The 60948-nt window shown below is 33.8% G+C and overlaps 2 protein-coding genes across 2 annotated transcripts; one reads left to right on the top strand and one right to left on the bottom strand.

Annotated features, from left to right (window-relative positions):
* Nucleotides 1-6965: 6965 nt before the first annotated feature.
* On the bottom strand, nt 6966-26844 carry LOC145807437 (dihydropyrimidinase-like). The gene is made up of 13 exons (XM_082905632.1): nt 26390-26844; nt 25829-25996; nt 23554-23605; nt 19356-19625; nt 18996-19207; nt 17089-17209; nt 9983-10070; nt 9790-9868; nt 9431-9518; nt 9258-9298; nt 9116-9168; nt 8797-8953; nt 6966-7362 (listed from the first exon to the last, which is right to left on the bottom strand). The coding sequence occupies exons 1-13, from the start codon at nt 26486-26488 to the stop codon at nt 7171-7173; spliced, it is 1620 nt and encodes a 539-aa protein (XP_082761758.1). The 5' UTR covers nt 26489-26844; the 3' UTR covers nt 6966-7170.
* A 1035-nt stretch (nt 26845-27879) lies between these two features.
* LOC145806836 (PKS-NRPS hybrid synthetase cheA-like) lies at nt 27880-30058 on the top strand. Its single transcript, XM_082904670.1, has 2 exons — nt 27880-28952; nt 29032-30058. The coding sequence occupies exons 1-2, from the start codon at nt 27880-27882 to the stop codon at nt 30056-30058; spliced, it is 2100 nt and encodes a 699-aa protein (XP_082760796.1).
* Nucleotides 30059-60948: the final 30890 nt, after the last annotated feature.

Here is a 60948-nt window from a genome sequence, read left to right as displayed (position 1 = left end):
ATGGCGGCGTTAGTTATGGTGCCAATGACAATAGTGGTGGAGATTAAGGGATTGTGGTAGTGATTGTAGTGGTGGTGGAAAGGTAAGGAAAAAGAAGAAGAGTGAAAGCGGTAGTGGAATGATGGTGGTGGTTGTAACAGCAGTGACAATTGTTGTGGAGATGAAGGGTTGTAGTGGTGGTAATAATCGCGGTGGTGGTGTAGTGGCAGTAGTTAAATGATCGTGGTACTTATGATAACAATAACAATAGTGATGAAGGTGGTGGCAATAATAGTGGTAGCGGCGGCGATAATGGTGGTAGTGTGGTAGTGATAGTGAAATGATGGTGGTACTTATGGCAACAATGACAATGATGATGAAGGTGGTGATAGTAATAGTGGTAATGACAATAACGATGGCATAGCGGTGGTGGTGGTGGTGGCGGTGGCAGTAGCAGTGGCAGTGGCGGCGATGGCGGCAACAGCGACAGCGGTAATGGTAGAACTGGTAATTGTGACAGTAGTAGTAAGTTTGTAATGATGTATATCGATACTTATATTCAGTATTTATAAATTCAATTAGATTTAAACAAATTTTATTTCACTTAGGCCTCGTTTGGGAACAGGCTATTTTAGTAACTTTTTGTCTTTTTACGAAAAGAAGTGCAGAAAAGTAGAGAGGTGATGTGACTAGTTTTAGTTGGCTTTTTGGCTAAAATAGTCAGTCCCCAAACGAGGCCTTAAAGTTTTTTAAACTTTTAGCTTACATTTTAAGAAGTATTTAATTTTTTAAGTGATATCAATTATGATTATCAAACGAGTTTAATTGATTTTCACTTAATACATTCAATTTTAAATGTTGAATCGTTTGACAACCACAAATGATATCACTTAAGGTTTTAAATGACTCTTAATAGGTAAGATAAAAAATAAATAAATAAATAAATTATAAGAAACTTACATAATTTTATCTGAATTTATAAATATTTATACATAAATATTAACATATACCGTTATAACCTCACACAACCGTCACCATCACCTTGCATTGGCCGTGTTTGGAAAGCTAAATTTTGGCTCTTTTTTTAAAAAAAAAAATTAAAATTCACAAAAAGACAAAACAGAATAAAATAATCAAGAAGATAAAATGTTATATCAAATTCATAATTATTTTATTTTGTTTCTCACAAACATCACATCTAACTATAAAAAAATCTAACATTCTTCTCAAACACAAAAATTCTAATTTATTAAAATAGTCAAAAACTAAAATAACCTACTAAAATAATTAAGTTTCCAAACGTGCCAATTGAAAATTTTGTGTATTTTTTTTTAGTTGCATTGCGCTTTTAAACTTCAATCATATTATTTGTTTTACTTTAAAAAAATTTAAATACGTGTTTTATCTTTCTTAAAAAATTGAAAAAGTTTGTTTTAATATAGAAATTTTATGCTGTATTATTTTATCGGTATCTTTTTGTTTGTTTGAGAAAAACCGTTTCTTCTTTGGGCATTCCGATGTTAAAGTGAGCAACAACTCAATATTTCACGCTGACTACCTACCTCGGTATCCTTCTTGAACTCTACTCGTCTGGCAAGTATATATCGTAAGGACTATTTCTTAGTGAGATTAAACCTCAAAAAATCCAACCTAAGAGTTACATCCTTAATGTTACTCACTGTTCGTTTGGATGGGAGTTGATTTTTTAATTTTTTAATTATTTTAATTTGAGATTAAAAAATTTTATTTAGAATAAGTTTTTTAATTTTTGTGAGAGAAAAAATAAAATGATTATAATTTAGATATAATATTTTGTCTTATTAGCTTTTTAGACTATTTTATCTTTTTATTAGAGGTGGACGCGAGTCAGTTGCGGAACTTCTAATTCTCCATCTGTCCACCAGATTAGCGGATTGAAGAAAATCAATCCGTTTCCGTCAGCCAATCCGACGGATCTGGATTGAGCGGATTGGCAGATAGATGCGAATCGGTTTGACAGTTTAAAATTTTATAAATTTTCAACATAACTCAATTTGTGCACTTCCTCAAAAAAAAAAAAAAAAAAAAAGTATTGCAGTCAATGACTTAAAAAAGTATTACAATCATTGCATGTCTCATCCAAAGAAAGAAAATTTAAAACTTTAGAATATTACAATTACTGTATGCTACATCTACATATTACAATTACTGCATACATCATCTATATAAAGTATTACAATATGTGGTTCTTAAAATATAAAAATAATTCAAACCACCAAAACAATGAATAGAGTAGTAGTAGAGATTGTATTCCTCTGTATTGTTACATCTATATCTATTTTTGAAAACAAAAATCAACCAGCGTATATCATCTTTTTTATTTATTATTTTTATAGTTAGATTTAAAAATTAAAAAAAATAGATAAATAACACATTTATTTTTTTCAATTCAAAAAATATATTCAAATTAAAAACTCTTTTTCAATATAATATATTCAACAAAATATTTAAACTCTTTTCAATTGAAAACACAAATATAATATCTAACCAAATTGAAAATATAAAATCTTACAAATTATTACGGGTGCTTGTGGTTTGGCGGTTTGATTGCGATCAAAGGAATCTCTAATCCGTCATTCGTCCAAAATTAGGTGAATTGAAAAAAATTAATACACAACTATCCACTCGTCATCACGCATCCGTCCAAAATGTGACAAATCGGTTCGAATTGATTTGAATGGATCAATATACCTATTGTTTATCCTTATTTTTTATAACTATTTTAACTGAAAAGTCAACCCAATTCATATTCCAAACGAATGTTCAATAACTTGGAATCGTACTCTGATCAAAGTATGGGTCACCATGTGACAACTCGAACTAATTTATTTATTTTTTGGACTTTACTGATGTACGATTTTTCTCCTTCATTTGTGAGTAGTTACATTACATTTGAAAACCTATGACATAATTACAGTATCTAGTAGATCAATGTAATGTCGATTGCCAATGTTACATTCATTATTTATTATAATATTTCATTCTGTCCCAAAATAATGATTTTTTTTAAGGAAATTTAACTTTTTTTAGTAATACAATTATTGTACTTTAAAAAAATTAATTTTCTAAAATTACCCTTTGATAGTATATTTTATAAGGAATATCAATTGTCATATAGTTATACTTTCTATGTTGTTAATGAATTTAAAAGAATGACAAAATAAAAAATTTATATTATTTTTGTTCTTAATTTTTGAAAATGACTAATATTTTAGAACAATAAAAAATAAAATAAAATGACTAATATTTTGGGACGGAAGAAATAAAAGAAATATAATATTAGCTGTTATGTGTCCCAACAAAAATACTCTTCTTACCCAACATAACAATATTTTTAAAGGTGTATTTTAAAATATTTAAAATTATGTCACATGTTAAGGTATGTGTACTTGGACATAATTTTGTAAAGCGTATTAATGTGTAATTAGACATAATTTTGTAGAGTGTATTCAAAAAGTTGAGTAAGTAGCAACTCGTAGCCATGCTAAAATCAAAACTTTGTGTCTTAGTGCATGGAGAACCATGCTCAAGAGTCCAAAACGTGGCAAATAAGGAAAAATGAAAATTTTGCAAGAGCTAAAGCTCTTGTGAGAATTATGATTATGATTATGATTACTTACCATGATTGTTGAACAATAATTATTATTTTGTTGGTATATTGGATGGAAGTTTGAGATTGAGGAGGCTCTATTTTATTTGTGACAAGATTTGAATTGAATTAGTCTCAAGATTATTTTAGAAAGATAGTTAAAAGTTATCTTTCAGTTTTTAACCGATTTTAGGTCATATCATCTCACATTTTTTACACTTTTTTTTAAAAAAAATTAAAAAATTAAAAAATCAGCTTTAAACCATCTTCCAAAACAACCCGCAGTTAATTATAGTTGGATAAATTTGGACAAGTATAACTAACAATAAAAAAAAAAAAGAAAAAAAAAAAGAAGCTAAATTTAGATTTTAAAAATATCTAAATTTAGGATTTTTTTTGTTATTTTTAAATCCACCATTTCATTTTCCTCCCTCTATCCAATTTGGGCCGAAGAGTTTTTAACGGAGAATTAGTTTATTGAGGTGTTACTACAACCTCTAACACAACATGTGAATGGATAGAAATCAAACTATTCTTTTTATTTGCATTTCAAAACATCCTAAAGCATGTTTAGATTATCCTAAAATAGAGAATCATGTAATTAAGAATAATCATAGTTGTTTTGTTTTTCCGAACAATTCCACCCTTTCTCTCCTATCCTTTCCTCTCAATCCACAATGGAAAAACGGGAGGTAATTCTACTCATATTCCAAAAAAATAAAAAAATAAATAAAATTAAAGCAATCAATTTTTTGTTTGTTTTCTTCTTTTTTCATGAAATTTCTTCATTTAAGTGAATGTTTTCATTCTTATGTGAAACCTTTTCATTGCATTCAAGAACATTTTTAAAATTAAAGTATCATTCATTGTAGAGCAATCGTTATCAAGTGATTTCAATAGTCATGAAATATATAATAATTCATTCTTTAAAAATAATAAATAAATAAAAGAAATTCATGGCAATTGCACAATATGAACTCAATTTAATTTCTCATGATTTTTTTCAACATATTTATTAGTTATCCACATAACACTTGATATTGTTTGTTTCCTCCAAACAATAAAAATTTAAAGAAATATTCATTTTCATGGATATTCAAAAAAAAATTTTTTTCTTCCTCGTGTTCCCTTCCCCCAACATTTTATATGACTGTGTAAAAGCATTTATAATGACGGAAAAATTTAACAATCGTGTACATTCTTCTTTTTGTCGCATTTTTTTTATAAAATTTTTTATGTCAATGCGACAAGGTACTTTTCTTATACGTATTTTCAATAATCAAATCAAATCAAACTAAATTTTGTGTCCTAATCAAGTATGATCAGCTATATAAATCTTCTTTTTCTTCTACTTCTTTTTTAATTTTTTCACAACTCTATCAAGGGATATATGCATTATCATAGTTTCCTTGTTATCACCTTTACTTATTTGCGTGAAATATGAATTCACAATTTATATTCATGTCTGTCATTATATTAATTGCCTTGATTTGACATCTATTACACATTCTCATACTTCTCATTTTGCACTTTCACTAGCATCATTGCATGTAATGTTTGTGTACATGCAAGTGTTGAGCTGCCGAAGTATTTTGAAAGTTAATAAAATTCTTTTTAACTTTTGTTTTGTTGTTTTGTTTTTTGATACAATGTTGTTGATACAATTCTATAGTCATGTCATGCTTTGTCCAATTTATTTAAGCTACTTGTAACTTTTTTTTTATTTTGGAAATGTGCCGAGTGTTTGGTACTACTCATAGTTTATGGGGACAGTTATAGCTTAAACAAGTTTAAAAAACACTAATTATTTGAATTTAGAGGAATGTTTTCAACTTCTAAATTTGATTATCAATTTTTAAATTGAAAAAAATTACACTAAAACAACCATAAGATCACGTATAACCATTCAAATTGAATTTTTTTTTTTTTTTTTTGATGTGATACAACTCTTTATTACACTACTTCACATCTGATTAGCAGCAACTCTCACCTATGTAAAATTGTTTTGCTTTGTGCAGGGTTGCTAATCAAGACCACCCTTTATCAATTCTATTCATAGCTTGCTTTTATTTGTTATATAAATCGTCAATATAATATCCAACATTGAGGATAATATTTGCCCCTTTAACAGGCAATACTAGAGTTGAATTGGTCGGTGTGCATTAACCAAGGGGATAACGACCAATGCAAGCTCTAGCATGATAGTTGACGGATCATCAATATTTACCTTGTTAGCATGCGATACTTGAGTTGCATTGGTCAATGTGCACTAACCAAAGGGATGTTGACCAATGCAAGCTCAAGTACGGTAGTTCACAGAGCATCATTATAACATCCAACATTAGGGACAATATTTACCTTGTCAACGTGCAATACTTGAATTGCATTTGGCAATGTGCACTAACCAAGGGGATGTTGGCCAATGCAAGCTCAAGTACCGTAATTGATAGATTTTTATTCACACGCATTCAACAATGAATATGCACATTGAAAATTACTAGTTTTATAGCTTTGAAAAATGATATTATTTATTAATTGTTTGATATTTTATATTTTCAGAAACCTACTAGGATGTCGGTTCCTCAGTTTGGAGGGTGGGATCACAAGGTTGGTAATACCGACTACTCTATGGTGTTTTCTCGAGCTCGTGCTAATAAGAAGCAGAACAAGAACGACTTCAACCGCCATAGTATCGGAAATGAACAAGAGCTAATCATTCAGAAACAGCCCAAGCATCAGCCCGTTCAGAAACCCGACCATCAACATGATGATTCGGTTGTGGTAAGACTCCATTTTCTAGTGTCTTGTATATTATATTTCGTTCTACTGCATTTTTCAATCACTACATTATTATGTTTAAGATGATTATGTATGAAGATGATTCTCCCAGTTAATAACATACCATATTCAGGTCCTGTTTTGATCCATATCCCCTTGGTTGACCGATGCACATGGATTAAAACATGCTTGAATATGTTAGGGAGAAGAAGAAAAAAAAAGAAGATAAAGATGACACGTGTTGTCATATTCTTTGATCTAATATTTTCATATGTATGATTTTTGTGCAGAAAAAAAAGAACGTTCTGACCTACCTTAATTGTTGTATTAGGCCTTGATTTCCAAAATATCCAACAAATTCTATACATTTCTGAGGATTTTAATAATATTTTACTCGATAGTGCACTTTGTGCCTGTATTTGTCAGCGAGACAAGTTCGCTAGTCATGGTATGCATGATCAAAACCTCTGTTAACTTTGAGTGAGCTATGTGTATCGTGCTCTTACTATTTTGGAATGCTTTTATAGGAGAAAAGCAAGGAAGATAAGTAGTTTATTTCTTGATATATTAAAAAAAAAAATCAGCAAAATAGCAAAATTTATTGCATAAATCCTATATCATGAATGCATATATATTTTACAACAGGATATATACAATATCAACACCTGTTTCTTTTCATTATTTGAGCTTGTATTTACACGAACTCAAGCTCTACATTACTTAATCCCTTAAACATAAGTTTGTGAAAAGCTATCATAAATAGTGAAAGTAATTGAACCTGCAAGTCAAGTTGTGGCTTTGAATCGCTTCACTGGAGCTCGGAGGGAAGAGAGGTACTTTGCATCTGCTTTGTCAATTCCACCAAAAAGATAACTGAAAGGTTGCATTTCTACGTACTTGCCCTCACCCGGGGCAACCTTCAATTGACCATTTTCCCAAACAATCCTTCCTCCGGCAATTGTTACTTCAACCTTTCCCTGAGAAAACATGAAAAGAAATCATTGGAACTTGACACAAAGTAGAAATCGATGTTTGTGATCCATGAGCAACACCATTTAGTGTTATTAGAAATTGAGATTAAATTATCTATAGTTGCAATATTCATGGACAATTATAATAGTGTGTTGATTCATCGTGCAATAAACTTTAAAACATAAAGTAACAATTGAAGTTGTACATAGGCAGCATCCCCGTTCAATGCCTCTTCTAATAAACTTTACATATAAAAAAGAAAAATATGTATATGTACATGCATATATATATATATAACAGTTCTAGCAATACCCCTAATATTACAGAATAACGTTTGTGTTGCTAACAAATTAGAAACTATAAGCATGCAAACTCATATGAGATGAACAAGGAAAAGGCTACCATGTGCACCCCAAAAAGGATGCATACAGTATGCACCTTATACAAATAGGTATAATTTTTACTAACAAAAGTATAACTTTACAGCTCGTAATTTTAGGGGAGCACATTATATCTTCGTTATTCCTAACTTTCACTACAAAGATTCATACCTTTCACCACAAACATTCATAACTTTCACCAACAAAATCAAAACTTTTCTTACAATGTGCACCTTTTTAGGGGTGCCCATTGTAGCATTTCCAGGTGAGCAATAACAGAGAGAGAATGGGAAAAAAGGTAAAAACAAAACTTGTGGAATAACGGCACAATCTTATTTATTCATTACAATGCCAACTTCACCAGATTAAGAATCAGCAAAGCTATTAGCAGAACAACTTGGCTTTACTTTATGTAGAGCTTTATTTGATAAACCCACATAAAAACAGAGCATATTAGGAGATTTCACATTTGCATTGAATGGCATTTAGCATTAAGGGATGAAATAATATGAAGGGAAATTTCTTAAAGAAAATTTTATTTAGTCATAACTAAAAGCAAGGTATTTTACTAATTCCAAAATTGTAATAGAATTGTATACGAATTAGAGAGAGATACGTCGCAGGTAGAGTGCAGCCAATCTCAACTGTTCAAATGATGGCATACCTTACGGACAAATCAAAATTGAAAAATCCTTCCCACTAAATTACTGCATCCAAACAACTACAATAACATTCACGCCATAGTTCTCACAAACCCAAAAATTTACAAAATAAACCATAGGCAAGCATTTACCTGCAAAAACTTTAGGGAATATGGATCAAACAAGAGGAACACACAACTCAGACAGATGGAAAGCATCAGAAGAACAATCAGCAACAGTATAGCAAATTACCCTTTGCAGAGATCATAAATCCATGTACTCTCCTTAAGCTTATGCCTTTCAAATTTAAATGTAAAATAAAACAAAATGTTTCAATTCCATTCTCTCATCACAATGCAATTAATTACCATAGTTTATTGGTTATTAACACATGGACCAATCAATTACGAAATGTTACCTTCCCTCTTCTTCCCTCGAAGACATTCGTGTCCAATCTAGAGTGGTGAGAAGTGGCACTAATTTCAAAGCTTGAATTTGGGTTGAGTATGATTATATCTGCATCTGATCCAACAAGGATTGCTCCTTTCCTTGGATATATATTAAAGATCCTAGCACTGAACAAAATGAAAATTTTAAAATCATTTACCATAAATCTGTTAGTGGGACCGAACTGCTAAGAAACATGATTTTATGAATTAAATTTGGCATCTGAGGGAGCATTATAGAAATTCAAATAGAGATGAGACATAATCCAAGCTTTCACAGTGAAAGCATACCATTCAGTGCTGGTTATTCGGACATAATCCATGATAGATATTTGGCCTGATTCCTGGACAAACAAATAGAAATTGAGAAAACAAAATTTTAACGAATACAGTTAGTTTTCAATGGTCAAAGTACAAATTCACAGAAGCTCACCACCATCGTATCCCAAACTAGATGCATCCTCTCTTCGATGCCTATACATTCCCAGGATTGCCACAAAGAGATGAATTAGAAAGTAGAATAGGTTAAATAAACCCCACTTACTGACTCGGGCCATGAAAAAGGAAACTTTGCAGATACTAAGAACCATAAAAGCTCATAATTACCGTTGACCCCATTTGGTATTTTACGAAAATCATCTATGCCAAAAGCTTTCTGTGTGGAATTGAAGGGACAGTGATCAGTTCCTACTAGCTGCAAAATATGAGGCACAGTCACAGGCAAATTAACAAGGACTGGGACATAAAAATAGCTCAATCATGTCATAGACTATCTGAGCAAAAATCCTAAATTAGATATATACATTCTTGGTGATTCTAATAGCACATATCAGAAAATCAATAACTGCAATTCAAGGAAATAATCTATTTACAAATGCCATGATTTTAGGAAAACATCTAACATTCAAATTCCTATCCTCGGAGTAGAACATAGAAGCTATCTACTATAAAGATGAGAGCAAAACCTGCAAAACCCCTGTTGACAGGCCAGCTTGGAGAGCCTTTCCATGTCCCAATTCCCTAATAGGCGGACTCATGACAAACCTGAAACATAAAAGGACAATATTGCTTCACATAGAATTGAAACTGACAGATTAGCAGCAAGAAATAAAAAAATGAAAAACAAGAAATAAAGTGGAAAGAGAGTCAGGTTCTTGCTTAGCCGCAGTGATGAAGTCAGGATCCCAAAGCCCAGAATCATCGAGGACCAATCCTGACACTACTGGCTCCCCAATAACCCTCTGCCCTGCAGTTGAAGGATAATAATAATGAAAAATCCAAAGAGTTTGCTCCAAAGATCCTAATTCATGAAAACTTAGTGAATCAAAAATTATGTAAATAGGATCACAATCATCTCTGATGTTTTTGTGCAAGGCATACAGAAGCAAAAGGCAAAATCAAAATCCTGTTACAAATGAAAATTAAAAATTAAAAAGGAGGGACAACTTATATGCAATCAGTAGCAATTTCTTAAACCAGATTTTAAAAATATATAATCAGATATAAAAGGACGCAAGCCAACCATTAGTCAACCAAATATACACGTGATGACTAAATATTACACCAGTCTAGTATAATAGTGAGCATTGCTTCAATGAAGAAAATGAGCATTAGAAAACTATTTGTTGCATGGATAGTATTGTCGCAGACTCACTGAAAGCTGTTACTTTAGAGTCACAAATCACAATGTATCTGTGAACGTATTTAAAAGGTCAAGGATAATTATGAGAATGTAACCATAATTTGACTATTTCCAATGATTTTGAATATCGCAATATATCGGTAACGGTATGAGTGATAAAAATTATTTGAAAATATCTAACTAAAATAAAACGGCCGGAATATCCTTAACATCAATGATATACATCCACAATATCAGACTTATCGAACAGAATTTCTTTGTACCTTCCTAAAATTTTCAATAGCTTGTTCGTTGTTATCGAGTTAGAATCGGTGACATATCAAACTAATTCATCAGCATATTTTATTTATTTTCATTTTCATTTTAAACTGTCTTTCTTTAACTTTTTTTACTTACGTAAACTCAATTAATTTACCAAGCAAAAAATTTAGAATTAATGATGTTGAAAATCTGTCCAAAAAAATTTTAAAAAAGGAAGCCTATCCCACTCCTATTTTCACCCATCATTCCTCTCCCCTTTTCACCGAAAACTCAAGCTTCTATTTTTTTTTTTCATTTCATCTTTCACTTTCCCACTTTCATTTTGTACTCTCATTTTAACTCCAATTGAAAGGATTTACGGATCAACAAAGTGACACAAGGAATAGTGATCAACCATTATCAATATGAGCTGTCAACCACTACGTATGTACATAGACCTTTTATCATTAAGCCACACAGACATATTTATGTAAATGAAGTTTTTGATATATAAAATGATATAGGTTTTCTTTTATGTACAGATTGTACCCCTTTTGCATTTTCTTATACTTATCATCCCACCACCGCGCCCCCCCCCCCCCCCCCCCCAAAAAAAAATAAATAAATAAATAAATAATCGCATGTTAATGTCAATCTTCTACCAATTGACAAATATATATATATATATATACACGTGTGAGAATGTGTTCTCCTTTTTCCCTATAGGATTAGGAATTAGAGTCCTATATCTATTAGACTTCTATATATCAGTGATGTATTCATGCATGATTAGGATTTAGTGTCCTATATAAATGATGTATTCCTTGTTAAATGGTAAAGCTGACATTTTAGTAAGTTTACACCCCCGACATTCATCAATTTGACTAAAAGAAACCTTACCCAACAACCCTGATTGAGCTAAAGATTGTAAGCGGTCAACAGATAAATGACTGAGGCGAGAATGCCACAAGTAAAACTGATTCGACTGAGAATCTAACTGAAACGAGGAAAGTGCAGCTAGAGAAGTGGATAAGGGAAGATGCAAGCTTTCGACCACATAGAGATCTCCAACTCTACGGCCGGTCCCAATCTGCTTCTTGGACACCTGATCGTGCACATAATAGACAAAAGAGGAAAAGAAAACATCAAAATCAGATGTATCAAGTTGACTGATAGATAATAAACTGATAGATAACTGAGGGACATAAAAAACAGAAGGAATAATAACAGCAGGCATGGCAGAAGGTAAGACAGACCCAATAGACAGAACAGACATACCACACCCATTAGCAGTATTAATAGTAATAGGAACGGGTGGGGGAATACAGTTTTGAAGTAAGGAAATGTGAGGAGTCATATAATGAGAGGCACCAGAATCAAAGAGCCAGACAGAAGAATAGATACCTGAAGAGGACACAAGCAAACCTGAATGAAGAGAGGTAAGAGCGGCGGCAGATGGGGATGGCTAAGAGGCGGATAGGAGATGCTGAAGTTGTGCGACCTGAGAAGTAGATAGGAGATGCTGAAGTTGTGCGACCAGGAAGCCAGGTCAGGATCAGAAGTCGAAGCAGATGCAGTATAAGCAGCAGGAGGGCAAAAAGTACTCGGAGCAGGACCTCGAAACTGTGGTTGAGACGGCTGAGCAGACCGACGGCTCTTCTTGGGACAGTTGTACTTCTAATGACCCTTTTGATGGCAGAAAGCACACTCATCTGATGCTAAGGGCCCTTTTTTGGGCTTGGCAGAAGACTGAGGTTGAGAAGCAAATGGAGTCGCCAGTAGAGGTGGCTGTGCTAAGAAGACTGAAGGAGACAGAGTCTGACTGGCCGTCTTAAGACGGATTTCCTCGGAGAGGAGCTCACGAACAATAGCATCTACAGAGGGGAGAGGAGACCGATGAAGGATGCCACCACGAATAGCCTCATACTGAGAAGAGAGAGCCGTTAAGAACTGCACTAAACGACCTTGCTCTCGAAACTCAATATAAGCGTCTTGTGCTTTGAGACTAGACGGTTCCATGAGAGCCAACTGATCCCAGAGACCTGTCATCTCAATGTAAAAGTCCTGAATAGATTGATCCCGTTGGCAAGCACTCTGAATCGTTATTTCCAACTCATACCGTTTGGCAAAGTTGGACTGTTGATACACACCCAATAAATAGTCCCACACCTCCTTAGCAGTACTGTATTTTGAAAACATTATTGCAATACGGTCATCCACAGAATTATGAAACCAGGTCAAAACTTAGGCATTATCACAATCCCAAGTGTCATAGTAAGTCAGATATCCTTCTTGTTTCGGGTCCAATGGACGAGGAACAGAACTAGAAACATAGCCCCATTTTTCTTAACCAAGAAGGAAATTCTTCATAACACTATCCCAATAAGCATAATTGGCACCAGTGAGTTTACATCTGATGGCTTGAATTTTGGTATCCGTCATTGTAATAAACTAAAGATTAATGGGTCAAAGTATACTAATAACTTAATAAATGGGCCAAACAAGAATAAGGGCTTTAATACTATTGATAACAAATTACCGAGACAGAGATAGAGAGATGAGAACCAGAGTTGCGAGAGAGAGTCACGATGATGAAGCCACAGACAGAGAGAGAACCAGAGTCAGAAAATTGCAATCAATTATCGCGCCTGCTTCATCGTATCTCTCTCAGTCCGCGTTGGCTTCATCTTGGTTCATCATTGCGACTTATATCATGGTGAACATGGTTATACACCATGCAAACCACCTAGCCACCTCCTTTGGAGCACAATCCAAGCCGCATTCTCTGACACACAACCCAAGCCGCCCCTCTCTGGCACACCACCAAACTCGCCCCCTGGCACACCATCCAAGCCTCCTTCTGGCGCACTCAGTCATCTGTTGCTATCATCGTTCAGAACCACGTCATAAGTTATGTGTGTGCCACGCTTGCTGGTTTAACATCTAGTCTTTACAACGATCTAGCATGACCCCTTCAAACTGTCCTGACATTGATTCCGGTTAGCACCTACATCGGTCCGACATAACCCCTTTAAACTGTCTTGACATTACTTCTAGCCAATTCCTACAATAGTTCGACACGACCATAAACTGTCTCTCAGCATTAGTTCCAGCCAATTTCTATATCGATCTGGCACGACCTTAATCCTAGCATTAGTTTTAACTAGTTCCTACAATGGTCCGACACGACTAGAAACTGTCTCCCGGCTTTAGTTCCGGCCTCTGATCTATTTCAAGTGCCCTTGCACTCTCGTTCGAATTTTTTAATCTATTTGCCTTTTATTTTATTTAGTTTTATTTCATATTTTAGTTTATTTTTCCAAACTCAAGATGTTTATCCTCCTTAAGTTTGAGGGAGGGGATGTTAATATATATATGGTATATATTCCTACATATATTAGGTATTGATTTCCTAAATATATAAGTTATTGCCATAGTTAGGTCTCTTATAGGATACTCTTTCTCATAATTAGATTTCTAGTAGGATACTCTTTCTTAGTCTATATATACAAGCCTTCTATTGTATAGGACAAGACATTCAATACAATACATTCAACACAATACATATTATTTCTTTTCTCTCTTTATTATTCTAAAAGGCAAATAGATTGCAAAATTCGAACGAGAGCGCAAGGGTGCTTGAAATAGATCAGAGGCCAGAACTAAAATCGGGAGACAGTTTATAGTCATGTCGGACCATTGTAGGAACTGACTAAAACTAATGCCAGGACAATTTAAGGTCGTGCCGAACCAATATAGAAACTGGTTGGAACTAATGCCGAGAGACAGTTTATGGTCGTGTCGGACTATTGTAAGAACTGGCTGGAACTAATGTTAGGACAGTTTAAAGGGGTCATGCCGGACCGATGTAGGAGCTAACCGGAATCAATGTTGGGACAGTTTGAAGGGATTATGCTGGACCGTTATAAAGACTAGATGTTGAACCAGCAAGCGTGGCACACACATAACTTATGACGTGGTGCTGAACGATGATGGCAACAGATGACTGAGTGTGCTAGGAGGCGGCTTGGATAGTGCGCCAGGGGGCGAGTTTGGTGGTGCGCTAGAGAGGGGCGGCTTGGGTTGTGCGCCAAAGGAGACGGCTAGGTGGTTTGCATGGTGTATAACCATGTTCACCATGATATAGGTATAATACCCCCCCTCAAACTCAAATAAGTTTGAAGATAGAATCTAATTTGAGGTTGAAGTAGAGGGAAAGATATAGTGGAGAAAAAAAAATGTATTACGAGTAAAAAAAAAAAAATAGTAGAGAGAGAGATCACCACGAAGCGATACTGAAAGAAAAACATGGTATCGGAGCTAGAGTACCTAGTAATTTCGCTTTATCGGCGGGCGGCAGTCTTGCCCACACATAACTTATGACGTGGTGCTGAACGATGATGGCAACAGATGACTGAGTGCGCCAGGAGGCGGCTTAGATGGTGCGCTAGGGGGCGAGTTTGGTGGTGCGCCAGAGAGGGGCGGCTTGGGTTGTGCGCCAGAGAATGCGGCTTGGATTGTGCGCCAAAGGAGGCGGCTACGTGGTTTGCATGGTATATAACCATGTTCACCATGATATAGGTATAATACCCCCCCTCAAACTCAAATAGGTTTGAAGATAGAACCTAATTTGAGGTTGAAGCAGAGGGAAAGATATAGTGGAGAAAAAAAAAATGTATTACGAGTAAAAAAAAAAAAAAAAATTAGTAGAGAGAGATCACCACGAAGTGATACTGAAAGAAAAACATGTCATCGGAGCTAGGTTAAGTACCTAGTAATTTCGCTTTATCGGCGGGCGACAGTCTTGCCTTGGCCGTCCGCCGAACTAATACATATTATTTCTTTTCTCTCTTTATTATTTCTCTTCCAAGGCTTGCTATTCTCTTCTACTTCTTGCTTAGACTTGGTGGCTTATACTGATGCTGATTGGGCTGGTGATGTTAATGATCGTAAATCTACTTCTAGTTTTTGCATGTTTCTTGGCGATTCCTTGATTTCTTGGAAAAGAAAAAAACAAACTGTTGTTGCCCGTTCTACTACCGAAACTGAGTATCGTGCTATGGCTTATGCTACTGCTGAAATTGTCTGGCTTCATGGTCTCTTATCTAACTTGGGCGTCCCTCAGTCTTCCCCGACCTCTCTCTATTGTCACAACCAAAGTGTTATTCAAATTACACATAACACTGTCTTCCATGAACGGACCAAGCATATTGAGATTGATTTGTCACTTTGTCCGTCAGCATCTGCAGTCTGGCTTTATCTCACTTCTTTTTGTCTCTTCGGCTCTGCAACTTGCTGACTTCTTCACCAAGACTCACACCACTGCTCGGTTTCGGTTTTTTCTTGACAAACTCTCAGTGTTTTCTGCTAAAACACCTTGAGTTTGAGCGGGGGTGTGAGAATGTGTTCTCCTTTTTCCCTATAGGATTAGGAATTAGAGTCCTATATCTATTAGACTTCTATATATCAGTGATGTATTTATGTATGATTAGGATTTAGTGTTTTATATAAATGATGTATTCTTTATTCAATCAATACAAGTTGAATATACAATTCATTCGGAAATACTTACAACATGAACTATAGACTTGTACACATACATTCAACGTCAACACGAATGTGTATATAAGCAGTTTATATATGACATAGTATAAATAATTTTCCTGTATTTATATGATGTATGCTATGTTACATTACATGAACTATTCTAAATGTATAACTGCTGGTGTCAAGCAATTGATAGTAGAGTAAGGATATCCAGTATGTGTCTGTCATGTGTAGATGGACATTCACTTAGCAAGTATGTCTAAGAAGTTGAGTTTACCATATAATTATGCATAAAATGTTTTTTTTTTTTTTTTGATAAGATAATTATGAAAAAAATAATTTGTCACCTTGTAAACACCATTAAATATGAAAAATTAAATTAAATTAAGAAATATGAAAAAAAAAATTCATATCCCCTTGGACATATTAAAATAGGGATTTTGGTATAAGTTACTCTCCTCATCCCTATGTCCATGTATTTATCCTAATAAAGTCCAAGAAATTATAAAAGCATCCCTATTTCAATAATGACAATATACTCAACACTCCCTCTCAAATTGATGCGTAGATGCCTCTCATGCCCAATTGTATATAGGAGGAGAATGAAAAAATGAAGGTTACAAGAATTAAGTAGAGGCTGTGAGAACAAATGTGATTCCAAGAATCTACTAGAGGGTGTGGCTCTAGATTCGTGTAACTGAATTTTTTTAGACTAGGGCTTTGTTAACTATACAAGAGCACAGGTAAATGCTCCATCTCAGTGCAATAATAATGTTGTCAACGTACCATATGAATTTGACATAATAATCACCACTACAATTTAAAAAGTTCAAACCTGATTTTCGAGCTGTAGCTATTTCTTCCATCGCATCAATGCTCATGACATGGACAATGTAAAGAGGTGTGTTTACAAAAGCAGCCAAACGAATGGCTCGAGCAGTTGCCTCTCCTTCAAGCTACACGAACATTAAACCAAAAGGTTAATTACATAATAAGCATAGCTTTATAAAAGAAATGAAGTGTTCAGAGGTGAAGCACATAAAATTAAAAATAAAAAGGGAGGAGGGTTGGGTTTGACACTCTGAAGACAGAAAAATAAATACTTAGGAGAGTTACTAGCGTACAAGTTACAACTAGTCCATGGTTTCTAATTTCATTTTTCCAAAAAATGTTAGAAGATCCTTGATGGAGAATGTCAAAGATATAAGTAAAGATTGCAGCTTCTGAAAAAGAAGATAACCAAATTAAAGGGCGTTAAAGTTGCACATTGAATTTTTGACATGCACTATCCGCTAGAAAGCAAGGAATTGTCGAAAAAGTTTTACTTGTGTTTGAAAAGTCAAAATTTTGAAAGTAGGAAAAAAATTTAAAATAATAATAATGATAATTAAAGACAGCATTTACAGATTGAGGTCAATATTGAGGACCAAACAAGATCCCAATATTTAACCAAAGATAAAAACAGCAGAATCCAAATCACAAAAAACTTTCAATTTTTACAACTAGAATGGTTAACATGGAAGTGATCAATAATGCAGAATAATTGTCACTCAACAGCACTGCATCATTGAAAAAAATTAGAAAACTTAGCCTTCTGAGCCCATTTTACATCATATGACATGAGATCAAAACATATCTTTACAGGTACATAAACTTCATTTGTTCTCTAAAATGTTCTCTAAAAAGAACCTGAATGACCCCAGGAAAGAAATATAAGTATTGTTTGAATTTATTGTTGTACCCTTACTATTAAAGTGTCAGCCATGTTTGGAGTGAAGAAGAAAGAAACCAAACCAACAAAAAAAGCCCCAACCACCTTCGCCACCCCAAAAACATTTGGTGGGCATCAAAGGGAAAAGTGTATTATCCCTTTCTTCCTTTTTGTGCACCTTCACTTCATCCTGAATGCTAGAAACTCCATTTCTCGATACCTCCTCCTTCCTCCCACTCTTCCATTGTAGCAATCAGACCATAAGGGTTGGTGGGCTACAACTCACTGTACTACAACATCACCCTCTCTCCGTTTCTCTCTTCCCAAATAAGAAGTCCATGGTTATGAAGATGACATACAAAAATTATGCCTACAAGAATACCCAAAAAATCCCTGCAAAAGAGCCTATAAATATAGAAAAGTAAAGGCAAAGTTCTAAGATTACAGCTCCATGCACTGCTATAAATTTCAATTAAAGAGAAGTACAAATCCACGAGGGGATGATACACTTCCACTAACCTGCTCACATCCAGTTCAGACACCTCAATAATCTGACATTTTGTCCAGAGTTACCATACCATTGAAAGAATACATAAATTTCACCTAGTTTAAAATCATTTTAGTGCCATAGTTCCAGAACTGTGTCAATCAGTAACAAATGCATTTAAAAATGATCAACAGTGCTAGTCAGTATGTGCAATGAACAATAAATGACTTAACAAATTTAGCTCCACTTCAAAAAACATGCATTCTTTCCATCGACTCCCTCTCAACATTATTGTTTTCTAAATATTTCACGTATCTTTAGAAAAAGAAGAAAGAAGTAGAAACCACCAGAAAGCAGCATAAAAGGATTCTTTCGCAGAAAACAACACCATGTTAACGTTTCTACTAAGCAATGCAATTGCACCAGAAGTTTTCATCCACAACCCGTGTGCTATTTTTTGGTTTGTGGAGGATGCTACACATCCAAGAGCAATGCTAGCAATAATATGTCCATAGAAAACGAAAATGTATTCTTAAGGAGTTACCACTGCAGGCCTTGAAAGCGCGTGTCCCTCTGGACCTGTAATACCAAGTTCTATCATTCTTTTTTGTCCTTCAAATACAGCATCTCCATTTTCTGCATGGACCATAGCCAAGGCACCAAGAGACTTGCATTTTTTAAGTCCTTCTAATAGAAGCTCGTCATTGACCATAAGAGCCCCCTTGTATGCTAGGAAAAATTTAAAGGAGTTGATACCTGCAGGTTTGCAGAAATAACCTATTTAATAATTTACCCAAGTCCAATGAAAATCGAGATAAAGATATTCACCAATGGCTCATGAATTTGAGATCAGGTTACATCAACCAAACTCATTCTACACTACAAGGAAATAAGAGATACAAACCTTTCTCCTTAACCATGATTTCCATCTCTTTTGATACAGTTTCATCCCATTTGGTGATTGCCATATGGAAACCATAATCCATACAAGCCTTCTTGGCTTTTCCTACATAGGCTTCGAAACCGGCAGATAAACTCCCCTTTACTGGGATAACAAAATCAATGTGCATTGTTGTTCCCCCTGCTAATGCAGCAGCCTGACCACTGAAGTAATCATCAATGGTCTCAGTACCCATAAACTCCATGGCCAGGTGTGTGTGAGGATCAATTCCTCCTGTAAACATCATACAGAAAAATTTACCATACTAACATAAGAATCAGCGCTATGAAATGACTGACAGGTCCTACTTTGCAATTACAACATATGAAGATCTAATCTATGTACCTATGTTACATGGGCATGGATACAAGTATCTGGTGCAGGTGTCGGCGGGATTTTATAAGCCTAAATATTTGGATATTGGGACATGTATCCAAAAGTTGGGTATATGTACATAGACACATTTAAATGTATTGTGTATTGTATTATATTTTGAGATAAGATGTAAATTATCAAGAATATAACTAAAATTATATGGGATTTAGGGGAAACAGAGAAGTTACATCTCTCATCCATGTCAGAGACTAGAAAGTTTTCTTTACAACCAAATGTGAGCATCTTTGTCTTCAAACATTGCAAAAATTAAAATGATCCCAGAGTCTAATTTGGGTATGGTGTCAGACACATCCCATACCTTTATGTTGTTATATCCGGTGAACATAGGTACACTAGGAGGAATAGAAGATTCCACTTAACATTGCTATGTACTCAAAGCTTTCATGAAATATACATATATATTATATAAACATAGTTGTGCGATGAAATGATCTTGATTGTTGACATAAATAACTAACAAACCAACAGGCTAAGATATGATGATAATAACTTTTGTGAATGAAAGGAACACAAACATTGGAGAAAGAGGATCGAGAGAGTCTATGAAGCACGGATACTTCAAATAGGGTGACGTATCCGTATCGTATCCATATCGGATACCGATACTCTTTGGATACTCGCGGATACGTATCGGATACTTACTAAAAGTATCGGATACTTCTTAATTATTTTTTCATTAATTTTGGAGTATCGGATACTTAATTTTGAAGTATCGGATACTCTAAGTCATGTTTGCTTGTTTTATGAAATTAGAATTGTAACATTTCTTGCATAATGATATAATATAATATAATTGCAAGTATAAATATAAGAATATTTTTCTAATACTTTGTTAAGTTCTTCGATAAGAAGAGCATAGTGAGTTAAATAATAAAATTTATCAAATTGATGTATCCTAATTATTTTATGCATGTCCTTATATAACTACATAGAAAGTAAGAATTAATAAGAGAATATAACAATGGTAAAATTAAATATCAATAAATAAATAAGCAAGTAAACTTGAATACAATATTTTTCACTAATGTCAAAGGAAAAAGCATAGGGACAAGTTATGAATTGTTCTATTATTGTAATATAAATATATTAAACTTGATATTGAAATGAAATATTTGCAAGGCCTATTAAAAATTTAAAAAGTAAATAAGCTACTAACTTAAATTAATACAAAATTCTTGAATGTTAGTATTTTGCATTATAAAATTACATTGTGGTTTCTCAACGTTCTTTAGCTTATGTGTAACTTACTATTAATAATTTTAAATAATATATTTTTCACAAACGTATCCTAGCCGTACCGGTATCCTATTTTTTTAGGTTTTGTCGTATCGCCGTATCCGTATCGTGTCGTATCCGTATCTCGTATCTCGTATCCGTATCTATGCTTCCTAGAAGAGAGTATTCCCTGCACTTCTTATATGGTTAACTTATGCCTAGTACATTAATAAGATGAAATATTAATAAGAGAATATATACACCATAATGGACTTTTCCAAGGGATAATGACGTTGCCCATCTATGATCAATTTTATGGAAGGTCAATCGTCAAATTTATGTGATAACTTGTTGATATGTAAATAAGCCTATTTTTATTGGAAACTCATGAATATGTAAATAAGCTCATCTGGAAGTGATATAAAAGAATAAAATAAACAATAACCAAATGTGGATCACTGATGTAAGCCTATTTTTATTAGAAACTCACTTGCCTCTCTTCCAATATTAGTTACAACTCATTTCACGTCCTTAAATCACATCAATGTATCTAATTGGCATTTATTCATCACATACATATATCCACTTTTAGAATGAGAGCTGGAACCTCCAAATTTATGTCATTGATATTTTTTAACAGCCTTCAATTCTAAACCTTGAACCACTTATATTTGGAGTATAGGTTAGAAAGGGTTAAAGTTATTGGAGTATGCCTTTAGGTTGAAAAACGAAAAGAAGGATGAATTGGTTGTGATTTTAACAATTAAATCCTACTTAGATAATTTTGTTTTATTCTACATTTTCATAAAACAAAAGTATAGTAAAGAATATTATATCAAAGATATCTCACCTCACAAGAAGTGTTGGATTGCACCTCACCAACCTTCAAGAGGTTTAATAAAGAAAATTATATTAACTAATCCCTATCAAAGTGAAAAAGTGTGTAATGCTTATACATTGTGCGAAGGGGTAACCCTATTACTTGTTGAAATCTGGAAGATTTCAGTGGTTCCTCCATTTGGTGCTATTGGTGAAATATTCTGAGAAATTGATTACAAAATAATTTCAATTAAAAAGCGTATGAATTTTGAGTTAGACAAACCTACTAATCACTGAACACTAAACACACTCCCTAGATGGTGTTCCATGTGCACAAAGCTAAAGGAGACCGTTAATCACCTCTTATTGAATTGAGAGGTAGTTTAATTTTGACTAGTTGCTGGCATTAGGGTTATGCTTAGAAGCAATTGGAGCAAGCTTGGTCCACAACCTCACTTTGCCTCATATGGACTATCATCTAGCGGGAGAGGAAGAGATATAACTTAAGGAGCTGGAGATAAGGATTCCTCGATTAGAAGAACGTCATACTCAACTCATTCCAGTTTTGGTGGTGCGAAAAAAAATTCCTAGTTTGCAGATTTTTTAGGAGACTTAAGTTCTAAAGGGGGCTAGTTTTTAAGGAGCTCTTGTGTTCTTCCCATCTACATGGTTCACACTTTCTTTGGCTCCTTTTAATGAATAAAATTACTAACCTAAATAAACAAATAAAACCATGTAACTGGAATTCAAGTCTGAATCCTCCTCTCAAGTCTATAGGGGAATCAAGAAGACTTTAATTCAATTACTATACGACATAAATTTGACAGAAGAATATGAAAAACAACACCAAACATTTGTGAACAATGACCTTTGAAGCTAGAGCTCATTAAATTAAAAGTGTATGAATGCGTTAATCTTCTTGGGCTCCTAATCTCAATAAGTAAAACAATTTTTGTCACCTCAAATGTTAACTCCCTTTTCGCATTGTCGCTACAGATTATTTTTTCTTCTTCATTTTTTTTTTTTCCCTTTTCTTCTATTTTCTTTCTTTTTTCACAGGTTTCCAAGGCCTAACTGTTCAGCCTTAATAAACCGTAAACTACACTTTTTCCCTCTACAACTGATACAGGTTTATCACTTATAGTTCACAATATATATCTTAGATCTCAACGGTGCCCTAACATCAGCCAACCACCATATAAAGTTTACCTATCCAAAAAATGTGGAACACGTCTCACAAATAGCACAAATTAGATAGTGAATTGTATCAGGTTAGAATCTGAGGTTCAAAGGTGCTTTTCAGTGTGATTTATTCATCTTTATAAATGTGGAACTGGAAGAGCTTATAATTGTAATTATCTGCTTAATAGTCTTCCTTGAAAAGCATGAACAATTTCACCATCAATTTGGAAAACCACTCCATTAGTCACATTAACCATTCATAGCCAAGGCTATCTTGGAAGTGTATACCCATGACACAGTTAAACAGGTTCCCAAGTCTTAATGTGCATGGATTAATGCTGAAAGGTTGCAACTTGCCCTAATTTAGTGTGCAAGGTTCATATAAAATATATGAATAAGCATGTAACTGAAATAAGTAACCAGTGCATAGAGATTCATTACAAGTTACGATTCCATATAATCTCAGTTCTTGAACTACTTTACAAGTCTTTTAGAGACTTAAAAACCAGTTGTAAGCTATTGGGCACCCAATGATGAAACGAAGTTTCACCTGGCATGACAAACTTTCCAGTGGCATCAAGCACAGTAACATCATCACCAACCTGCAGATGCCACTCAAAAAATTCAGATTTTCATCCAACCATATAACAAATAAAGAAAATAAAGAATCAACAAGAAAACGACTTCCTGCAAATAGATTGCAAGAGGACCTGGAAAACGCAATTAAAAGGCATGTATGTGTAAGATTGAGCTACACTGTTATGACTAGTATAAGTTGCAATCTATAATAGATTCACTAAATAAATAAGCATACAGCCAAAAGAACAGAAAAGAAAGATATTCCTGTTAGCTCAAAGAATCAAAACTTCAGCTAAAAAACAAAAGAAAGAATTTATTTTGTGGATGCATTCAGCACACCTCAAAAAACCTAGTCCATGTTGGCGTTTCAATTATAACATGAAGTAGGGTACTGTTACACGGTCTTGGGTAGAACTCAACCCCAAAAGCTAGCTCCTAAGATGAGGGTGCCCTCACGCTTATATGTGTAATATTACTTTAGTACTCAGGCGATGTGGGACCTACCCATCCCTGAGTACTCCAACCTTGACATTATGTTATACGGTTTTGGGTAGAACTCAACGCTTAAGAGGTGAGGGTACCCTCACGCTTATATGCTTAATATTATTTTAGTACTTTAGCGATGTATGACTTCGCCTCACACCCTCCCTCACACCCAGCATGCTCACTCGACAGCACTTGCAGAGTGCAAGCCAAGGACACATACCCTACCCATCCCTAAGTACTTCGGCTCAGATACGATGTTACACGGTCTTGGGTAAGTTCTAACCAAGACCGTGTAACAGGTACCAAGTATCAATGAACATCTTAGCATGCCTAACCAAAATAACCCAAAGGATTATGGATAATTTTGTTCATAATCCTTACTCCTGATCAATGTTTATGACCATTAAAGTTGTGACTCTTGAGAATATTCTTGGTTCTCTTAAATTTGAATTCTTTAGTATTAACTTTGGTAAAAATAAATTGGCCAGTGCTTTATAAATATGAAATCATTCAAAGTTTAAAAAAAATAAAATAAAATAAAATAAATGAAAAGTTCAAACTGAATGTTAGAGCCAAACAAATGGATGGGGGAAGACTTCAATGACCTATTAGGGTAAGTGTGTTGTAGTTGTTTTAAAGTGCATTATTCAAGAAGCTATCAAATACATTAGGTCACTTTTCAAGGCCTGTGTTATTTGACTCTGAAGAATGATAAAATTTATATGTGACAATTGGGTTATACAAAATGCTTACAATATCTACTTTCTACTTCTCACAATTGAAAAAGTCCAAGACCGGTTACTGTTCCAATCATTCTATAATCAATATAATCTTCCCCTAATGTTATAATTTATTCTTCTTAAATGATTAATCTATTTTTTCTACTAAAATGTTTTACCAACCCATAGAATAAATCAGAAAGTCATCTTCTTCAACACAGAGAAGCTGGTTAATGACATGCAAACTGTGTCCCAACTTGACAAAGAATAAATCATGCCAAATTCAACAATTGAGAATCCTTTACCGGCAAGTTAATTTTAGAGTGGTGCTACATGCACCAATTAATATACTAACTAGTATACCAATACTAGTTATGACATTATTATTGACTCCACTCATTATACAAATTATAAATACCAAAAACATCTTAAATTATGCCACATCATTAATTGGTACACTAGTTAGTGCACTAATTGGTACACTAGTTAGTACACTAATTGGTGCATATAGCATTAGTCTTAGTTTTATTACTGGCTTTTAGATGAATTCCAACACCTGAACATAAATTGAAGGGAGACTTACGTGAAGGTTCTAATAAGTAGACTTATTATCCAATAGGTCTTGTGATAATTAATGGCATTTTTTATCAAAAACTATTAAAAAATGTCACTAAATATTATTTTCAGTGATAATTTGAAAATTTTGTCACAAAAAATGTCACTAATTATAAGTTTTAGTGACAGTTTAAAAAAAATCACAAAAAAAGTCTCAAATTTTCAACTTTCAGCTACATCCTGAAAAGTTCGTCACAAAAAAACATCACTTAAATTTTAGCGACAATTTATAAAAACCGTGACAAAATAAGTACTAATTGTCAATTTTTAACGACATACGCAAAAAAATTGTCAGAAAAATTATTTTTAGGAATGATTTTATTAGAACTTATTTTCAATAACACTTTATGAAAATTAAGTCAAACTGTTGTGGCCTATTGATAGTGTACCTAAATTAAATTCATTATAGCACAATACATACTATACCTTGATATTAGGCTTCACAGCAGCAATAATCCCATCCTCTACATACACATCAGCTATCTCCTGGTGGTGAGCATTCACAACAGTTCCCCCCTTTATCAAGATCTTCGATGAGGAAGAAGATGAGACTCCGCACTCTGAATTGCCATAACCAATTCCAGCTTCACAAAACTGTAAACAAAAGGAATCCAAAATTCTTTAATCAAACCCAACTCTCTTTATCATTTAGGAACCCCAAAAAATGAAGAACTTTAATCAAATAAGTCTGAGGCAAACAATTATAGCTAGGTTGAATTAACTTTGCTCAGCTTTTGAAAACCAAAACCCAGTAAAATTCAATAAATCAGTTTTGTATTTTCACTTCCAGAATCACAAAAACGATTTTACAAACATATCCGGTTGCTTAATCAATCCAAAACCCTTTGTTTGCTTGCTGAGAAACTGAGAGATTATATCAAAACCTTATTTCCAGCTCTGTTGGAACAAAAGGAAACGAATTTTCACAGAAAAACTTGCCTTTAAAAATGAAACGTTGACTTGGGAGTTAGAAGAATGTTTGAGTACCTGATTGGATTCTGATACAGATGAAAAGATTGAGAGCACAAGAACTACAAGGGATGTGAAATGGATCATCTGAGTTTGGAGACTCGTACCCATCATCATGGATTTGACAGAGGCAGAAGCAGAGACAGGGAGAGGGAGAGGGAGAGAGAGTGAGCGAGCTTGACGAGAAGTGTGACCTTCCTGAACGGATCACTCTACTAGTATTTCTACGCAAGAAGGAAGAAGTTCCTATTGGCATTGAGCGCCCATGGGATCTTTGTGTAGAAATTTCAAATCTGGATATGAAAATCTCTACGCTGTCAATTATTTTATTTTTTATTTATTTATTTATTTTATTTTTGAGGGATTTGGCTGAGGCTGCGTTTGGGAAGTTGGGTTTGGGCTAAATTAGTCACTAAATGATAAAAGTGACTAATTTAGTCACAAACGGACAAAAGAAAGTTGGGAGCATGGCCACAGGGAGCCTCTATTTGCACACATCAATTCCACTCTTTGCACACACTTAATGAATTTTATTTTTATTACAATTTTATCCCTAAATAAAATTACCATTATAGACATCTCACACAATTCAAATAAACACACATCCTCTCAATACACACACAGACGTTGCAAGCAATGCCTCTGCTTCCTCATTTTGCTAAATAATCCACACACACACAAACTCCATACCAGAGCTCCATACCAGAGCTCCTTGCACAAGCTCCACACTCCTTCCACAAGCTGTCTTCCTCATTCTTCCTTCCTCATTCTTCATTACTTATTTGTGATGGAGGATTTGTCTTTTGAAAATCAGCAAATAAGTATTCATGTGAAGCAGAGCGAAGGAAATGTGAGTTTAATTTTTTTTTTTTTTTTCGCAGCGTCGTTCGGATAACCAGTGCCGAATTTTGTTATTTTGTTCGGAAATGTACTACCGAAATAATTATGTATTTTCGGAAGTTGATGTCCGAATAAATTGATAAATTTCGGAAGTTGTTGTCCGAAACATATATATAAATTCGGAAGTTGTTGTCCGAAAAATGTTAACTTATACAACATTCTACTTCCGAAATTTGGAAAAACATTCGGACAACTACTTCCGAATGAAGTAAATTTTTTTTTTTTCCATTTTATATTCCAAATTTGCAAACTGCATACCAAATTTACAGTTTCAAATTGCAAATTAATCTTTATAATGCCATTAAAAATTTGTAATGTTATACAAAACATGCAGGAATATGTGTCAACTCAAGGGAGTCAGGTTTGCGCGAATTTTGTGTTAGATTACACCACTCATTTCACAACTGAACAGGTTCAGTCTACGAAATTATAACGATTATGTTTTGAATTGCTCACCAATGTAAATGTTTGATAATATTTATTTAACTTTGTAGGTATTCAAAAGTAAGGATGAATTGCTCAACTGGGTACGTGAAGTTGGAAAGAGAAATGGTTTGGTCATTGTAATCAAAACATCAGACTATGATGGAGGGAAAAAAAGACCCAGGATGTATCTTGCTTGTGAGAGGAGTGGCCAATATAGAGCAACAAAGAAGTTAAAACATGATGGCAACAATACATCAAGAATAACCGGTACGAAGAAGTGTGGTTGTCCTTTTGATATGAGGGCTCACAGGTTTACCACATATGATGAATGGACATTGACTGTAGTATGCGGATTGCATAATCATCCACCTGCGGAGCACCTCGAGGGACATTCATATGCGGGGAGGCTATCCAATGATGAGAAAGCATTGTTAATGGATATGTCAACGAGCATGGTTCGGCCAAAAGAAATCCTAGTAACCTTGAAACAGCGAGATGCCCTCAATGTAAGCACACTTAAAACCATTTACAATGTACGCCATCGAAACAGGGTGGTACAGAGAGCTGGAAGATCACAGATGCAACACTTATTGGGTGAATTGGCCAAGTATAATTACATTGAGCGCCATCGGTCTGAAGAGTCCACGATGACTGTGATTGACTTGTTTTGGGCACATCCTACCAGTTTGGACTTATTTCGGTCTTTCCCACGTATATTAATTATGGATTGCACATATAAAACCAACAGATATCGGCTTCCTCTTCTTGAAATTGTGGGAGTGACATCAACTGAAATGACATTCTCTGTAGCTTTTGCATACTTACAGTATGAGAGGGTCGATAACTATGCGTGGGTGTTAGCCACATTACGTGATGTCATGGATGGGTTTGTTGTGCCAACAGTTATTGTTACTGACAGAGAGCTAGCCTTGATGAATGCCATACAGAAGATATTCCCGAGTGCCAGACATTTATTATGTCGTTGGCATATCAGTAAGAATGTGTTGACGAAATGCAATAAAATGTTTGAGACACAGCAAAAATGGGAGAAGTTCAACCATGAGTGGAACTCTGTAGTGTATTCATCTTCTGAAATTCAATACGAGGAGCGTCTTAAATCATTACTTAAGGAATTCAGTAGTTATCCTGATGCAGTCAAATATGTCATGGATACTTGGTTGGTTCCTTACAAGGACAAATTTGTGGCGGCATGGACAGACACGTGTATGCATTGTGGCAATGTTACAACGAACCGGTAACATTACTTTTGTTGAATATGTTATTAATAACTGCCATGTACTTGATTTTAACTTGACTTACATTTAATTGAACAGGGCTGAGAGTGCACATGCAAAACTTAAAAGACAATTGGGTTCATGTCAAGTCTCATTTCAGGCATCATTTGAGAAAATACACAGTCTGCTTGAGTTGCAACACACTGATATCAAGGCTTCATTTGAGAAAAGTCTAACTGTTGTGCAACATCAATTTAAACCTTCTCAATTCAGGGAGCTACGGGGGAATGTGTCTATCTCTGCATTGGAGTATTTGCTTGTCGAGAGTAAGAGAGCCAATTCCATTGGTATTGATGTTGAAGCTTGTGGATGCGTCCTTCGCCACACTCATGGTTTACCTTGCGCCCATGAGATTGCTGACTACATCAGACAAGATCGTCCTATACCACTTGCTACCATACACTCACAGTGGAGGCAACTTCATATCTCCATATGCAAGAAAGAAGAGGAAACAGAGGTGACTTGTCATGCAGAAGTAGAGTTGTTTGTCAACAAGTTTAATGAAAGTGATAGAACCATGCGATTGGAGCTTTTGAAGAAGTTGAAAGAGATTGTATATCCGGAAAGCACTTTTCTTGTTGAGCCGGAGGTGAAGCCCAAAACACGTCCTCGGGATCATAAGAAGATCAATGTTTCTACCCGTCGTGACCCGTGTGCATTTGAGTTAGTGCAATCTGGACATGATTCCTTCTCACCTAGGGACACTCAAATCACTACATTAGCTTCTACTCTGCAAACCAAGAAGAAGCGACCTGTTAAGGGAAAGGAGAAGGTGAACCCGAAAGGGAAGGCATACATTACTAGAACAGTGAAACCTGGTGCATATGTTGATGCTTTCCCTACTGGGTTAAAACCATATATTAAGTTTGTCAAGGATGTAGCTGCAGATGGGAATTGTGGTTTCAGGGCTATAGCTGCTTCAATTGGTCATACAGAAGATGATTGGGCTCAGGTTAGGCGTGACCTATTGGGTGAGCTGCACACACACAAAGAGGAATACATCCGCATGTTCGCTGAAATCCTGATGGTCATGGACACGCGGTTCATCAGTGTGCTCGACATATAGGTGCGTGATATTCTTATACCAATCCATGTAACCCGGTACACATTGCTAAGGCTGACGAACTGGTGTGCTCCTCCGTTGCGCAGACAACACGTGGTTATCCCAAGCCTCCCACATCCTATCCAAGTATCTGTACATGACGGTATATCGTGCAGATATGTTGCCTCGTGCACCACGACTAGGAGCTAGCGGTGCATCTGGGATGGTTTGAACCCTGCCAAACTGCCTCAAAACTCTATCTGGATGATACGGTTCGACAACGTCTAAGCACTTTAAGCATCCATGGTAGAACGTAACCGGGTTACATGGATGTCGGTCTCTGCAGCTGTGGTATGGATCCCAAATAACCTGGAAACGTAAAAGTGTTATTGCATTAAAGTACATAAAGGGTAAGATAAATGGAAGTCTTAAAATTATCGCAGGATGAGTAAACTTACATCAGTAGCTACTAAACTGTCAAGCTCGGCTCGAAAAGATTTCAAATGGTCAATGGAGGAACCCGCCTCTCTCCTAGATGCCCAATGGTACACATGTGGCATGTCTTCAGTGTAGCCCATGTTCTGATGAGGTCGGAATGCTCGGAAGTGCTCATAAATCCACGCCTCCAAAAGAGTCATATAACCACCCATCTGCTTAACCCCAGACCGGCTAGCAAACCCCAACTGTCGATATAAAAATGCTAATGCAGCAGCACCCCAGGCAAAAGTATGTATGGATCCCAAATCCATCAACAAGCCGAGGTAAACAACGGGAACCCTGCCGCCACTCTTGTCACTGAAGAGTGTACATCCCAACAGAAACAATAAATAAGCTCTTGCAGCGCACTGTATAGCCTCCTCGGGGTCTGAATCTGTGACACCAGCAAACTGACTTCGCAACCATTCAAGCCTGACTGAATTGCCACCAGCAGAAGAAACCTCTTCATATGCTGCACGTTCAGTAATCCCCAAGCCATAAACGAGTAATGTAACTCCATGATGATCTGTCACATCTGGTATGCTGACTGATTTGCCTACAATAGGAAGGCCAAGAATAGTGCCAACATCATCCAGGGTCAAGGTCATCTCACCAACTGTCATGTGAAATGTGTTCGTCTCAGGTTGCCATCTCTCAACAAAACATGAGACTAGAAGCTTGTTGACGAACCGATAAGTGCAACGAGCTAACTGTGACAGTCCAGACTGCTCAATAATGGCTTTGAATCTGGTGTTGTTCTCTACTAACCACCATGGCCATGCAAGGATCTTGGAAGAGTGATTATGACACTTTAGGGGCCCTCGTTCCTACAACACAAATGATATCTCATTACAAACTACCATACAACACACAAAAAAAAAAAAAACAACTCATATACAAATGAATTTCAATTTTACTGAGGAATGTTTACCTCCCCGTGCCAAATAGCTGCAGCCACATGACTATTGAAACTCCGCAGTATTGACGGATCATTCGGTCCACCTGGAAAAGCATGAGTAAGGTACTCTTCCTGGACAGGAGGAGAATCAGGTAAAGAGGTATCCTCCACACCAATGTCAGGCATATCATAACCTTCAACTCGTCTTTGGCTTCGGCCCCCACTTTGGCTGGCACTGGGAATATCATATTCTACCGAAACTGGATCACGACCTCGACCACGACCTTGACCTCGTCCTCTCCCACGCCCTCGTCCCCGTTGATGGTCTACATCTAATTCACGACGTCGTCTATTTGAAGCAGTAGGTGGGACACGTTGTTGATATTCAGAATCCATATTATCTGCAAAAAATACTAAGTATGTGTGTGTAAATAATAACGGTCTGTGTGCGTAAAATTAATGAGAGTGTTTTAAAATATAAGTGTGTGTAATGAGTGTGTGTGCAAAATTAATGAGAGTGTGTGCAAAATTAATGAGAGTGTGTGTGTAAATAATAAGTGTTTTAAATTATAATGAGAGTGTGTGTAGTGAGTGTTATAATTAAGCGTTTTAATTAAGTGTTAGAAGGAAAAAAAATATATATATTTTCTGTTCGGAAGTTGTTGTCCGAAAACACCTATTCTGTTCGGAAGTTGTTGTCCGAAAATACCTGTTCTGTTCGGAACTTGTTGTCCGAAATTATAGCTCATATTCGGAAGTTGAAAACCGAAAAAAAAATTTATTTTCGGCACTTGAAAGCCGAACCAAATCAATATTTTCGGAACTATAGTGCCGAATGGAAGCATAAATTTCGGAACTCTACTGCCGAACAAAAACAAAAATTTCGAAAAACCAGTGCCGAATGAAACACGGCAATAACAGTGGATTGAAAATTTCGAAAATGGTAAAAATTAACCCTACATTACAAATAAAATAGGAATGAGAAGATTATAATCTGTGTAAACTAACCTAAAATGTGAAAATTTCAATGTTCTTCAATGCCCTTCAATGCCCTTCAATGGCAAAACTTCAATGATGCCAAAACTTCAATGAAACAAATGGATGGATGAAGCTTTTGGAGAGGAACGGTGGAGAGTGTGAGAGATGGGTGTGTGTGTGAGAGGGGTTCTCAGATGGGTGTGTGTGAAAGGGGTCTCACGGGTGTGTGTGTGTGAGAGGGGGTGTGTGTGTATGATTTACATTTGAGGGTATATGTGGAATAATAGGTGTGTGTAGTGAGTCAAATATATTAGGATTTATTTTTTTAGTGTGTGTATTAAGAAAGATTTGTATAGAGAGGAAAGGGTGTGTGTATATAGAATGTCCCATGGCCACAACAATTTGACAAGTTAATTTATCATACTACCCCACATGAAAGAGGGGCGGCGTCAGCCCACAGAAAGTAAAAAAAAAAAAAAAAAAATCAAATCAGGCTTTTTACTAGGAAAGACAAAGAAAATTGAAAAAAAAAAATAAAAACATTTTTTTTTGTTTTTTGTTAAAATATTTTATGAAAATAAATTTAAACTATATTTGATAAAAATATTTTTAAATAATTTTTTTTTTGTTATGTATTTGGTTATGATTTGAGTGTAGAGTTGTGAAAGTAGTATGGAATTTCGAGTTATGTGTTTGGTTATGAGTTACCTCAATAATTTATTAATTGAGTTTCATTTTATGTGTTTGGTTACGACTTGAGTGTAGAGTTATTTTTAAATTTAAAATATTAACATTTTAAATTATTTAAATTTTTTGAATATTTAATTTATTTAAATTTTGTTGTTAAAATAATAAATATAATAATTTATGTGTTTGGTTACGATTTGAGTGTAGAGTTGTTTTCAAATTGAAAATATTAATATTTTAAATTATTTAAATTGAACATTATTTAAATTATCCAATATTAACATTATTTAAATTATTTAAAATTAAAAAAAAAAAATTATCCAAATTCGGTCCTCCACGGAGGCTGACGTGGAGGACCACTTTCATTGCCACAAGTACAAGTTGAACATAAGGGGCAGTTTGGTAATTGAATAGTAAGACACATCACCAAAAAGTCAAAAAGCCAAAAAGTCCTTCCCAAACTAGGTTCTTTAGCACAGGCTAAAATAGTCAAAAAAACCAAAAAAGTCAAAAAGCCAAAAAGCCAACCCACTTCCCAAACGAAGGCTAAATATTATAAATAGTATTTATTTTATTTTTGAGGGATTAGGCTGAATATTATAAATAGGGTTAATTATAAAAATAATACGGAGATTTTACGAGTTTTACATTTTAAACCCTAATATTTTAATTTTGTAGTTCTATTCATATTTTAATGTGGCCTGTCATCCATTTCTGTTTATTTAAGATAACGAAAAATCGACAATTTTGTCAATCACACCCTTCTCTTTCTTCTCCACTCTCACAGCTCTTCACATTCACAATAATAACCACCATCCATAAACTCTAATCCATTCTCACAACTATCATCCTATCACTCCCAACCCACTCCTCCACCACCCCGAAACTTTACAGCTTGCCATCCAGCCACCTTTTAGCCCCCATCTTGCTACTACTACACCATCCCCTAAACCTATTTTGGAGACCATCGCCCCACTGGCCTACTATTCAGCCACTCGATTCTACCATTACCACAGCAGCCCCAACCCTCTTTTTACCATTGTCATGACCCAACCTCGATATCAAAGGTTAGGCATTGCAACCAGTCAATAACTAAGGTTAGCAAAGGTTAATTTCTAAATTTAACAGATTAATAACATAGTGGAGTAAAATAAAATGGTACCTAAATATTTATTTTATTTAAACATACAACTAAGCTTTAATTAATTTATAGTGCCAGTGTTAGACTATGTTTACAAATATACAAGGTGCATTATGTCTACTCCAAACTCGGCCTTGCTACTCTCAAAACCTATGAACACAGGTTTAACAGCCACTTCCTAAGCCTCATCACCTAAAAGTATTATAAGTACATAGCAGAGTGAGAAATATTATACTGAGAGTAGAAGGGTATAAAAATCACCATGAATAATTATTTAGGCTAAACAATAAATAATTCAACAAGAATAAATTAATTATTTTAAATAATAAATATAATTCAGACATTGTATAAGCAAAATAATCATAACCACGGTACGGAACAGAACAGAGAGTCAATGGATCTATGATAAACAGAAGATCACTAAAATGACTAATCAGAGAGTTAATGATTATTTAAGTCTGTCCAGATATGGGACCTCCATGGTAGTACTCACAAAATAATTACTCACATTATCAATTATCCAATTGTCTCCAAAAACATATTTAATAACAGTTATATTTACGGGGTTTTCTTTTTTTAAGCAAATAGGGATCATTAAGAAAAAAATATATTTGAAATGATAATATACTTTACAAAGTATAATTTACATAAAATAATTTATAATAACATAAAATATACCTAGTAGAAACATTTTTAGTTCCCGCTAGTTTTTTAGTCATTTTTCCTAACTCTCTAATTAGTCATTTTCAGTTCCCGCTAGTTTTTTATTTCCTAGTAGAAACATTTTTCCCGAGCTAGCCCAAAAGTATATACCTGATGAGATAGCAAATACTTCTTTAAAAAATTTAGACGTAGAAAATTATGAATTAGAGGATTTAGAAGAGTTTAATTTTGAAGAAAATAGAGACTATTGGAACATAGAAGATTTTCAACAAATTGTTAACCTAGAATTAATTCATGCAAAAATAGAAAAATTAAAGAAAAAACCAATATATAGAAGAATAGAAGATGATTTAGATGAAATAATAAGATTAGCTGAAACAACATAAATTTTAGGTGAACAACCTATGAAATACTGGGAAAGAAATAAAGTTTTAGCTCGTTTAGATATAAAAAATAAAGATTATAGGATTACATCAGTACAAATAGATCATACACCAGCAGACATAGAGGAATTTAGGACACAAATTAAAGAGTTACTAGATTTAGGAGTAATTAGACCGAGTAATAGCCCGCATAGGAACGCCGCATTTATGGTAAGAAATCATGCAGAGATAAAAAGAGGAAGAGCTAGAATGGTTATAAATTATAAAAGATTAAATGACAATACAGAAGATGATAAATATAATATACCAGATAAAGATCAACTCGTAAACAGAATACAGACAACAAAAATATTTAGTAAATTTGATTGCAAGTCAGGATTTTGACAGATAAAAATGAAAAAGGAAAGCATACCTTGGACAGCCTTTTGTTGCCCACAAAGGCATTATGAATGGCTAGTCATGCCTTTTGGACTAAAAAATGCACCTTCCATATTTCAGCGTAAGATGGATAGTATATTCAACAAATATAGTTTTATACTGGTATATATAGACGACATATTAGTATTTAGCCCAGATAAAAATAGTCACATAAATCATTTATATATAATATTAGAAGAATTCATAAATAATGGAATAACAATTAGTAAGAGAAAAATGATATTAAATAAACCCCATATAGAATTTTTAGGAATGGAGTTAGGAGATGGAAAAATTAGGTTACAGCCTTACATAGTTAAGAAAATTTTAGATTATCCAGATAAATTAGAAGATACAAAACAACTACAGTCATTTTTAGGAATTTTAAATTATGCACGAATGTACATTCCTAACTTTAGTAAAATAATAGGACCCCTATATAATAAAACCACACCTACAGGTCAAAAATATTTCAATCAACAAGATATAGCCTTGGTTAGAAAAATAAAAGACATTTGTGAAATCTACACGACCTACAACTTCCCTTAGAATCAGAATATATAGTCATAGAAATAGATGCAAGTCAACTAGGATGGGGAACAGTATTATTAGCCAAACCTAGTAAGTATGATAGTAAAAATAAAGAGCGCATTTGTAGATATAGTTCTGAAAAATTTAAAGAAAAAGATACAACCATGACTAGCCTAGATTTTGAGATATTAGGAATAGTATATGCAATAAACAAATTTAGATTATTCTTACATAAGCCCTTTACAATTAGAACAGACTATTAAGCTATAGTTAGATTTCATAATAAACTTAATGAGCGCAAACTATGTACCAGAGGATGGGCGAAATTTTTAGATTGTATAGTAGGATAATGATATAAATTAGAATTTGAACATATTAAAGGGAGTGATAATAAATTAACAGATTGGCTAAGTAGGAAGATTTATTTAGAGAAAGAAAATAACCAGTTTAAATTTTGTGTAGATAATGAAGAACAGCAAAACCATGAACTTTGGGGGATTTGCCCTTCCTATTCATGACGGATGAAACAAATTCAGACCATTAACAGGAATTGAGCTAGACCCAGTTCAACAATGTCTTCTAGATAACTTTTGGAACAGTCATAACCACCCATCTAAACGTCTGTCAGCCTTAAACTCTCTTAGTATATATTTTTCAAAAATCCAAAATAAACCTTTGTCTAAAAGTTTTTCTTTCTATGTAGTAGCTAAAGGAACCAAGCCTGGTATTTACCATGATTGAGTAGAAGTTGAACCCTTAGTTAAAAATTTTCCCACACCTCAGTTTAAAGGATTTTATGATTTTGAGTCAACCAGTGCATATGCCCGAAGACAAATAGGAACCAGTTACTTTATCAGCCAGATAGCTAAAGATTACCTGGACACATTAGGCAAGATGCAGTCAACCATTCTTGCTATTAGTGGAGTTCCGGTTAGCCAGATAATTGGAAGCAGTAGTACTAACCCTTAGATAGATTCTCAAAATCCTCTCAAAATGTGCAGACATTGTGAAGGCCTTACTAGAAATTTCAAAAAAATTATGGATAAAGGCAAAAAGGTTAGTGAAGAGCTAGACCAGCTCCGAGACGAAGAAAAACAATTGAGAGCAACCATTCAAACCCTAACCAACCAGCTTAAAAAATTAGCTCAAGGAAAAGCAATTGCCCCCATTTCCTAACCCAGAAACCAGAAAACTCACCAGTGAGGAATTTGAACAATTGAGTGCTAAAATGTATTTCTTCAGGCATTCTATCATTCGATCTTTTTGTGAGAAAAGCCAAGAAATAGAGGACCTTAAACCCTATATATACACCTTAGCCGAAGATAGCAGAAATAGTGAGCTAGTCATAATACAACAGTTTATTCAGGATCTCTCCAGAGCAGGAGTTCACTACCTTGGTATAGCTTATCAATGGACTTATCTATACAAGGATGAAGAGTAGCCCTGCTTACAAGAGAAAAGATATATGGACAGGCCAGAAGGTTTTAGTAGATGTCAGTGTAACTTAGACTTCAGCATTTGTCTTTGCCAGATAAATCTAGCTACGTTCGAGCTATTAGAGATAGAGATTAGAGGCAAACTACATTATCTAATAGCTGCACAATTATTAGATTATGGCTTTGTCTCTAGAATAATTTTCTCAGATCCAGATCAGACTGATAATTTTGAAAATAAACTCGTTCATGCAGTACTTTGTGTAATGGAAGAGCATCATCCCTATGTAGAAGCATTAATTGATAGCAAGCTACCAGAATGGAAAGAAATAAGGTGCATCCCAGCCAAGCATAAAATATATCTTAGAGGAACTTCAACATTTCTAAGATACCCGGAACTTCTCAATAGGAGACCCTGGCCATGCAGAAAATTTTCACTCAGAGACCAACTCAATAAATGGAGGAAATTTGCTAATAATCCTCTATTAGCGTATAATGGAAATTATGGACATCTAGTTTGCGATGACAGAAATCAAAAGATATATTGTAACCTAGCTATTAGGAATGGCAACGGGGATGAAAGTCAGTATCCCAACTATCAGCATAGCGTCTCTCACGAGTCACCACTAATGGGAGAAAATGACCAAGATAATCAATAGGAGAATGAACCAACTATGGGAGATGATTTTTACGACCAGCTTTCAGCAGCAGATCTTGATGATCTCTCAAATAAAATGTACGGGTAAAAAAAAAAAATGCACACCATAATTAGACTATTGTAATAGTTTAGAAGTATCCTAACAAGCCCTTGTTTTCTAGACTCAGAAATCTTCCTTTGACCCTTTGAAAATCCACCTTGAAGATTCACTTTGCGGGTCTACATGAATAATTAATCCCGGCATCATTATCCTAACTCTTTAATTTGTGTCCTAAATTCTTCTATGTCTGCTGGCATATGATCTATTTGTGCTGATGTAATCCTATCGTCTTTATTTTTTATATCTAAACTAGCTAAAACTTTATTTCTTTCCCAGTATTTCATGGGCTGTTCACCTAAAATTTCTGTTGTTTCAACTATTCTTATTATTTCATCTAAATCATCTTCTGGTCTTCTGTATACTGGTTTTTTCTTTAATTTTCCTATCTTTGCAAGAATTAATTCTAGGTTAACAATTTGTTGAAAATCTTCTATGTTCCAATAGTCTCTATTTTCTTCAAAATTAAACTCTTCTAAATCCTCTAATTCATAATTTTTTATGTCTAAATTTTCTAAAGAAGTATATGCTATCTCATCAGGTATATACTTTTGGGCTAGCTCGGGAAAAATGTTTCTACTAGGAAATAAAAAACTAGCGGGAACTGAATCTACTCCTATGATACCACCACGCTTCGCACGCAACTCTGATGAATGGGCAATGGTGCTAAGGGCATATGTTGTGGGTGTATGTACAGTTCGTTTGAAGAAACTAATGTTGTTTTGGCTGATAAACATGCCGCCTTGTAGACTAAGGATGAAGTTAGTGGTCTACCAGTATTTTGAAATTGGGCTGAGAATGATCTAATTAATTCTACAGTTATGCTAATAAGTCTTCAAGCTGTTGTATAGCTAGTTGCAAAGCTTCTTGTTTTACCATTATCTGTCTATTTATTAGAGAAATTTTCAAACTATAATTTTCTAGAGATCTACCAGAAGCTAATGATAATAGAAATTGATATCTTAATTTTTGATCTTCTAATTCTTGTATAAGCTCATTACTGGTTCTGATTTTAATCCTAAGTTCTTCATCTAAAGGCATAGAATTTTGATTTTTTAAATTCTTTTATGACCAATATTTTCTTAATATTTCTACTCGGGTTGCTCTCCTTGTATTCTAAGATTCTTTTCTTTGGCAAAACTATTTTTAGGCAATGTTTGTTTTCATTACATGTACTCCCACCTTGAAGCTAAGTATCGTTCAACATAGTATATTTTTATTTTATATTTTTTACTTTTCCCTTTCTGTCTACAATTTGCCCTCAAACGCCTAACCACGGCTCACACGGGCTCTTCAGCTAAGGTCACTCAGTAGTAAAATAGAAAACAACAGATACTATAAAGGTGCAAAGCATGTAATATTAATGAGCAAACAAGCATTCCATAAACTTAGTTTTTCCAAAAAGAAAATAAATTTTAAGAATAGAAGAGTTACCCTTTTGAAATATTTAAGGAAAAAAAGAGACTACTTACACTTCATATTAATAAGTAGTATACTTACAAAGATTATATTACAGACTCTGAAATTCTGGAAAACTTGGAGCACTTAGGGTTGGTTTGGGAAGTGGGTTGGCTTTTTGGCTTTTTTAGCTATTTTAGCCTGGGCTAAAAAGCTTGGTTTGGGAAGGGTTTTTTGGCTTTTTAGCTTTTTAGCTTTTTTGACTTTTTTTGTGAGAGAAGAGTACAATAATTATGGGTTGGATGTGATGTTTTGTTTGTTGTAACTAAAATAGCCTATTTTGTCTTTTGTGGCTATTTTAGCCACAAACCATCTTCCCAAATGGACCCTTAGAATTTTTTGAGAGGAGTTGGAAATTTATGCAAAGTGGAGTGAAGGGAAATTTTTCATTCTGCTTTTTCCATTGGCATGAATGCCTATTTATACAACAAAAAAGGAGAATAAAACAAAAGTCTAAGACCTAGTCTTGATAGCTAACTCAATCTTGACGGCAAAACTTTTCAAAAAACCTAATAAAGCCTAGTAATAGGCTTTTGCCAAAATTTCCACATTTGTTGACATATACAAGGACAATTATATGCATATTTTGGCGACCTCCTTAAACTAATAAAGACAAATAAAGGGTTAGGATAATGATGTCGGGTACTGCTTTGGGCTCTATTGCACATCATTCAATCCTCCTTTTTAGACAAAATTTTGACACTATAATTTGTTACAAGACACGTGTAAGAACTTTCACAGCTTTTTCTTTAATGGAGCAGGGTGAGGGTCATCTGCTCTATTAAAGTAGTGAGTGAAGGAAAAGCCTTACTACTGATAGACACAAATAATTACAGACACAAATATTTACAAAATCTTTTGTCATTTCTTGGCGTGCATTTCTCTAATAGTTGAAGAGAGGCCTTATCTTCTATGGATTTTGTCTTCTTCTTCTGAGGGATTAATTATTGATGTAGACCCGCAAAGTGAATCTTCAAGGTGGATTTTCAAAGGGTCAAAGGAAGATTTTTGAGTCTAGAAAACAAGGGCTTGTTAGGATACTTCTAAACTATTACAATAGTCTAATTATGGTGTGCATTTTTTTTTTTACCCGTACATTCTATTTGAGAGATCATCAAGATCTGCTGCTGAAAGCTGGTTGTAAAAATCATCTCCCATAGCTGGTTCATTCTCCCATTGATTATCTTGGTCATTTTCTCCCATTAGTGGTGACTCGTGAGAGACGCTATGCTGATAGTTGGGATACTGACTTTCATCAACGAATGTTTCTTTGCTGAAGGGATATCCTGGGATAGCTAGGTTACAGTATATCTTTTGATTTCTGTCTTCGCAGACTAGATGTCCATAATTTCCATTATATGCTAATAGAGGATTATTAGCAAATTTCCTCCATTTATTGAGCTGGTCTCTGAGTGAAAATTTTCTGCATGGCTAGGGTCTCCTATTGAGAAGTCCTGGGTATCCTGGAAATGTTAAAGTTCCTCTAAGGTATATTTTATGCTTGGCTGGGATGTACCTTATTTCTTTCCATTCTGGTAGCTTGCTATCCATTAATGCTTCTACATAGGGATGATGCTCTTCCATTACACAAAGTACTGCATGAGCGAGTTTATTTTCAAAGTTATCTGTCTGATCTGGATCTGAGAAAATTATTCTAGAGACAAAGCCATAATCTAACAATTGTGCGGCTGTTAGATAACGCGGTTTGCCTCTAATCTCTATCTCCAATGGCTCGAACGTAGCTAGATTTATCTAGCAAAGACAAATGCTGAAGTCTAAGTTACACTGACATCTACCAAAACCTTCTGGCCTGTCCATACATCTTTCCTTTTGTAAACAGGGGTGCTCTTCATCCTTGTATAGATAAGTCCATTGATAAGCTATACCAAGGCAGTGAACTCCTACTATGGAGAGATCCTGAATAAACTGTTGTATAATGACTAGCTCACTATTTCTGCTATCTTCGGCTAAGGTGTATATATAGGGTTTAAGGTCCTCTATTTCTTGGCTTTTCTCACAAAAAGATCGAATGATAGGATGCCTGAAGAAATACATTCTAATACTCAATTGTTCAAATTCCTCACTGGTGAGTTTTCTGGTTTCTGGGTTAGGAAAGGGGGCAATTGCTTTTCCTGGAGCTAATTTTTTAAACTGGTTGGTTAGGGTTCGAATGGTTGCTCTCAATTGTTTTTCTTCATCTCGAAGCTGGTCTAGCTCTTCATTGACCTTTTTGCCTTTATCCATAATTTTCTTGAAATTTCTGATAAGGCCTTCACAATGTCTGCACATTTTGAGAGGATTTTGAGAATCTATCTAAGGGTTAGTACTACTGCTTCCAATTATCTGGCTAACCGGAACTCCGCTAGTAGCAAGAATGGTTGACTGCATCTTGCCCAATGTGTCCAGGTAATCTTTAGCTATCTGGCTGATAAAGTAACTGGTTCCTATTTGTCTTCGGGCATATGTACTGGCTGACTCAAAATCATAAAATCCTTTAAACTGAGGTGTGGGAAAATTTTTAACTAAGGGTTCAACTTCTACCCAATCATGATAAATACCAGGCTTGGTTCCTTTAGCTACTACATAGAAAGAAAAACTTTTAGACAAAGGTTTATTCCGGATATTTGAAAAATATATACTAAGAGAGTTTAAGGCTGACAGACGTTTAGCTAGGTGGTTATGACTGTTCCAAAGATTATCTAGAAGACACTGTTGAATTGGGTCTAGCTTAATTCATGTTAATGGGCTGAATTTGTTTCATCCGTCATGAATGGGAAGGGCAAATCTCCCAAAGTTCATGGTTTTGCTGTTCTCCATTATCTACACAAAATTTAAACTGGTTATTTTCTTTCTCTAAATAAATCTTCCTACTTAGCCAATCTGTTAATTTATTATCACTCACTTTAATATATTCAAATTCTACTTTATATCCTTGTCCTACTATACAATCTAAAAATTTCGCCTATCTTCTGGTACTTAGTTTGCGCTCATTAAGTTTATTATGAAATCTAACTATAGCTTCACAGTCTGTTCTAATTGTAAAGGGCTTATGTAAGAATAATCTAAATTTGTTTATTGCATATACTATTTCTAATATCTCAAAATCTTGGCTGGTCATGGTTGTATCTTTTTGTTTAAATTTTCCTGAACTATATCTACAAATGCGCTCTTTATTTTTACTATCATACTTACTAGGTTTGGCTAATAATACTGTTCCCCATCGTAGTTGACTTGCATCTGTTTCTACGACTATATATTCTAATTCTAAGGGAAGTTGTAGGTCATGTAGATTTGTACAAATGTCTTTTATTTTTCTAACCAAGGCTATATCTTGTTGATTGAAATATTTTTGCCCTGTAGGTGTGGTTTTATTGTATAGGGGTCCTATTATTTTACTAAGGTTAGGAATGTACATTCGTGCATAATTTAAAATTCCTAAAAATGACTGTAGTTGTTTTGTATCTTCTAATTTATCTGGATAATCTAAAATTTTCTTAACTATGTGAGGTTGTAACCTAATTTTTCCATCTCCTAACTCCATTCCTAAAAATTCTATATGGGGTTTATTTAATATCATTTTTCTCTTACTAATTATTATTCCATTATTTATGAATTCTTCTAATATTATATATAAATCATTTATGTGACTATTTTTATCTGGGCTAAATACTAATACGTCGTCTATATATACCAGTATAAAACTATATTTGTTGAATATACTATCCATCTTACGCTGAAATATGGAAGGTGCATTTTTTAGTCCAAAAGGTGTGATTAGCCATTCATAATGTCCTTGTGGGAAACAAAAAGATGTCCAAGGTATGCTTTCCTTTTCCATTTTTATCTGCCAAAATCCTGACTTGCAATCAAATTTACTAAATATTTTTGCTGTCTGTATTCTGTTTATGAGTTGATCTTTAGCTGGTATATTATATTTATCATCTTTTGTATTGTCATTTAATCTTTTATAATTTATAACCATTCTAGCTTTTCTTCTTTTTATCTCGGCATGATTTCTTACCATAAATGCGGCGCTCCTATGCGGGCTATTACTCGGTCTAATTACTCCTAAATCTAGTAACTCTTTAATTTGTGACCTAAATTCCTCTATGTCTGCTGGTGTATGATCTATTTGTGCTGAGGTAATCCTATAGTCTTTATTTTTTATATCTAAACTAGCTAAAACTTTATTTCTTTCCCAGTATTTCATGGGCTGTTCACCTAAAATTTATATTGTTTCAGTTAATCTTATTATTTCATCTAAATCATCTTCTATTCTTCTGTATACTGGTTTTTTCTTTAATTTTCCTATTTTTGCAAGAATTAATTCTAGATTAACAATTTGTTGAAAATCTTCTATGTTCCAATAGTCTCTATTTTCTTCAAAATTAAACTCTTCTAAATCCTCTAATTCATAATTTTCTATGTCTAAATTTTCTAAAGAAGTATTTGCTATCTCATCAGGTATATACTTTTGGGCTAGCTCGGGAAAAATGTTTCTACTAGGAAATAAAAAACTAATTTACATAAAATAATTTATAATAACTCAAAATATAATACAACTTACCTTCATATGGATTTCTAATTTTTACTTTTGTGTGCGGAAGCTTCACTTTCTCTGCCGACTCTCTGTTTTCTCTTTTGCTTATGCTCAATTTGTTAGCATTATTTTACTATATTTATACTAAAGCTAAATAAATGATTACCACTGCCGAATGACACGTTACAGTCTTAACTTTCTGCCACCTTCCTTGTTCTTAGATTTTTTTTTTTACCTAGAGACTTATCTCCAAACAAGTAGATTAACTTTAGTTTTAATGCCTATTTACATCTTGGCCCATATACCAAATTAACTACATTTTCATTTCATTTCTTCTTTTTATTTTTATTTTTATAACACACAATGATTCCTAATTTTAAATTAAATTGCATTTTATCACATATAATTATAAAATTAAATACACATTTTTTTAAAATCATAGTTAGTTGATATTGATGTGGTATTAAAATTAATTAAATATTTTAGATATCACATTTCTCCCCTTCTAAATAAAAGTTTGTCCCAAAACTTATCGTACCTTGATTTTCGAAAACATATGGATATCTAGCTCACATTTGATTTTCAGTTTTCCACGTAATTTCTTTAACATGATGATTCTGCCAGAAGACTTTTACAAGAGGTATAGTCTTATTTTGAAAATTTGGATCAATCAAGGATCTGACCGGTTGCTCTTCACAAGAGAGATCTCTTTGAATTTCCAGGTTTTCATAATCAATAACATGTTTTGAATCTCGAAGGTATCATCAAAGTATTGAAACATGAAACACATTGTGAACATTGGACAATTCTAGTGGAAGTACGAGATGATACGCTATTGGGTCAATCCTTCTAGTATCTCAAATGGTCTGACATAATACAGGTTCAATTTTTCTCGTTTCCCAAATCGAATGACTTCTCTTGTTGATGAGACTTTTAAGAAAACATGATCTCCTACCTAAAATTCCAAATCTCATCGCCGTATATTTGCAAGCTTTTCTAGCGACTCTGAGTGGGTAGTGTAGATTCGTTGTTGAATGAGTTGAATTTTGTCACTTGTCATTTACACAATTTCAAGACCCAATAACTTTTTGTCTCTAACCTCCATCCAACATGTAAGTGATCAACATTTCTTCCCATACAGCACTTCATACAGTGCCATCCCAATGCTTGCTTGATTACTATTATTATAGGCGAATTCTACTAAAGACAGATACTCATCCCAGTTACCTTTAAGGTCTAGCACGTACACTCACAACATGTCTTCTAACGTCTGAATCGTTCTTTCGGATTGTCTATCAATTTGCAAATGATAAGCATTGCCAAACTTCAGTGTTGTTCCTAAAGTTGCTTGTAACTTGTTCCAAAATTGAGATATGAAGCGAGGGTCTTTGTGACACCCAAATATTCAATTAATTTTACTACACAGAAAATAAATTAAAAAAAATTATATATATAGATATAAATAAATAATAGTAATAGTAATAGGGTAAAATGTTTAATTGTATATGGTAAAATATGACTTAATGAAAAGGGCCATTGGGTGTATTACAAAAATATATGTAAACAAATAAAATAAATAAAAATATGGGAACAATTAAGAATGGGGCTATTGTGTAATAAGGATAGTTCTTACTTCTCAAAAATTTTAGATGGTAACAAATAGAGAGATAGGAAGGTAAAAGCTTAACGTGCTACAACGTCTCTACAAACCTAAGATTGGAAGCAACCTTGGGGATATCACCACCATCCAAAGAAAAGAATAAAAAAAAATATAGGGTGATTTACAACTAAGTCCTAGTTTTAGGAAACAATGGTACATTAAATCCTACTTCAAAAACTTTTACCAATAAGTCCCATAATAAGTTTAAATGACAAAACTAACCTTACCAAACCAAAACACACAAAACATAAATCGCACATTCGCGATTTCATTCTCACAGTTCATCCCACCATTTCTCACTCTCACAGATTTCATTTTCACCTTCATCAATTTCGCCTCACATTTCGTCTTACTTCATTAATCTCATCTCAGATTTCAAAAGAACAAACTAGATCATCAAACATTCTACGATCCGAACAACCAAAAATGCTGAAAACAAGTAAGATTCAAGTATCTTAAACCCTAGTTTTTGCGAAATCTTTCATTTTCAAAACTTTTGTTTTTGATTTCCATTTCAGTTTGAATGTTGAGTTCGAAACTTTTGTTTTCAAACCTTTTGTTTTTGTTTTTGTTTGTGAATTTGAGAACATTCATTGTAATGACACCAAAATCATGTTCTCATTCTTTCAGTTTAGGTTTCATTGTCGATTTTGGTATGATTGCTGTGAATGTTCACAGATTCTGAATCAATTTGAGTGAAAAACCCTAGTTAATCATATTATCTTGCTTTCAATTTAGGTTTCAACATTGATTTTCGTGCAATTGTTGTTAATATTCTCAGATTCTTAGTGAATTTGACTAAAAAACCCTAGTTAATTATATTAGCTTGCTTTCAACTTAGGTTTCAATGTTGATTTTGGTACAATTGTTGTGAATGTTCTCAGATTCTGAATCAATTTAAGTGAAAAACCCTAGTTAATCATACTCTCTTGCTTTCAATTTAAGTTTCAATGTTGATTTTGGTGCGATTGCTATGAATATTCTCATATTTTGAATTAATTTGAGTGAAAAACCCTAGTTAATCATGTTCTCATGCTTTCAATTTAGGTTTCATTGTTGATTTTGGTACCATTGCTGTTAATGTTCTCAGATTCTTAAGGAATTTGAGTGAAAAACCTTAGTTAATCATGTTCTCTTGCTTTCAATTTAGGTTTCAATGTTGATTTTGGTGCGATTGCTATGAATGTTCTTATATTTTGAGTCAATTTGAGTAAAAAATCCTCATTAATCATATTCTCTTACTTTCAAATCAGGTTTTAATGTTGATTTTGGTATAGTTGCTGTGAATGTTCTCAGATTTTGAATCAATTTGAGTGAAAAACCATAGTTAATCATATTCTCTTGCTTTCAATTTAAGTTTTAATGTTGATTTTGGTGCAATTGCTGTGAATGTTCTCATATTTTGAATCAATTTAAGTGAAAAACCCTAGTTAATCATGTTCTCATTCTTTCAATTTAGGTTTCATTGTTGATTTTGGTACCATTGCTGTTAATGTTCTCAGATTCTAAATCAATTTGAGTGAAAAACCCTAGTTGATCATATTCTCTTGCTTTCAATTTAGTTTTCAATATTGATTTTGGTATCATTGATGTTAATGTTTTTAGATTCATAGTGAATTTGAGTGAAAAACCCTATTAATCATAGTCTTTTGCTTTGAATTTAGGTTTTAATGTTGATTTTGGTGCGATTGCTGTAAATGTTCTCATATTTTGAGTCAATTTGAGTGAAAAATCCTCATTAATCATGTTCTCTTACTTTCAATTTAGGTTTCAATGTTGATTTTGGTGCGATTGCTGTGAATGTTCTCATATTTTGAGTCAATTTGAGTAAAAAAAAAAATCCTCATTAATTATATTTTCTTACTTTCAATTCAGGTTTCAACGTTGATTTTGGTACATTGGTTGTGAATTTTCTCCGATTTTGAATCAATTTAAGTGAAAAATCTTAGTTAATCATATTCTCTTGTTTTCAATTTAAGTTTCAATGTTGATTTTGGTGCAATTGTTGTGAATGTTCTCATACTTTGAATCAATTTGAGTGAAAAACCCTAGTTAATTATGTTCTCATGCTTTCAATTTAGGTTTCATTGTTGATTTTGGTACCATTGATGTTAATGTTCTCAGATTCTAAATCAATTTGAGTGAAAAACCCTAGTTAATCATATTCTCATGCTTTCAATTTAGTTTTCAATATTGATTTTTGTACCATTGCTGTTAATATTTTCAGATTCATAGTGAATTTGAGTGAAAAACCCTAATTAATCATCTTCTCTTGCTTTCAATTTTGGCTTCGATGTTGATTTTGGTACCATTGCTGTTAATGTTATCAAATTCTTAATGAATTTGAGTGAAAAACCCTAGTTAATCATATTCTCTTGCTTTCAATTTAGGTTTCAATATTGATTTTGGTGCGATTGATGTGAATGTTCTCATATTTTGAGTCAATTTGAGTGAAAAATCTGACTTAGTCATATTCTCTTGATTTCAGTTTAGGTTTCAATGTTGAATTTGACACAATTGTTGTGAATGTTTTCAAGTTTTAAATCAATTTGACTGAAACACCCTAGTTATTTATGTTCTCTTCCTTTTGATTTAGGTTTCATCATTGATTTTGATATGATTTCTTTGTTAATCAATTTGAGTGAGAAACCCTAGTTAATCATATTCTCTTGCTTTCAATTTAGGTTTCAATATTGAGTGTAGTACCATTGCTGTCAATGTTCTCATATTTTCAATCAATTTTAGTGAAAAACCTTAGTTAATCATATTCTTTTGGTTTCAATTTAGGTTTCAATATTGATTTTGGTACGATTCCTGTGAATGTTCATAGATTCTTAGTCAATTTGAGTGAAAAACCCTAGTGAATCATATTCTCTTCCTTCCAATTTAGGTTTCAATGTTGATTTTGGTACGATTGCTGTTAATTTTCTCAGATTCTTAGTCAATTTGAGTGAAAACCCAGACTTAATCATATTCTCTTGATTTCAATTTAGGTTTCAATGTTGAGTTTGACATGATTGTTGTGAATGTTCTCAAGCTTTGAATCAATTTGACTGAAAAACTCTAGTTATTCATGTTCTCTTCCTTTTGATTTAGGTTTCATTGTTTATTTTGGTACCATTGGTGTGAATGTTCTTAGATTCTGAATGAATTTGAGTTAAAATCCCTAGTTAATAATATTCTCTTGCTTTCGATTCATTTTCAATGTTGATTTTGTTTTTATAGCCGTGAAGGCTATCTAAGTTAGACTTCACGAGAATGGCATTGGATTGATTCTTTTAGGACACATTCTCAGTGTTAATATATCGTCTATGTTGATTTTCTGTACATGAAATCAACTCATCAAAATGCCAAGACTGAAGTGCAATGCAAAGAAAACAATAAGAAAGCATAAAGAATCAACTTCGAGGGAGAAAAAGCTAAAGGGAAACTGTAGAGAATGGAAAGTAACTTTCAAATCAAACATGTGACAATAGTGAAGCTATTACAGCACATCAAACTCGAAAATGAGCATATTAAAGCATTGAAGAAAACCCCATTCTGGTTATTGTTTGATGCAATATTGAAGAACAAGTTGAATTATAAACAATGCAGAAAATGTAATGATATTGCATTCAAAATAATTCAAACACACCAGCCAGGCAGCAGTGGTTCTTTCCAGTTAGGAACAAAAACTGTAAAGCTAACAATAGAAGACATTAAGTCCATCTTCGGTATATCTTGTGCAGATGAGCCGATGCATCTTGGTTATGGAAATAAAAGTATATCATTATTTATGACAAGAAGATCCATACAAACTAAGAGGCTATTTGAGCACAACCATCATAGACTTGTTGCAAAAAGCATTGAAAGGCAACAAGAAAGAAGACACCGAAGATGTAATTAGGATGCTATGTATGTATACTTATTTGAAGCTTTTTTTTCTCTACATCAGGAACAACAGTTGGATGGGTATTTCTTAATTACATGGAAGACATAAACTCAATGAAAAAATACAATTGGGCAGAAGCAATAAAGAACAAACTGATGTCTTCAATTGAAAAGTACCACAAAAATCCAGCAAAAGTCACAGGCTGTGTTATGACTCTCTTAGTAAGTACATCTTTACTCTATTCTATTAGTTTGTTGTTAATAACAGAAAGTATTATTTCTTATTCAAATGACAAAAATTCTTTACATTTGTATTAGTTGTGTGAGCACACACTGATCATCCACCCTGAAGTTAGGGAAGCATGCCCAAGGGTGATCAAGCGGAATCTTATCAAATTATATAAACATTTGAAAGTCATATCACTGCATGAGCTGACAACAAGACAAGTCACATCCTCATCTCATTTGAATTTCAATTCAAGTTGGGAAAAATCCTTATTTTTATACACTGAATTATTACTAAGAAACTTTTGAGTTTCCTAAACTTCAATTATTTCAAAAACTAATATCTACTGTATGTTGACCTACAGGTAACTAGTGCTCAATTGAGTGACGAAAGTGATGAAGAACTTGATGACACTGAAGAATAAGAAGAAAATGAAGAAGAAGAAGAGGAAGAAGAAGAAGATGTTGAAGAAGAAAAAGAAGATGCTAAAAATACCAAATAAGAAGAATGAGAAGAAGAAGAAGAAGAAGAAGAAGAAGAAGAAGAAGATATTGAAGAAGAGGAAGAATAAGAACATATTCAAGATGCTGAAGAACACCACTAAGAATATAAGCTAGCAAATAAGAAATTGCAAAATTTTGAAAGCACAGAAATTGCCAACTATAAGAGATGAATGGGATGTCAATCAATAAGACACAAATGAAGACTTTGATAGCTTGTGCAACATTATGATCAATGATGCACTTGAGGGAGAAGAACACATTCATCAGTAAACACTTGAGAAACTTCAAACTGAGAACAACAATTTGCAACTTAACAACACAGTGAAGACCGTCTACATAAATAAACTTGAAGAGGATAACAGGCTTCTCACAACACAAATACAACAATTGAAAGATGAAAATTCTCGATTGCATAACCAATTGGTTAAAAAAGAGGTCCATAACCAAGAGTTTGTGGGGGAAAGAATTTTGGAATAGATGCAAAGAATGAAGGTCATATAATAAAAGATGAAAATTCTCAAGTGGTGCAAATAGAGGTCCATGAAAGTTTTGAAGTGGTGGACAAAGAGCTCCATTAGAAAGAGGTCCATGAGATAACGCAACAAGCTTTTGCAACAAAAGATTGTGAGACAAATACAAATGTAAAAGATTGTCAAAATTCTCAGTTGCAAATTTAGTTAGTGGAGGAAGAGGTCCATGACTTAACCCAACAAGTTTGTGCAATAAAAGTTGATGATCTGACAGAATCAAGACAAACAAATCTGCAGAATTCCATGATTAAAAAGATCAAAGCTAAAGCAAGGAAGACTACTAAGATACCAGATTATGAGTATGGAGGCAAGAAAGTTAAAGTTGAGAAGAGAAGGAACACAAAGATGAGACAATTTCTAACAAGTATGTTGTGGCTCAATTGCTACCTCTTGAAGATAAATATAAACTACAAATTCTTCGGAAAGAAAAGCAAACAAAATCAAGGTATAATCTTACACAAATCTTGCAATTTTTCATGTTGTACAAAACATGAAATGAAATTGAGAAATAGTTCTATTTTCTAAAAATATTTTGAATTAATTATTAACACATTTTTTATTGTTTTGTAGTGCTTGTATATGGTTTGGTGCAAGATATGACAATTGTGTGTTTATTAATGATATCAAGAGCTTGGTAAAAGGGAACAACATATCCAGCTGTGTACGTATAAAATTTGTAATATTTTAACATAAAAAAACTTCTCATTAATTTATTAACATCACTTTTGTGTTCCCATTTGACAGACAATTGATGCATATGCTGAGATTCTTGAAAGAGAACCACAAGCACAAAATTCTAGTGATAGAGCAAAGCACAATGGCAAGTCTTTCGTACTGTTAAGTCTATATTGGGTAAGAAATAAATGTGCATGTGTCAATTCCATACTTTATCTTCCTTTCGATTTTGGTTTCAAAGTTGATTTTTTTTGTGTTTGTTATCATTGCTGTGAATGTTCTCAAATTTTGAGTTTGGTATCATTGCTGGGAATATACTCAGATTTTGAAAAAATGGAGTGACAAATCGTAGTTAATCATGTTTTGTTGCTTTTGATCAAGATTTGAATATTGAGTTTCGTACCATTACTGTGAATATGCTCATATTTTTTTTTGTAAAAAACAACCAATGTTGAAGAAGAAAACTTCAGAAAAAAAGGAAAAAGATTTTGAAAAAATACTTTGCAAGAATCCCTCACATGTAGATACATTCATATCCCCATCCACAATTCCAATCATTGGACATTACTTGTTATCGACAAACACTTGGGGACTTGGAAACATTTCAACTCTTTGAGACCAAGAAAAGGAAAGGACAAGCACTACAATGTTGCATATCAACTGGTAAGATAAATTTCAGATTACCATTATAATAATCAGATATAAATCATTACATACTTTATATTGATGTTTTTTACAGCAAAAAATCATCAATGAATACACGAAGGATACACCTTGTCAAGCAGAAAAAACATGGAATCCTGATGTGAAGATTGAATCAGTTAAAGACAGCCCTCAACAAGAAGCAATGACATATGTTATGTTTATTCTAACTAACAAACTTTAATATCTTTCTCAAAAAATTTTGTTTTTTCCCTAACTATGTCAAAAATGATTTCTGTAAGGCTGATTGTGGAATTATTGTTTGTTACATCATAAGACAATACATAAGGCATCAACCAATTCCAAACACATTACCACCAGGCATATCCACAAGACTGAGAGCAGACATAGTACACGAGTTCCTTAATGATTCACAAAGATCAATCAGGGTCAAGTAGAGTCAAGATTGCAACATTCAATGAAATCTTTTTTGATGTGTAACTCAATTAACTCTTTTTTGTCACACTCTGATACAAGGACTAATGTTTTTGTTGATAGTTGCAAGCATATTGCCTCACAAGCATATTACAATTTCTATGATGTGTAATGGAATATTTTGTCATACTCTCAAAGATATATGCACCAGGGCTTCTTGATGTTTTTGTCCATATTTTCAGTTTCTATTATCCTATTCCTCACACTACTATATGGGAAAAGTGAAAATAGTGGACACAATACTTTACTGTATCACAATCAGTGCTTTGTTGATGTTTTTGTTTATATTTTCAGTTTTTATGCAGTGTTTTGTTGCCTCACAATATTATCATAATCACTTATTTTGAAATTAAAAACCTAAAACTGAGAATATTTTCAGTTTTATACAGTGTTCACTCAATTTTCAAAACAACAATATTATCACAACAATTTATTTGTTGCCTCACAATATTATCACAATTTGAAAAACTAAAATTCGAAACAGAGAATATTTTCACTTTCAGTCCAATGTTACTTTATTCAAAACATAGAGCATTGATCACATCTATTTAGAATATTAATTCACATTCATTCAATTGTTCACATTTATAACTAGTTCCAATTCATAACAAAAGCCGCAACACTATTATCACAAAATCAGCTATTTTGAACTAAAAACTTAAACTGAAAATATGTTCACCTTTTATACAGTATTCACATAACCTTCAGAACAAACATTCAACAGTCAAGTTTATTTACAAAATCCAACTAAATAAATAATTCACATTAAAAACAAACACAAAGCTAACCAAACAATATTATCACAATCAATTTCAAAACTAAAATTCGAAACTAAGAATATTTTTACTTTCAATTCAATGTCACTTTATTCAAAACATAGAAGATTATTACTCGGCTCTCAACAATACAAACTGCTACTTTAAGAAATTTATGAATATGAAACTTTTACAATCACAAAGCAGCTACAATAAATACAAAGCCTCCTTACACAATTTCTTATTGTGATTGCCAACCTTCTCATATCTACCACAAGTAATTTGCCTTACTTTCTCACCATTGGAACGAATCATCTTCTTATTTGGCCTTCTCGATTGCTTTCTAGACAAAGAAGGAAGAACAACATCACTATCGCCATCAACATTACAATCTGGTTTCCAAATTGAAGGAACAAGATATATGGGAAAAGAATAAGACTCTTAATAACTTTGAAATAGAAGTATTGATCAACAAATAAACTCAAATCATGTCCACTCTTTTGTATAGCACCAACTGCATGTGCACATGGAAACCCTTTCAACTGCCACTTGCCACAAGAATATATTCGTCTACTAATGCCAACTGAAACAAATGGACGTGAATGCACCTCATAGACATCATTCCCAGATGAACTAACAATCCATGGCCTCGAAGTATTAAAAGCATCATACAACTTGGACTCCATTTTGGGGCATATCACATCATTCCATTTATTAACAAGTTCCCTCCTCGTAGCAATTTTCCTCATCAACTTAATTCTTACACTATTAATCAACTTTGTGATAGGCAAATGGTGTTTCTCTCGTATCCACGAAATGAAAAGATTCAGCTACATTTGACCACATCTCTGCAAAGTGTTGCCCTCGAAAATATGCATTACTCCAACGATCATACGGTATGTCATCTAAAAACTTTTCAACTCTTGACCCACCTTCAGTCTTTAACTCACCCAAACATTGATGAAATGTTTCTTCAGTTGGAGCATAAACACATTTTCCAAACAAAGTGCTCAACTTTTCTTTCAATTCATAAAACATACCACGCAAATGATGCCTCAAGTTCATCTTCAAATGATATAAACAATAAGCATGGAAAGCCATTGGGAAAACCTTTGGCAAAACTTTAACTAATCCAAGGCCACAATCTGACACAAATGTAATATTTCATTCTGGTGAAACAATTGTACTCAAATGCTCCAAAAACCAATGCCAGTTGTCTTGATTCTCTGAGCTAACAATTGCAAAACAAACAGGAAAGAACCCTACATGTACAAAACAGAAAAAATGAGAATATTCTATTATTCTTAGAAAATGACAACACTTTAACATTCAAAATATCAAACACCAATGCCAGTTGTCTTGATTCTCTGAGCTAACAATTGCAAAACAAACAGGAAAGAACCCTACATGTACAAAACAGAAAAAATGAGAATATTCTATTATTCTTAGAAAATGGCAACACTTTAACATTCAAAATATCAAACACTAAAATGAATAACTGTAAAAATAAAAAATGCATATACAGCAACAATATTATATAAAATTTAAAACATTCAATCATATTTCTAAATTGAGAACTTTCTCAATTTCAGAATAGAGAAAACAGAGAAAATAGATTTCTTGTGTACCTTGATTTCCTTCTTTTCCTATAGCAGCAAGTAAATTTCCTCTAAATCTTCCCTTCAAATATGTGCCATCAAGGAACAAGAGAGGTTGACAATGATCAAATCCACTAATGGAACCATGAAAAGTAACAAAATAATCTCTTAAACCATTTAGTATCATCGTCACACCCAAACTCAATGTAATTCCCTAGATTGTAACTTTTTGCAACATCAACATACCATCTTAATTGGTCAAATGACGTTAAGTAGTCTGAAAAAATATCACCCTTTGCTTTTTCTACCCCCAACCAAGCTTGATGATAACTAACTCTCAGCCCATAACCCAACTTAAAATCCTGAACAACATGAACTGGACATGTCAATGGATTATCACGAACACATTCAACAATCAAATCAGCAACTAAATCAGAACTCATACGAGAATGATTCATTGTACATACTTCAGCACCACATGTGTAGACATTGTTGAGCTTCCTTACATAAAAGAACCCATTAGCATTCTCCACTCTACCATAAACATTCCACATAAAAACCTTTTGTCTCTCTAAACAAACATTGTGCGATAACACAGACTTTATCGTTCTTAACAAATATGAACTCAAATCTACACGTAATAGAAAACTTCGACAATGCATTACGAAATTCAACAATTCCATCTTCAAATTTTTTTCCTACATGTGTAATACTAACTACCCAACCAACAGACAACAGTACTTTTTTCCTTGTGTCGACAAAATGATGATAACATATCAACCTCTTCTTTAGCCTTAAGCCTCGAATTCTCTTGGAGGATGCTCTGTTTGACAAGTTCACAGACTTACTGTTGTCGTGAGACAATGCAATATCACAAACTTTAAGCTCCAACATTGACTCTCTTTCTCCATAATCCAATATTTTGTTTAGATTACCACAGTCAATGGTTGAGTTTTTTCCTCTCTCAACAACATCAATACACTTTGAATCAAAATGCACAACTAATGCCAACAACAATTCTTACTCTTCATTGTTGTCCAACGTACAACTAAGATGTCCAGGCAATGAGTAAGATAGGCAAATGTTATCAGATTGCAAACTATCCCATTTCAAACATATCTTATCAACCAACTGATCATATGTAACATTCCGATCAATCTTAATTGCAAATATGCAACCATTATACTTGCATAACAAAAAAATCGAGACACTCGTAGAACCTTCACTCATCTTTCAATCTAAACAATAAAAGATAGCATCAATAAAAACTAGAACAATTCTCAGTTTATTCAAACTACAAAACCAGAACAAATACTTCATAACAATACAAAGAACTTTCTCAGTTTTCACAAATCACATTTTCAATTCATAAAATACCAAACCAAACCGAGAAATCATCCAGCAAATCACATCTTCAATTCGTAAAATCGAAATTATTCAACATATTCTCATAAATAAATTCAATCAAAGCTAAAGAAAATTCTAAAAACACTTAATATACAAAATTGAAACAATGTATACCTATAAACCAAATCGAAAATCAAACATCCAGCAAATCAATTCTTCAATTTATAAATCAAAATCGTACATAACAAGCTCCAACAGATTTCAACTCAAAAAACCTCAAATACGAATCTGTCAAAATTGAGAAATCAGTTTATGTGTAACAGCGAACCAAACTGAGAAATTCTTTATTCGAATCTTCATTTACTTCCATTACTGATTTGTTTTTTCTTTCTAGTGAATAACATCAATTCTATTATATATACACTTGTTTGGGCTAAAAGACAAAAATGTCTTTTTACCTGTAAATGAGACTTATTGGTTCAAAAACTTTTTGACAGGACCTAAGCTACTATCAAATATGTAGATAGGACTTTTAGGTAATTAATCCAAATATATATATATATATATATATAGAAGCAGGAGATAAAATAAAGGGGAGGAAACATAAGCGATATACTTGGTAGATAAACGAGAGGAAATTAAAAATCTACGTTAAGGTGATTAATATTATACCTTGAGTCACCATAAAATATTTTACATATATCTTGAGTTACTACAAATTATTTTATACAATTCATATTTTATAAATTATATTAATGTTTTAATTACGTTAATTATTTTGCGAACCTTATTTGCTTAAATTAAAATCGATGGATATGATTGTTTAAATTTTAGAAATTATTGGACAATGAGTACATCAGCATTTATTTTTGTGAGAACCACCACGAGAGTCCCATACCTTGGGGGACTTAAATAACCATTGGGCTCTGATTGATCACTTTGTGGCATTCTGTTTGTCATGGATCCATTGACCTCTATTATGATTGTCACTTCGGTGACCTCTGTTCTGATTGTCATTTTCATGACTTCTGTCCTGTTCTATACCATGGTTATGACTATTTTATTTATATTCTAAAATTCATTTATGCTATTTAAATTATTGATTAACTCCAATTAAATAATGTAAAATGTTTTATCCTAAATAATTATCCATGGTGATTTTGTGTCCTATTCTCTTGGTATAATATTTCTCACTCTGCTATGTGTTTATAACTGTTATTCCCTTTCAAGTGATGAAATGTAAGGAAAAGTGGTAACCTCGTGTAATGAGGCTAACTTTGTATTATTTTTTTTTTTGTAATAATTGTCCGATCATCAATAAAACAAATAAAAGTCCCAATGATTTTTTTTTTTTTATAAAATCATTGAGTATTTTGATTATTTATTTACCTATTTAATTTATTTACTACTTTATCTCGGCTCTGCCTGCGCCACTTAATTTGTTAAAATTAGGATTAATTGTCTAGTTACGACTTCTATCCTTTGGGCACCGGGGTTGGTTCATGACAGTTTTAATCAGATATAATTGATACTCATGCAATCGAATGATTTCCTTGATGTATAAAGTGACAAATTTGTTAAGAGAGTACGTGACTCTAACAGGTAGAAAATGAGCTGACTTCATTAATCAGTCTACTATAACCCATATCGCATTATTCTTTGAGGCTGATCGTGGTAATCCTATAATGAAATCCACAGCAATATGCTCTCATTTCTATTCCAGAATAGGAAGTGGATGTGATAACGCTGTAAGTCTCTGATGTTCAGCCTTAACTCGTTGACACTGCGAGCATTTAGATACATAGCTTGCTACGTCTTTTTTCATTCACATTCACCAGTAATATTATCAAATTGTGATACATTTTCGTACTTCTAAGTGAACTGGGAATCTCGAGTTGTGGGCTTCCATTAATATCTTCTTTTGATCTCTAGAATATCGAGTATGCAAATTCGGTTTTGAAACTTCAGTATCCCGTTGCATATTGCAAAATCAGAATCGGGTGTACTTCCTTGTTCATCATATCTTTTCTTCAAGAGTTTGTCCTCACATTAACGTACCTTAATTTCATCAACTAAAGTGGGTTCTACAACTATATTAGTGAGCAATCCCTCAGTCTTGCATGAAACCAGCTCCGAATCTAGCTTTTCTAGCTCTCGAATAAGTGATTTCTTGTTAGTGAGGATACATGCCAAACTTCTAATAGCCTTCTGACTCAACGCATCTGTTACCACATTAGCCTTGCCTGGATAGTGCTGAATTTTCATATCATAATCTTTCATAAATTCTAATCACCGTCGTTGCCTTATGTTCAGTTCCTTTTGTGTGAACAAATATTTAAGATTCTTGTGGTCAGTGTAAATTTCGCATGTTACTTCGTAGAGATAATGACGCTGGATTTTGTGGGCTAAAATCACCGCAGCTAACTCCAAATTATGAGTTGGATGGTTCTTTTTATGAGTCTTCAGTTGACATGAGGTGTATGCAATACCCTTCACATCTTGCATAAGAACACAACCTAATCCGTTGTACAAGGCATCGCTATAAATTACAAACCCATTCATTCCAACAGAAAGTGTTAACATAAGAGCTGTCACAAGTCTTCTTTTTAACTCTTGTATACAACACTCTCATTTGTTGGTCCATTCGAATGGGGTATTTTTCTAGGTTAACTAAGTCAATGGTGAAGCAATCTTTGGGAAATCCTGAATGAAACATCAGTAATATCTTGCTAATCCCAATAAACTTCGAACTTTAGATACATTAGTAGGTCACGGTCTATCCACGATTGCTGCAATCTTTTGTGGGTCAACAAAGATGTCATCATTGTCAATGACGTGGTCAAGGAAGTATATACTAGTGATCCAGAATTCGTATTTCTTTAATTTGACATAAAGTTTGTGATCAAATAGTGTTTGCAAAATTGAGAATTTAACAAGAGAATGTCATTAATGAAAATGAGAATGTCATTAATGAAAACAATGACAAATTCATTGATATAGGGTTTGAACACTAGATTCATAAGGTCCATAAAAGCAGCTGGAGCGTTCATGATGCCAAATGGCATGGCAAAGAACTCGTAGTGTCCGTAATGCATTCTGAAGGCAGTCTTCTCAATGCTTCCTACTTCGACCTTCACTTGATGATAGCCAGACTGCAAGTCAATCATTGAAAATACTTGAACGCCTTGAAGTTGATCAAATAAGTCATCGATTCGCAACAAAGGTATCAATTCTTGATGATAACCTTGTTAAATTCTCAATAATCGATACATAATCTCATCGTACCATCCTTTTTCTTCACAAATAGTACCGGAGTCCCTACGGTGAGTTACTTGGTCGTATGAAACCCTTGTCAAGCAATTCCTAAAGTTGTGTTTTTAACTTTTTCAATTCTATAATAGGATACAATAAAGATTTTTTGATACCAGTTGCATACCAGGTTGAGTTTTAATGATGAATTCGACTTCTCAGTCAATTAGGGTATCCGATAAATCTTCAAGAAAAACATCGAGAAACTCCCGAACTACAGGTATTGAATTGAATATTGGGTCTACTCGCTAATTATCAACCATATAACATATATAACCAAAACAACCTTTCCTTAAAGGTCGTTACACTGACATAGAGGATACGAAACATGTAGGGGTAGAAACTCTAGTTCCCTCAAAGACAAATTTGCGTTGGTTTGATGACTAGAGGAAGAATTTTTTGGTCATACAGTCAATAGAGGCATGGTTGGCAGCAAGCCAATCCATTCCTAATATTACATCAAAACTGCTAATGCGGAGTGGAGTCAAATCAACATATAAGATTTCACATTTTAGGGATATAGCAGAAGATTTATATACATCAGTACAAAGTGCAGAACCACCAGACAGAAAAGACACAAATAATGCATATCCCAAGGGTTTAGGTGTCGATATCAATTTGGAAGTGAAGTGTGGAGCAACAAAAGAATGAGTTGATCTAGAATCAATAATAATATAGTTGAATGACCACATATAGAAAGTGTACTTGACACAATGTTCTCGATAACATTAGAGTTTCTAGGCACCAAAGCAAAAGTTCTCCCTTGACGTTTCTGTTCTTTCTTCACTCCTACAGGCACTCCGGGTTTTCGAACTGATTCATAGGTAATCATCACAGGGTTAGTAAATTTTAGATAATCTTTCACCAAATGACCAATCTGACCACATCTGTAGCATGCTTCTATTGCCGAATAGCCCTGTCCCCGATGAGACTTTCCACAGGT

This window comes from Camellia sinensis, chromosome 14, assembly GCF_055761805.1.
Source record: "Camellia sinensis isolate YWXY chromosome 14, ASM5576180v1, whole genome shotgun sequence".
NCBI lineage: Eukaryota > Viridiplantae > Streptophyta > Magnoliopsida > Ericales > Theaceae > Camellia > Camellia sinensis.
Note: the sequence above shows the minus strand (reverse complement) of the source record. Positions and strands in the feature narration are given on the sequence as shown.

What these genes read in the sequence shown, in the direction of transcription:
- LOC145807437 (XM_082905632.1), bottom strand. Translation starts at nt 26,488, where the DNA reads ATGATGATGGGTACGAGTCTCCAAACTCAGATGATCCATTTCACATCC. An exon ending in CTGTATCAGAATCCAATCAG is followed by an intron (nt 25,997 to 26,389) that starts GTACTCAAACAT and finishes TTTTGTTTACAG; the next exon opens with TTTTGTGAAGCTGGAATTGG. An exon ending in TAGTTTGGGATACGATGGTG is followed by an intron (nt 9,169 to 9,257) that starts GTGAGCTTCTGT and finishes TTGTTTGTCCAG; the next exon opens with GAATCAGGCCAAATATCTAT.
- LOC145806836 (XM_082904670.1), top strand. Translation starts at nt 27,880, where the DNA reads ATGTATCTTGCTTGTGAGAGGAGTGGCCAATATAGAGCAACAAAGAAG. An exon ending in GGCAATGTTACAACGAACCG is followed by an intron (nt 28,953 to 29,031) that starts GTAACATTACTT and finishes TTAATTGAACAG; the next exon opens with GGCTGAGAGTGCACATGCAA.